The sequence below is a fragment of the Phaseolus vulgaris genome, chromosome 10 (genome assembly GCF_000499845.2).
Source record: "Phaseolus vulgaris cultivar G19833 chromosome 10, P. vulgaris v2.0, whole genome shotgun sequence".
Lineage (NCBI taxonomy): Eukaryota > Viridiplantae > Streptophyta > Magnoliopsida > Fabales > Fabaceae > Phaseolus > Phaseolus vulgaris.
In genome coordinates, this window is record NC_023750.2 from 39,511,963 (window position 1) to 39,584,051 (window position 72,089).

A 72,089-nucleotide genomic window follows, 5' to 3' on the forward strand; every position below is an offset into this window, starting at 1 on the left:
TTCCTCAAGATCTCAAGTTTTGACTTTTCAGTATACTCGAAAACATCTTTGTTCCAACCTTTTAGGTCACTCTTCAGCATTTTCAGTTTCTCTTTTAACACCAAAATTTTGTTACCTTGAACCAAGTAACTATCCCACTTGCTTTTAACAAAATTAACAAACTCTTTATCATCCTGCCAAATGTCAAGAAACCTAAAAGGTTTTGGACCCCAATCTGCCACATTTGATTTTAACACTATCTCACAGTGATCAGATATTTGTCTCTCTGTAACGTATTGCTTACTACCTGGCCAGAATTGTAACCATTCAAAGGACATCAAAAACCTATCAAGCCTACTCTTTTCTTTGCCATTAGGTTTATACCAAGTGTATTTTCTTCCAATACAAGGTATATCCACCAATTCCATATTGTCGATGAAGTTATTAAAACCTTGCATTTGTCTCTTATTACCGCTTACTTTATTAAACCCCCTTCGTTCCCTCTCATTTCTTATGGAGTTGAAGTCCCCCAATATGCACCAAGAACTGCAAGGTTCCATTTGCCTAATCTCCAATAATTCTGACCACATTTGTGTTTTCTCGTGAATTAAACAGGAAGAGTACACATTTACCACAACAACAGAGATATTTTTCTCCTTTGATAACCCAGAGAACACAATGAACCTTCTATTTATGATGTTGTTGGTGCACTGGAAGAAAACTTTATGCCAAATCATAAGAATACCCCCTGACCCGTTTGCTGGCTCACTATATAAAAAATCAATGTCATTATCGCCCCATAACTTACAGCATAAATCTAAGCTGAAATTATTCATTCTTACTTCTTGCAAACATAACATTTTAATCCCCTCCTTTCAAATAATTTCCTTAACATACCTCCACTTTACAGGACTCCCAAACCCTCTCACGTTTAAAGAGAGAATTCTCATTAACAACCTAAAACGTCCCCCGCTTCCCTTTTAAGTTTCATAAACCTATCCCTTTTTTCTAGTTCCTTTAAGCTTACCATAAATTTTCCTTCTTCCCCGCAAGAAGCCCCTAACTGTTTACCCAACTCCCACACTCTAATTGTTTCAAGGCTCCCATGTTTCAACCAAAATAAACGATTACAGTTATTAATGGCCGTATTAGAGACAAAATTACTAATTTGAGATAGGACTGACCTTATATTCTTGCGTTCATCCCGCTTGCTGCTCTTGCTTGATTCTCCCACCCAGAACACTCTCCTATCCATTGTTGTAGACGAATTCGAGGATATCGAATTATGGACTTGCTTTTTTTGGTAGTTCGCCTCATCCTCAATCAATTGGGTTCCCTTTTTCTTTTGCTTGTTGAGCGGAAGATAAGTATCTTTGATTCTGTTTGATTTCGAATCCGATTGAAATTGGCTTTGCTTATGTTTGTTCTTTGCGACAACAGAGAAGTGTTGCTTGGATGACTGATTTGCCTCTTGTGACTCTCCTAATGAATCCTCCACCCTCGATACAGACTTGGATGAATCGTTAACCCCCCCTTTGATCCCTTTCACTGACATCGAAATTTGAGACCATGAGTCTGTTGTTCCTGCCGCTACCAGTTTCGTCGTGCACGGAGGAATCCTCCTATTCTCCTTTGCAACCGCGGACGAGTTAGAGGGGGGCACGGTGGTTACTCTGTTTCGTGCTTTCACATGGTGTGAGGTGATCTTGACTTCCCCGCTAAGGCCTCCCTGTTCTGATTCATCAAGAGAAATGAAATTTTCGGGTATGGGCAGCCTCCCAAATGATCCGTTCCAAAGCTTCTCCTCTCCATAGATAATTGGGCCAAATTTCGACGGGTCTCCAATAGATTTTTGCTTCTGCACCTCCCTTCCATTTCCCCATGGGTTGCATAAACCAAACCATCTTGGGCCAATTCTGAAGGCCCAATCCTCTTGTCCACATCAGCCCTACTTAGAGCCGTTGGGGAAATAGCCCCTAGGTCATCCTTTCCTAAGATAATAGGTGCAGAGAGGGGGCCTAGAGGTCTAGCTGAAAGAGCCTCGCTACCACCCACCATACCGATAGGTTCCGATCTCTGGTGACCTTGCTCCGACGATGGCTGGGCATTTCACAATTCCACCATCAAATTCTCCTCCGCCACCTTTCTTCCAACCTCGAAATCCCTACTCCCCGAGCGCGCTAAACCGTTTGATGCAATTGAACCCACCTCTAAGTCCAAGCCTTCAAATTCTTCACTCCAATGGCATTGACACAGTTTATCCTCCACCGATACCTGATACAGAACCTCATTAATCTTCATATAACTAGTTATCTTCGCCTCACACCCCACTGAAACTCTGATTTTGAACCTTGCGTACTCGAGCTCTACCAGTGCCAAAGTTGCCTCATCAATCTCGACTAGGGTTCCCAGTAACGCTGCTATGTGCTTGAAACAGTCTGAATTCCATAGCTTCAGTGGTAAACCCCTGCATCTCACGTAAACCAATTTATCCACGGCTACAAATTGTTCTTCCCAAGGAATTATTGTATCAAACAGTTCTTCAAACCACTCTTTATTCTCCTTTATGGCATCGTTGATCTTCATCTCATTTTCCCTTTTCAACAGCACATGGAAACCCTCCAGAAATTTGACCTTTATATATCCAAGGCCACCCAAAATAAAACTTTCGTTTAGGCTAGATACCTTGTTAAGATCCGAGACTCTCCCAATATAACACTTACTTAGCCATTCTCTAAGAGTTTCCTCTGCTCTAAAGTGTATAGCATGCACATTTTCTTTGTTATGTGTTTGTGCTCTACCTCTGTAACCATACTTAACAGAGTTTGCGTACGTGCTTGATCCTTTAGCCCTCCATTCTTTTTTTTATTTCTTTTTCGGCCTCTGTTACCTTTTCCTTCAACTTAACGTTCCACTCTTTTCTTGTATTTGCTGCCCTGTTGTATTTTGGCTTATTAACGTTCATCTTCCAACTCCCAATCCAAATTGTGTTTAGATGATATTCTAACTCCTTGATGTTCTGGACTCCTTGAAATCTTACAAATCCAAATCGTTGCTTCTTAATATTTAATCTATTAGATATAAAGAGGTCGTTCACCCTTCTCCATCTTCTAAAGATTTTCCACAAGTCTGATTCTCTGAGATCGAAGGGGAAGTTAGAAAAGAAGAAGGATGTTCCTCCCTGATTCATATCACTTCTAGTTTGCAGGTGGTCTCTATGTGCAAATGTAATGAATGACTCTAAGAGATGTTGGGTTTCATATTTGTGATTCATAAGAAATAGCCAAGTACATCTAGTATAGTCATCGACTATAGTGAGGAAAAAACGTTTTCCAAAATGAGTTGGGGTTTTATGAGGACCCCAAATGTCACAATGCAATAGATTAAATGGAGAATGAGATTTTATTGTGCTTAAAGGAAAGGGTTGCCTTGTATGTTTAGCTTTGGGACAAATACTACAATTATTATGAATGGGAATGAGATTTTTACTGATAGGGATAGGTAGTAAGGAAGATACAAGTTGTAGACACGCCAGAGAAGGATGTTCGAGGTGCTTGTGCCATAAATCAGGGTCGGTCGATATTTGAGATGCGTGGGCTTGGTTTGGAAGAGGGGACATGTAGAATAAGCATGCGTGTTGTTTACCCGAGCCAATCATCCTCCCCGTAGCCAAGTCCTGCTAAACGCAACCATGTGGAGTAAAAACGACACAACAATTTAGTGAACTGGTTATCTTACTAATGGACATGAGATGGCAGTTGAGCCTGTGGGCAGATTAATATTTGAAATAAATGATGATGAAGTGTGTGTGAAAAATTGTGAATCAGATGCAATGTGATCGGTTGCTCCACTATCCAAAATCCATGGTTTCGTAAAAGCAGAATTAGAAGAGGAGTTATGGGCAAGCAGACCTGCAGAGCTAACAAACGTGTCACTTTGACTGTTATTGGTGAGCAAGTAAATAGCCTTTGCCAATTGCTGAATTTGCTCGGCACTGAAGCCTTGTACGAGGTTTCTATCGGACTCGTTACTGATGCCTTCTTTGCCAGACATGATTTTTTATTTAGGGGATAAAAATGGAGAGGCTATCAGGGCACCAAGATCGGTGCTCTTATATAAGAAAATGATAAAAAAATGGTAAGAAGAATAGATGTTTATTATTCTCTTAAGTGTATTTTACATCACTTCATGTAAAAGAAATATATAGAGAGTTTCTCTTCCCAAATTACAATCTGATTAGGTAGGATACTAATCATGAGATTCTATCATTATTAAATTAATTGCATATAATTGGGTACAATATCGTACAATATTGCATATAATTTGATAATTATTATTTCCTTAATAATAGTCTGAAAAATATGTCTCGTTTAAGATTTATATCTCTATTTTCTTTTATTAATAAGAAATAAATAAAATAGAATGAGATACTTATTTCAATCTTTATAAAAAAACATGTCTTGCTTAAGGTTTGTATATCTTTCGTTTTGATGTTTTGTGTTGATAACATATGTATCAATCTTTTTTTGATATGCTATTATTCTTCCAAAACCTGCAAAAACTCCACTTGACAGAGAACTGAAAACAACTTCTATTTTAGCTTTATTAAAATCTCTTGTCATATAATTTACAGGATTGTTGTATTTCTCTTTATCGTTCAATCCCAGAATCACCACCATTCCAATCAGGGTTCGACCAAGAAGAATATCGACCTGGAGCCTTTGTCCTTACTGTATAACCCTTGATGTTGTAAGTCCATGGCTCATTCAAAGTTATCCAGTTCTTCACTCTATCTCTAAGTTCCTTGCAGCAAAGTTTTGCATAGTCCTGAAAAACTTTCATAATGTGAGTACTTAAGAAGCCACCATATTCATCTTTTAAGTTTGAGGAAGACACCAAAGGAAAAGAGCCACAAATGGTTTTAAACCATTTGCCAATAGCTCATTGATAGTCAATTCCTTCTTGGTTTATTCCTCCATTTAGCTTTCCATTCGAAAGAATTCTTGACCGAGATATGAAAAATCTATAAGCATCCACATTCATATCCTCCATAATCTAAACATCTTCATTTTACTCCACGATCCCATCCTTCCTATCCTTCACAACCTACACATATTACACTGATTGTTACCTTAATCAATGTAATATGTAGCCTCATTCATAACTCAAAATTGACCCTATATCACACTGGTTACTCGAGTCAGACGGTGTAATATAGGGGCTTACCCCTGCACATTTTAAGCCCCTATATTACACTGGTTGGCTCGAGTAAACGGTGTAATATGGGGCTACATATAACACTAGTGGCTTAACCGGTGTTATATGTAATTCACATTTCACAACACCCACATCTACACCGGTGGCAGGAAATGCCTCTTAAAACCAGTGTAAAATGCAATTTTTGCACTAGTAAATCAATAAATAGTTGTAGTTGTTGAACAAGATGCTTTGATGTCTCCAAATCCAAGAGGAAAGCTTGAAGACCTTGCTTCTGGGTGTGTGTGTTGTCTAGTTGTTTGAAACTTGTTAATTCACTCCTTAAGATGATCCAAGTTCATTTGAATCTTTAACCTTTTGAAAAGATGAGTTTTCTAAAATGCTATTGAAATTTGAACAGGTTAAAATTTCGAAACAACAGGTTGTTTTACCTTAGTAGTTTTTGAAAAGGTTTTTGAAAAGTTTGACTTTGTTGTCAAGTCAATTCAACTGATTGTTTTGACAAAACAATTGATTGTTTTTTCTGAAAACCTTAACAAAATTATGTTAAGTGGTTTTAATATGTTTTAAATGATCCTAACTACCTTGGCTCCTTTATTAAATGTTTTTGACCACTTGGTTGGTCAATATAAAGGTGGTTTTACGCTCCTAATCTTGAAGTAAGAAAAGGAGTTTATCAAAACAGTTTTTCCAAGATTTGAAAGAGCTTTGGATCATTTTTAAGTGTGTGGAATACGATTGGGTTGTAATTCTGAACTTTAAGCTTTGTAATACCCAGGTGTATTCTATTCCCTTCTTCCTTAATTACTGTATTTCTGTATTTGTGTTGCCAAGGAGTGTTGTGTGTTCTTGAGGTGTTCAAGATCAACATTCTTGGTGTGGTTTGCCAAAGGTAGTGTGTTTCTTGAGAGGTTCAAGGTCACTTACTTTGGTGTGTGTACCTGTATGGATATTGGGGACTGAGTAATGTTGATCCACGTCGATACACGGTATTTACTTCACTCTTGGTTGTCCTATTCTTCAAGTCTCCTTTCCTCTTCGCGTGCCTCGGTCGGCTGGCGGGGGTACCTGCGATTGCACTCCGACGCTCAAGTCAACGATGGTGCTCAAGTGAGAATTCTCTGATATCTGAAAAACGTACCTTTTCCCCCTTTCAGAAGTCCCTTTAGTAGGTTGACTTGGGCCTTGGCCATATGGGCCAAGCAGCTGATGGTTAGAGACATGCTTAGTGGTCCCTGGGTCGTGCTTGGTGGTTTCCTGAAAACCAGGAGAGTGATCTAGAGAACGTGTTTTGACTTAGTCAACGATTGTTGTAACTGTTCCTTACTTCACGTGTAACCACGTTCTGTATTTAATTTAAGTTATTCAACGAGAACGTCTCGGTCGTGTGCCGACCGGTACAGTGTGTGGTGTTTGTAATCTGGTTTTGATTGCATAGTGGATTACCCAGTGGTTTCTGGGGACTGGATGTAGCTCTTGGTGTAAGAGTGAACCAATATAAATCTGTTTGTGTGATCCATATATTCTAACAGTAGTGTCTATCTTGAAAATTCCCTCGTACTGGAAATCAAAGCAGCAAGGAACATTATCAAAGAGTTCATGTGAAGCTTTTATATGTGAAATTCAGTGGCTAACTTATCTTCTTCAAGATTTCAAAGTTCCTTTTGAACAATCATCTTTTTTATACTGTGACAATGACTCAACAAGATACATTGCAGCAAATCCAGTGTTTTCACGAGCGTACAAAACACATAAGAATATATTGTCACATTATTAGGTAAAAATTGAAAAATGGTCTCATCATTTGCTTCTCATTTCCACCACAGAGCAATTAGTTGACATTTATACCAAAGTCTTAAGTCATCAATCTTTTAAAAGTATTTGTTCCAAGTTGGGTCTTATCAATATTTGTTCCTCTGCTTGCGGGAGATATCAAAGGATATGGATACAAAACTTTTATAAGGAAGCCAAAATCAATTTTATCTTTTATAATTCTTAAGATGTTTCTCTTTGTGCAAGTATCTAACATTTATTTTGTTTTATAATTGACTCTTTATTTTACATTTCATCTCTCTTTAGTTAAAGTGTCCTGCTTCTATATATGATGACCATTTACTTTGATTTAATATAAAAATAGAAAATACTCGTTCTCGTATAGTTTGTTTCCATTTTTCTCTTATGTTTCTCTATGTTTTATGTTTTATTTTATAATATAACTAATTTCAGTGTAAGAAAAAAAAAGTAAAATTTGTTTTTAGTGGTAATTTTCATATTAGAAACAGTATTTGTATTACTTTCTTTCCAAGAAGAACGGTTAGTTCAAAAAAAAAAAGTATATTTAAAGTTTAATGTAAAGAATATGTCTCTTTCGAAGTGATTTCATTGTAAAATATAAAGAATGGTGTTCGTTTTCATTTATTCAATTTAAAGCATATCTCAATTTTGATTGAATAAAAATTCAAAATATATTTATGTTCTATCTTGATCATTTTAAACATAATTTAACCACAGACGATTCTATCTCTCTCTCTTTTCAAGCACACTTCATTGTAATATAAATAAATAATATCAATTTTAACATAATGGACTTGTCCAAAGTTGAACTCAGCCACAGCCCAATACAAACATAATTCTGAAGGCAATCCAGACCTGTCCAAGGTACCAAAATTAATAATAATGTATGTACAAATTTATTATTATTATTATTATTTATTATTATTAACATAAACTTCAATAATCATGTATGTACATCTTTATTAAAAATAAAAAATTTAATTTTAGTTCCTTTTCATATATGATATGACATAAATGAAGACATATAACTCAATAATTATATATATATATATATATATATATATATATTATAAATACAAATATTAAATAATAATTAACTTTAAGATAAAAATTAATTAATTATTATATTAACTAAGTTATATATTATTTTATAAATTAAAAGAATATCAATATTAACATATTTTTGTTATTAATAAAAATATATAATCTTAAGGATATGATAAGACATGTATTTTATAATTTTCATTTACATTTCAATTTTATAATTTTAAAAAATATTTTAATTATTATATTTAAAAGAATATAGTTAAACTAATATTATAATGAAATAGAACAATCGAGTTTGAACTAAACAAAATTATATTAACATAAAAAGTTAATTTTTTTTTCTTCTTATTAGCATATTTTAAATCATCAATATGTTTGTAGTATATTTGTTTGATGTGGTAGAAAAAAAAATCAATTAAGTAATAATAAATTATAAAAATATTCTTAGTTTAATTTTAATAAAAATATCTATGAATTAAAATTTCAAGATGATTAATTATAAAATAATTAATTTATAAAAGTGAAATAATATGTAAACTCATTTTGTTATAATATTCCATAAAATATATGAAATTAAAGAATAATTAAATTGTAATATAATTTCATATTTCTATATAAATTTAATTTATTTTGTTAATATTTATTTTATAAGAAATAAAATAAAAATCACTAATATCAAATTAATATTCAATTGAAATTAACTTTGTTTCAAATTTTTTTATTTTATTTTAAGGAAAAAATTATATGGCAATACATTTGTATTATAGAATGCACAGTATGGTACAAAGTTTACTAGAACAATGAATAACTGACCATGCTGGAAATAGTCCTGTATTTTTCAGTAAGTGCCTAACTCAAGTCAACATGAGATCATTCCCCACATTCCGGCGAAGGCAAACTTGAACTTCATGCTCTTCTGATCCTGGAAGAAGCTTAGGCACCGTTATCTCAAACACAGATCCTGTTCCATCATAGTAAGCTTCTATGTTGACATCTTCAGAAAACCTTTATGATGCCATGAGTGACGGTATTCCTCCATGTAACTTTCACACTGGGAAGATCAACGAATGACAGACTGTTAATGATCAAGTAACCTTGTTCATCCTCATTCTTCATCATTCCCATAAAAGAAAAGGTCCTTTCTTTTTTGCCCGCTAACCCGCAAAAAAAAGTTTGCGGGTTGATTTTGGTTGGGCTTGGCAGTGATAACTTGAACTGAAAAAAAAATATTAATGTTTTTGAATTAACTATGTTAATTATAGTGGTATTTATGTTTAATGTTTTCGAATTGGCTATTTTTAATGTTTTTGAAATAGAAGAATATGGATATTTGATTTTTATCTTAATTGAATTATTGATGTTTGACTATGTTTGAAATGGAAGAAAAAAATATTAATGTTTGATAGTAGAAAATATATAGGATTCAATTTGATAATTTTTTAAGAGCAAAAAGTAAAAAGCATTTTCATTGGATTTCTAAAAAATAAACCCAAATGCAGGCTAGCCCGAGCTAACCCTTGTGCGGGGCGAGGCAGAGAATCTAGCCCGCATTCATTATGCAGGGCGGGCCAAGTGCGGAACGGGCCGAACAACTTTTTTATCCCTAATAAAAATACTATCACAAATCACAATCATACTATGATAACCATTCACAAGGTGAAATACTAATAATTATAATTATTTATTATCTATCAAAGGCACCAAAAAGTCCTAAACACTCCACAACTTTTAAAAAAAAACTTCTAATTTAACATTTGATACTAACATCTTACATAACTTATCTAGGTTGTACATTGTCCAACAACTTTGCTCTCGACTGATAACTAACACTTATTAGGCACTAAAAAAATCAGTTTTACACATAGAACTGTATCCGTATTTAAATTCAACATTACTTACGGATTTATATTCGTAGGTAAATTCCACATTACTCATAGATTATTTCCTCGAATCTCTATTAATATGTAAATTTATCATTATCCACAAATTTATATCCGAAGAAAAAATTAACATTACATACAGATTATTACTCACTTATTATCAATAATAATATTAAACATACTATCAATAATCAAAACAATAATAATATTAATACTATTATTAATATTAATAATATGATAAATGTCATTATTTGGTGAAATTTCATTCAAAAAGCTAGACACTTATGATTTTAATTGTTGATTAAGTTATCACCCAACTCTAATTTGTGAAGGATTGAATTTATCAATATATTTTTGAATCATAAGATTAATGAAATCATTTGATCCCAATTTTGTGTCATTTTCAGGAAATTAATGAAAGATGGAGCAAAGGGCTAGAGGATGAATATAAAAGCTTTAGAAGATAGAAAACAAGGCCTTGGACATTCAAGAAATCTCACTCAAGCAAGCCAGTCTCGCCTAGGCGAGAATTGTCTAGAGGCAACCCTTGTTTCAGTGTTAGACTCGCCCTCCTGATCTTTGCCCAAGACTCGCTCAAGCAAGAATGCTCTAAAGGCAACCCTTGTTCCACTGCATGCTCAACCAAGCTCGCCTGATCTTCTCCCAAGACTCCGTCCAGCGAGATTATTCTCGCCCAAGTGAGAATGCTCCAGAGACAACCCTTGTTCCAGTGCAGGCTCACCCAAGTGCTCAGGTTTCGCACATGTCTCGTTTAAGCGAGAATACTCCAGAGAAAGAAGTGTTTTGGTTCATGGATTTTGCTTAAGTGAGATTTCGCTCGATTGATCACTAATCCAAAGACAAAAAAATAGTTATATACGAAGAAAGAGAGAGAAAAGGGAGTATTGGAAAACCCTAGAAATCGTACATGAAGGAGAAATGCTCCCAACTCTCTTCTCTTTATTTCCATTATCTTTTGGTGCTTGTAATGACTACTATGAGTAGCTAGTTTCCTTTCTTTGAGATTGAATGTAATCTTTTTAAACTCTTATGTATTTTGGTGATATTTATATATACTTGATATGGTATTTTCATTTTATGTTTAAAGCTTGATTCTACTCTTGAATAAGATCCTTGGATTTGACTGAAATATTTATGAGAATCTGACCAAAATGCAAATACTTTATATATTTTGATACTAGGAATAGGTTTTGATATATCAAATGCTTCATAACATCTTTTCTTCATACTAAGAAGTGTTAAATAGTTGAGGAATCATTGCTTAGGAGATGCTCTTAAGAATTTCATATTTGAGGAATCAATGTGAATGACTCTTTTTATTGATTCAATATCAAGTAGTTCAAAGCATTGTATGATTTTATTTATCTAAAAGACAAACGAGTGAGACAGATTAACTTCAATCTCAATCTTATTAACTAAACTCTTATCATCATTTATTTTGTTTTTATTTAATTTTACAAGCTAAATTCACTCAAACAATAACAATATATAATGAATCAAATTAGTGTACATATTTCTATATTTAGTGTGTGTTATGAAGTAAATTTTAAGAGAAATTGTTCCACGGTTTGACATCTATCTCTTGAGACAAAATATTACATCTAACTCTGTAGAGTCAACATAATACTAAATATTATTAATTTATTTACTAATATTATTAATATTGTTATTAAAATTATTAATATTGTCATTACAATTATTAATATTATTAAATTATTATTATTATTATTATAAATAATAGTATACTAACGTTAATATTTTTATTAATATTATGATTAATAATATTAGTAATATTTATATTATTGTTATTTTTAATGTTATTAATAATATTATTAGTATTATTAATATTATTATTAGTATTATTAATATTATTATTAGTATTATTAATATTATTATTAGTATTATTAATATTATTAATATTAACATTATCATTAATATTATTATAATTAAAATTATTAATATTTTTAACATTACTTACTGAAAGTTGGATTCACATGGTATTATCCACGGATTCACATCATCTTATTCATGGATTCACATCTATTATATGGCATATGCAGGTAATATTAAAAATATTAAAAATCTTATTACTTTTATTAATAATATTTTTAATAATATTATTATTAATATTAGTATTTTTTTAACATTATTATTGTAATTAATATTAATAGTATTAAATTAATATTACGATCAATAATATAAGTATTATTTATATTATTATTAATATTATTTTTAATTTTATTAATTTTATTATTAATATTGTGATATTATTTTTAATATATTAATATTATTGATATTATTAATAATATTAATAACAATAATTATAATAATAAGGATAAATATCACAAAATATCAACATATATGAGATGTCAAGTTATATAGTGATACCTGAAAGTTTTTATTTAAATTATAATAATAATAACATGAGAATAAAATTTACATGTTCAGTTTGAACGGGAGTGGATGGGTAAATAACAATTTTATCATTCATTTTTTACCTTTTTTTTACATGATTTAGCTTATCATTAATTAAAGCCTAAATACCTATTTTTAGACATTTTATAATTTAATACTCAACTAAAATTTTGTTAATGTCAATAAAAGTCAGAATGGTTTCATAAGTAATTAAGTTAATTTGTAGACAATTATTTATTGCAATGTTTAAATTGGTGTAATGAACTTTAAACTTTAATGAATCTTTGAATTATTATGGTTCAAAATTAATTGTACTAAATATTAAAATTCACAATAATAATCTATTATGCCCGAATATATCCTAGTTGATCATGTACCTCCACACTTAATATAATTTGCTTTCAGGAAGAAAAAAAAATGTGAGTAATACTTAGACAAATTTTAAATAAATATACAAATTAATAGGATTTATTTTTAAATTGTATTAGTATTTTGAAGGACAAAATTATAATTCTGAAACTTTTATCTATTTTCAGTCAAATAACAACAAATTGGTAAATCGAAATTCCCATATTTCAAGATTCACCTTAAATCTGATTCTCTTTGGTATGAAAGATCTAGTCATACATTTTTTAATTGAATGTGAAAAGACTACATGTGTGAAAAGGAAGTAAACAAACCAAATTTCAACGTTTGAATATAATGATGCAAGCAAGCGTGAGAAACAATGCCACCAAAACCTTTTCCTATTGAATTGAAGAGAAGATTTGAGGGAGAAAATTTAGAATAATTTGAGAGGAAAGTGAGTTTGGATTGGATATATTAAAGTAGATTTGTGAGAAAAATTTATTGAAGTTTGTAATTGATGTGATATTGGAAAAGATTTTTTTAGTTTTTTAAAATGTATAAAATATAAGTTTACAAATTTCATAAATAATATTTTTTTTTTAAATTATTAAAGAATTTATTATAAAAAATTTAAAAATATATATTAGTTTTAAAATAAATAAAATATTAAATTAAATAAAATATGTATTGATAATTAAAATTAATACTAATAATTAATAAAGAAATTATAAGTGTTATATATATATTAAAATATAGTTTACATACATAATCATATATAATTTATTAATTTAAAAAAAAAATAGTGTCAAAGTCATTACAAATCTTTTCATAGAGAAAGAAAAAGTTTTAAAGCAAAAAGTTGCATAATGTATTTTCATTCTCTTTTCTTTTCGTTTTTCCAACTTTCTTCTATTCTTCCCTTTTCCACACGCCCTTAATATTTTGCTTATTTAAGAATTCAAACAAACTTTTAAGAAAGTCAAATAAGTTACCATTTAATTTATAAATATTTTATACAAACTTTTAAATTAGCCCAGTACATATTTAATGAATATAATTAATGTTTCTATAAGTTAATTTAAACTTTTTACTATCACTTTAATTACTATCTTTCATTAATTTATAATAAATTATTAAAAATACTTTACCTCTTATTTTTGTACGATTAAATATGTTTTTACCATATATTATAACACAGAATTTATGTAATATAAAATAATATTTTTTTTTCAAGAAAACTATCAAATAAATTTTTACTAATTTTTTTTATAATAACAAATAAATTTTTAACGTGGATTCTATTATATTATAATATTTATTTTAATTATGAGTTATTTTGAAATATTTTAATATTTTAATCTATACTAGAAATGTTCCGGTAAAAAGATTTATTACTTATTCTAATAGTTTTCTTAATACAATTACAGAAAAAGTTTAAAGTTAAAGGAAAGTCAATTTAACATAAAAGAAAAAAAATAAAATATATATATATATATTTAACTTTATTTATAAATCTAAAGTTTTAACTAGAACTAAAATTAATTTAACATAAAAATAAAGAGAGAAAAAATATATTTAACCTTACTCATAATTGATAATTTTTTACAATACATTACAGTTATTTTTTTTTTTAATAAAAGATCATTAAGAGTAACACTCAATATATCCTTTCTTTGTTAAGGTAGAAAACGGTTTTTATTATCAATCGAATAAGCGTTTTTTATCATTAAATAAAGAAATTAAAGGTTATAAATAGTAAGATAACTTTAGTAATTGGTAACATTATTTTATAGATTTAATAAAATCAAGTAAGTAATTGTTTCTATTATTGATATGCATAATTATATTAGAAGTGACTAGTTTTAATAATTGGGGAAGGAATAATAAACGAGGTTAATATTTGATTAAATAAACAAAACAAATTTCCTTTTAAAATTGTAGAAAAAAAAGCAGTGTAGTCTTGGGATTTTCAAACTACAAGTATAAGTAGTGTTGGTCTTAGGTTGTTGGAGAGAGAAACAGCATCAGTGTTAAAAAGTATACTGTTCGAGAGAAAGACCATCTTCTCCTTTCTATCTTCTGCAGCGTGTAAGAATTTTTCTTCTCTTTAACTTCTTTCCATCTATGCTTGTGCCTTTCTCCATTTCTCCATTTTAAGCCTTAGTTATCTGAATTTTTCTTGGGTTTTTAGTCTTGAACAAATCTTTTTCCCTTTTTGTGTGTTGTATTGTATGAATAATTTTATGGCAATGGGGTGTACTTGGTTTTTCTGTGGGCAGCGAAGAGGCAGTGATGAGTTCAAGTACCAAAACGTTTACCTTTGAGGAGGTGGCTAAGCACAATCACAGGAAGGATTGTTGGATTATAGTCAAAGGGAAGGTCAGTTTTTGTGATCTGGATTCTGTTTATTTTATCATTTGATTCTAGATCTGTTTTCATTAGTTCGATCTTTTATTTTTCCTTGGATGAATCTGATGTGTGAATAATCTATGGATGAATGTTTAGGACTTTATCTTACTTGATTTGACTGATCCTGGGGAGTTTCCTAATTTTCCTCATACAGAGGGTTCGGTTTATTGAAAAACAAAAACTGGCTATGGTTTTGAACAAAAACCGTTGATTCAATCCCTGTTGTGTTAACCATATTGCAGTTATAGCTCTTAAATATATATCCTTATATACCCTCTGTAACATACGTTTACGCAACAATATAGAATACTTTCTCTTTCTTTCTCTCTCTTACTTACGCTTCATGCATTGCACTTATACAAACATGGTATCATGAGCAAATCTTAAGTTTTTTTTTCCCGTCATGGCTACTTCACCGTCCACTCCTGAGTCATCTTCTACGTCTTCTCATCGCTCTCTTCCTCTGGCCATGACCTCCATTCATCAGTTTACAACACCGATCACGCTTAAACTAGATGAAGATAACTACCTTCTTTGGAAACACCAGGTTCTTGCTTCCATTCGAGGACTCAAACTGAGTCATTTTCTTGCCGGTACCAATGTCCTGTCCACAACTGCTTCTTCCGCTGCAGATAGTTCTTCCCCTTCTGATGACTCTTTACGCTATCAACAACAAGACCAGCTTATCATCGCTTGGCTTCTTGCATCAATGTCTACACCCATTCTTACCAACGTAGTGGGTCTTGATACAACTGCAGATATTTGGCGCTACCTTGAAACTCAATTTTCCTCTCATACTCGGGCCAAAGTTCAGAAACTCAAGCTTCAGTTAAAGACTCTCAAGAATGACAGATCTATTTCCTCATATCTTTATGATATCAAGAACGCTGTCAACATGCTTGCCGCGATTGGTGCCCCTGTTTCCATTGCAGATCACATCGACATCATTCTTGAAGGCTTGCCTGAAGAATACAATGCTTTTATCACTGCCGTCACCTCTCGCACTGACCCCTACACTATCACTGAGATTGAAGCCCTGTTGTTTGCTCAAGAAGATCGATTTACCCGGTATAAAACTTCTCACTCGTCTTTTCTTCAAGTTAACACTGCCTCTGTTGTTTCTCCAAATCATTCCAAGTTTCACCCACGTTTCCCAACTCTTTCGGTGGTGGTCGTGGCCCACCTTCTACATACAACTCCAATCGTTTTCATCGTGGAAAACCTCGGCCTTCACAATACACTTCTTGGAACTCCAATCCCTCGTCATGGAAACGCAACCCTGTGCGCTGTCAAATATGCTCCAAACTTGGTCATACTGCAATTAATTGTTGGCACTGGTCTGATCGTTCAACACCACCATCCTTCTCCGCAAACACCTCTTCTTTCTCTACACCTCAACATGATGAACCCTCTTCCTCTCTTCTTGGTTCACCATCCTCTTTGGATGATCCGTTATGGTATCCAGATAGCGGTGCTTCTCACCATATCACAAACGATCATACTCTGTTCACTAATCAACAACCCTATCAAGGCCATGCAAACGTCAAACTAGGTAATGGTGCAGGTATGAAAATTGCTCATATAGGTTCTGCTTCATGTATATCATCTACCTCATGTACTTCTTTCTCTTTACATGATCTCCTACATGTTCCTAACATTACTAAAAATTTGCTCAGTGTTTCCAAGTTTGCTCGGGATAACAATGTATTTTTTGAATTTCATCCTCATTCTTGCTATGTTAAACACCAGGTAACCAAACAGATTCTTCTACAAGGCACTCTTAAAGATGATCTCTATATCTTCCCTGACCTACGCTCCACTGTTTTTTCTGCTAACTACACTTCTTTCAAATCTGCAAAGCCTCCTCTTCATCTTTGGCATAATCGGCTTGGGCATTGTAGTTTTTCTGTGATCAAAACTATTCTCAAACATTGTGACATTTCGTGTAATGCAAAACCGATTTTCTGTGATGCTTGTGTTAAGGGCAAAGCCCATCAATTGCCTTTCTCTTTATCTACAACTGTGTATCATCATCCTTTAGAATTGATCTATATTGATATTTGGGGACCTTCTGCTGTTTGTGCTAACAATGGTGCCTCATACTACATTTCGTTTCTCGATGCATACTCAAAATACACATGGATTTATCTCTTGCATACTAAATCTCAAGCTCTTGCTGCTTTTGAACGCTTCAAACTCTTCTCTGAAAATCAAACTGGTTTTAAAATAAAAACCATCCAAACAGATAATGCAAAAGAATTTGTTGTTTTTAACACCTTTTTACTCAAACATGGTATACAACATCGTTTCATATGCCCTCACACTCATGAACAAAACGGTGCTATCGAAAGAAAACATAGGCATATTACTGACATGGGGTTATCTATGCTTGCTGCTGCTTCTCTCCCTGTGAAATTTTGGGTTGAAGCTTTTATTACTGCCACCCATATAATCAATGTTCTCCCTTCCATTGTTTTAAAGGGTCAAACTCCGTATGAACTTTTGCTTAAGACTAAACCTGACTATACCAAATTTAGATCTTTTGGATGTGCTTGCTACCCTCTTATGCGTCCCTACAACAAACATAAACTGGATTTTCGTTCTGCATGCTGTTTATTTCTTGGCTATAGCTTACACAACAAAGGTTACATCTGTCTGTCTTCCTCTGGCAAAACTTTTATTTCCAGGCATGTGGTTTTTAATGAAGATGTTTTTCCATATTCTAACCCTCAATATGGTTTTTTACCTGCTCTGTCAACTCCTTCTATTTCTCCTCCTATACATCCTACTCTAACAGTTTTATCTTCACCCACTCACTCCACCGTCGCTCCTTCTGCATCTCTGCCGACCTCCTCCCTGCATCTTCAACAATCTTCTTCTTGTTCCACTGCTCCCATCACACGTAATAGCTCACCCACTCACAATATTCACCCAATGAAAACCAGAGCAAAAGCAGGTATTGTTAAACCCAAAATTTTTTCTGCTCACATAGACTCTGGTTCTCCTGAACCTACTACTGTAGCTGCAGCCTTCGCATCCCCCCAGTGGACTCAGGCAATGAATGATGAATATCGTGCTCTTATCACAAATGGCACATGGACTCTGACTTCACTACCTCCGGGTGCAAACCTTGTTGGCTGCAAATGGATTTTTAAACACAAGTTCAATGCTGATGGTTCCTTTCAGAGACACAAAGCCCGGTTGGAGGCGAAGGGGTACAGCCAATCTGAGGGTCTAGATTACTCTGCAACCTTCAGCCCAGTAGTTAAACCTACTACCATACGGGTTGTGCTTGCTCATGCTGTTTCGTCTCACTGGCCCATTCATCAAATCGACATTAACAATGCTTTTCTCAATGGTGACCTACATGAACATGTGTACATGCAGCAACCTCCGGGTTTTCTCGCTACAAATCCAAAGCTTGTATGCAAGCTTCACAAGGCAATATATGGGCTAAAACAAGCACCTCGTGCTTGGTTTCAGAAGCTAAGTCACACTCTCAACAATATTGGTTTTCGTTCAACAATCAGTGACCCTTCCTTATTCGTTCGCTTCACTAACTCTTCTACATTGTTTGTTTTGATATATGTCGATGACATAATTATCACTGGATCCTCCTCAACTGCCATCACGTCCCTCATCACCACTCTCAGTTCTCACTTTGCTCTCAAAGACCTTGGTCCCCTCCATCATTTCCTGGGTATAGAAGTCTCTACTCTTCCCTCTGGTCACTTACATCTGTCTCAACGACGCTACATACAAAACTTACTCCACCGCACAAATATGTTGGACTCTAACCCCCAACCAACACCTATGATATCATCCTTAAAGCTTCCCAAGGACGCCACTGCCGCTGTTCCTGATCCCAGCATGTTCCGCTCTGTTGTTGGTGCGCTTCAATATGCTCTCTTCACTCGGCTGAACTCACTTATTCAATCAACAAAGTTTCGCAGTTCATGCATAGCCCTCAGGAACATCATTGGAAAGCTGTCAAACGGATTCTCCGATATCTCAAAGGCACGCTGCATCATGGTCTCCTCATCAAATGTAGCACCAACACCGATCTCATGGGGTTTTGTGATTCAGACTGGGGAAATGATATTGATGATCGAAAATCCACCACTGGTTACTGTGTCTATTTTGGTTCCAATATTGTCTCATGGTCATCTCACAAACAAAAGGTTGTTTCTCGAAGCAGTACAGAGGCTGAATATCGTGGGATAGCAGCGGTCCTTACTGATATCATTTGGCTTCAATCCCTACTCTTTGAGCTTCGCATCTTCACCTCTGTTCCCAACGTTTACTCTGATAATCTTGGAGCTGTCCTACTCTCAGCAAATCCCATTCTACACTCAAAAACGAAACATTTTGAGTTAGATCTCCATTTTGTTCGTGATCACATTCAACACCAACGTGCATGCCTCACCCATATTCCAGCTAGATTCCAAGTTGCTGATATTCTCACAAAACCCATTTCGGGTGCAAGTTTCACTACCTTTAGAGATAAACTTATGGTTTTGGATAATCCAACCCTAAGTTTACGGGGGGCTGTTAACCATATTGTAACTGTATAACTGTTGCAGTTATAGCTCTTAAATATATATCCTTATATACCCTCTGTAACATACGTTTACGCAACAATATAGAATACTTTCTCTTTCTTTCTCTCTCTTACTTACGCTTCATGCATTGCACTTATACAAACATGTTGTGCTTGGCATTTAGATTTTAGAATTTTGATATAAAAGTAATCAAAATTCTTTCATTTCATCAATTAAATCCCTAACCATGGTTTGTACAACAGTAATTTATGCTTCCTACAATAATAAACAGGGATTCTCATACAAGGATTCTGAACACCTTATGATAACTGATAATAGCTCTTACTGATTAACCAGATTAATTTAGCATACTCATCATGGGAAACCCAAAAGCCCAACACAATGCAAATGGGTTAAGTGTTTATACTAGCTCAATAATAAAACAAATCTCTTGTGGGAAAATGGCTAAAATGTTTGATTAATTGAAGAGTTGCATTGTGATTGCTGAAATCGTGTAAAATTGTGGGAAAATGCTTGACGTGGCTGCAACTGTGGTAGTGAAGAGTGCTTAGAGCATCTCTTACCCAGAACCAAAAATAGTTAAGCATAATTTTGTGAATCCTACATTGCCATCTAGGATACTAAGAACCTTTTTGTTTTGTCTTTTCTCTCCAGTGTTAAGAACTCATTTGAAGTTCTTCATCTACCTCATCTCCTTCCCTTTCTCTTTCTCAGCTCTCTCATCTCCTTCCCTTTCCCTGTTCTTCAGAGTTCTTGGGTCAAGAACAATTGTTCCAGCTTGGAGAACTTTCATCTAGTCCAACCATAGTTCTTCTAAGAACAATTCTTAGGTTGAAGAACCCAACAATAAAGATGGTCTTAGGGGGTGCACTTAAAACTACTCTTCTGGACTCAAACACTATAAGCATATATAACTAGACTAGATTCAATTTTATAAGATTTTTTTAATGATGCAAATTCTTTCCTTGTGAAATTCATTGAAAAACGGATAAATCAGAGGGCTCGCAGTGGTAATATGGTATTTAATGATTTAGAAAGTTGTTTGGGCATAATTAAAAGACATTTATACCATTTGTAAAATATGGATTGTCTTTTATTTATTTTCTCATTTTGGCTTTATAGCATCTGCAAAAACACAACTATGTACAATTATTATATTCTTAATTTTGTTGAGGGCGGCAACTGTTGGAATTTGAAGTTCAATTTTATCTCAAACTATTTCTGTGATAAAACTGTCACCGGATTAGTCATTGAACATGAATGAGATAGCATACTCCTGGTTGGTAAGAGGCTATATATCGATGCTTGTTTGTCTTGCTATGATCTGGTGAGTCTTTTCACAAAGTGACATTGATGTGAAGTTTATTTTTATTAAAGGATAGGATTCTCCTGTCTAAATATGTGGAAGTTAAATGAGTTATTTTTCAAGTGCTCATTACATATTATCATAAGACTACCTGAGTTAACAAGCTTCATAAACTAATATATTATCCCCTATCGAGAAGAAGATTTTGCTTTCTAAATTCTAGTTGCTAGAACAAGTTGCTTGTGTGAAATGTTCCATTGCATTTTAATTAGTCTCTACAACTTTTTGCTTTTTATCGAAAGAACAAATGTTATTAAAGAAAATACAAACTCTTTCAGAAAAGGGAAAACAATGAAAGAAGAAAGTCTTCAGACAACGTTTCCAGCAATGAATCTGAGCCAAAAGAATCCCTACCTCTCCAGGTCTCATAGACCTCTAATCTTCCAAAGCTTCATATAAACAGCTTATTCAAAGCTTGCAAAAGGGAACGATCACCTTCCTCTTTAAGAACTTTACATGGTATCATATATTAATGACTCCATCAACAAACACCTCTGCATCCATCACACCCTCTTCAAGCACTCAGAATCTCAATCCTTCAAAAGTACCTCCACTTCTTCTCATAACCATCTCTTGTGATTTCTGGTATTGAAAAAACTATGTTGCTAAAACTCTTGATTTCAATTTTCGAAGACTCTCTGGAAATCATTTCCTCTCTTTTCATAAAGCCTATAATGTTTTCAATCCTATTGAGGGATGCCACACCCCACCACCAGCTCTATCTAATCAGGATGACATCGATTCTTCCCTTCCTACGTATCAGTAAAAGAAAAGAATCCCTTATTTGTTGTATCATAAATTTAAATTATTTATATGAATGGCAACAGAGTCATTGTTTCAATGTTCTATTCAGACTGTCTTGAGTCTTAGCGAAAGATGAACACAGTCAATAATTAGTTAGTTCGGAAACTTTAGGTACTGGTAAGGCAAATGATCTTATAAAGTTATATATATAGATATTATTATAAACAACATTGAAGAAATATCCATCTGTAAATAGATTGACCAATCAAATAGTTAAATACATTTGCTTTTACACTCACTGTCTGAAAATTGAACTGATTAAATTACACTATGCACTGCAAAAAGAACCAGTAGCGGGGAGAAACCTTTCTATATAGAATAAGATCCCAGTTTTAACCTTTATTTCGAGATGTCAAATACGTACTCCAAGTTCCCGTGGCCTATGATTTCTTCACTTATCCTTCTTTTTCCTATTTATAATTGCTATAGAAGCTCAAGTAGATGTTCCTTGAGATTTGTTTTGTGAATAGTAGGACTGTATATAGATCAAAATAATTTACCTAACACGCATTTCATCGTGGCAGGTTTATGATGTGACCCCATTTTTGGATGATCATCCAGGAGGTGATGAAGTTTTAGTGACCTCGACAGGTAATTAGTTCATCTTGGTTAGTTAATGTCATTAATATGCGATCAGAATCTATTTCCTCTGGCCTAGTTTGCTACAATAAAGACAGTGAATCATTAAAAAACAGAAAAAATAATAGACATGGACTGAGAATGTTTTGGTCTTTACACAGAGAAGGATGCCACAACTGATTTTGAAGATATTGGCCACAGTGACTCAGCAGTTGAGATGATGGAAACATACTTTGTTGGGGAGGTTGAAACCACCTCTATTCCAGCAGTACATGTTCCCAAAAATACTCCACGCCCACCTACGCAAGCACCTGCCCATGATAATCAATCTTCTGGGTTTGTTAAGATCTTGCAGTACCTGGTTCCATTGCTGATACTGGGCGCTGCCTTTGCTCTGCAGTACTATGGCAAAAAAACCAAGTCCACTGAATCAGACAATTGATATGAGCTGTGGCCAGAGTTTTAGTGCATCCATCATTCAAAGTCTATATCAATAGTGTCCTAGTAGTAATAAAGTGGCGGCAGTGTTGTTTCTTTTTCTTTTTTTGGGTATCATTTATAAGTATTTTGCTCTCTCAAAAATATCATGCAGGGATTAATTTTGTTTCCTTGATTTGCTATGGCCTCTTTCTCAGTTATGCTAGTTGCTCATTTGGACTCAATCTAGTATCTCATGAATAATATTTTGAAATAGATTTGATTAAACCTAGTAATTGGAGTGACATTTATTGTATTATCTGTTGTGTTCCATGTTTGATTCTGTATCCCTGGCTGAATAGTTAGTTAAAAAAAAGACCGAATCATTTAATTGCAGTAAGCACTTAGTAGAAACAAGTATCTATTTTTGGGAATGGCCTTATGTTGACGATGTTATGTGAAAGGTTGTGTTTCTGTCTTTTTCCGTACATGAGATCGTATCAAAAAAAATTGTTAACATTTAAAAAGAGATTACCACAACATTCACATGAAAATTTAATCTGGGAAGAATTCATTCGGTTCCTTTTTGTTTGCTTCACAAGCCAAGTAACTTGATCTAACCCTGTGTTATAAAAGTTATTGTTCTTGAGCTAGGATTTCTGGTTAATTAACATATTGAGCTGTATTAGGGCATATATATATATAATCGTTAAAAGTTTCAGCATTAGACTGGTCTTAGTAGGTTTTAAAAACAGTCAATGTACCGTTCACAAATTTTTAGCACCCTTTTCCTAGGTATATATAGGTATGTTGCAAATTACTTATTTATTTGTACAAACTAATATGCTTCCTCTAACCCACCTCAATTCTATTAAGCACGTCATTTTGGCTGGAAAACTTGGTTGGATGAATAAATTTGTTTCATACACCACCTTTTTTTTTTAAGGAAGATGAAGAAGAAGAAGAAGAAGAAGAAGAAGAAAGGGATGAAATTTGATAAATGAAAATTAATTTTTTTGATAATCATGGTGAATCCGTTGTAGACCCGTTATAATTGTTTGAAAAGTGACAATAGAGGTATAGATAGATGAAAGAGTATAAAGTTTAAGATTCGGTCCCCCACTGAATGAATCCCAATGACAAAATGTGTCATTTAGGTGTAGACATCATTGGACCCATGTTCCTTTGTGAGCTAGAGGGCAATAACCAAACGCAAAATCTTGTTTGTCCCACTTAGTTTGGCCCAAATATGTGCCAAACGACCCACGAACCATTTTGTCCCGTTTGTTATGTTGTCATTTGCATATTTGAGCTCACCTTCTTATTTCAGCTTTCTTTTTCCAACAACGTAATCTACCTTCCTTTTTTTGTTTTTTTTATCAGTAATTTTTTTTACCTGCCTTCTTTTTTTCTATCATGCAAAAGGATAAACTATAAAGTATATGGATGAATATTCCACGATATTTTTTCGTTAATGAGACAGGAATAGGATAAAGACTCAAGCTTCAACTGGTGTCACTGTCATTCATGTTTCATAGGCTTTCGGTAGCATCAGATTTTTTTTTTCATGTCTTTTGACAAATCTTTACAAGGAAAAAAGCTAGGGTAAATTCTTTATATCTTTTTAGCTACCACTTTATATATAGGAAAAAATAGTGTTCGTTTTATCCTTACGTTGTTCTATAATTTTATTAATTTGATCCATATGCGCTGCCAGCTTTATTATTGAAAATGTAGAAAGTGACACATTTCAAACCTTTGAAAACCATTAAATATGTAACAAATGTATTTCATCCTAATGTTTGTTCACATACATTAATTGGTGTTCTTATTAATAATGCCAGTTTGCAAGAGACTGGTAATGGTGGTTTCTCTAAAATATAACTATTCTTGCTTTAGTAAAAGCAAATATTATATATATAACCACTAAAATTCATTTTCAATCATCTTTACATAAAAGATATCATCAACTAAAACTACATATTTATCTACTAGTACCTTTAAGCATTTGTCCTTTTATCTTTGAGCAACATAGATTTCTATAGAAGGAGAAGTCTAAGAAATCAAACTCTACTTGGGACTAAAATCCATATGACACTATATTCTCATCAAAATGCACTCATACAAATTAAAGGGTAAAGTTCTCACTCATAAAAAGAAAAAAACTAGAAATATTGATCCACTTCCAAGTTTTGAATTTTATGGAATCTAGAATTACTCACTTCTATGAAGTTCGATAGACCACAATGTTCTAACAAACCATCACTCATGTCTATCTCTTCTCATCACTTTTTTCTATATGAAAATGTTGCTAAAATTACACTAAATAATCCTTTTATAAAAGTTAGAGTATTCCTTAAATATTCCATTTTATTCTATTCAACTCACTATTTGTTTAATAAAAAAAATGTTAGTTAAAATTATTGTTACAAGTTTTCTAACATCACCCTTACAATTTATCCATCCATAGAATTCTTGCTACACCTTATATTAGAATTTACAGTTAAAGAACAGATGATGCAGTGAAGATTTCACTTGTTACTAGTAAACAGAACAAAGATTGTTTTCTCTTTTTTTATCATAAAGAAAGAATAAATAAATATAAACTACTTTAAGTGATCCAACCCTAATACAAATCTAATCGGAAACAACCAACAACTTCACCCAACCAAACTTAAGCTACTAAAAAGAGAAACATAAAAATATCACACAGGCGTCATACTCAAACTAAAAGTCTGTAAAGTCAGGATTTTTTAATCATAAACAAACATGTGAACGGATAGACACCAATCTGACCAGGAAAAACAAGTGTGCGCAACTTTAGATGTAATCTAAGACCAGACCTTTAGTTGGACCAAAGAAAAAATTTCAGAATGATATATCACTTCACCTTTAAAGATGCATTTATTCATATGCCTCCAAATCTCACCAATAACTACAATTCAGGCACTTCCCAAAAGACATTAATATAGGTTGGAACATTACACCGTTTAAAATACAAAAAATGTGAAACAGGATCAATATAATCTACCGATGTCACCCCAAGCCAAGCACTACACTAGTTTCAAACTAACCAAGTTCTACATTCGAAAAACAAATGTCTTGTGATATCCTTTGTCTCCCCACACAAACAACAAGACCGACAATCAACTACAACCCTTCTTCTTAACAAATTGGCTTTCGAAGTAATCGTGTTACCCAACACTCTCCAGACAGTAAAATGAGTTGAAGATATAGCTAAGATCTTCCAAAAAGATTTAAACACAAATTGTTTTCTCTTACATCTATGTTCCTTTTGGACAAGGCCTTTTTGCCTATGTATTGCCCATAATAGCTCTTCGTGTATATATTAACAATTTTGACTCCATGTTGCATTTCTAATAGCTTAAACATTGGTTGATTGTTTTCGCACCCATTCGTCATCAACACACAATGTTGGATGAAACTACTCGATAAATGTTGCCAACTCATCTAACATTCCAATTTCTCAACCCCTTAAGGTCTTTGTCCATAATTCTTTAAACTAATAATTTTTCATACTCAATTTTCGAATAAATGTTAGATTCAGATCAATTATTTCGTTTTTTTTCCCTTGAGTGATTTTCCAAATTTCTTTTACTAAAGGAACACTTTTTCAATAATTCTCCAACTTCAACTATCTATTAATCCCACCTTGTTTTGCATATAAAACTTCTACTTAAAGGGTCTTGTTTTCATGAAACATCTTTCAATGTCACTTTCTGAAGAGAGTCGTCTTAAAATTTTCAATGTTCTTGACCAAGTCCACCTTTTATCTTTGGAAAAAAAATTTGTCTCCCATTTAATAACAATTTATATAATGATTCACACATTTTTTTAGGTTACGTCAATTTTTTTCTTTAATTTTTTTTAAAGGTTTCACTATTCAAATTGATTACAAAATGAGTACACAAATAACTTATCTATTCATACTCAACCTTTCTCTGAAAATTCAACTCAAGTATTCTTAGTTGTTACTTCTCGCTACAAATATATAAGATAGAAGGTAGAAAATATTACTCTTAAAGAAAGGATGTGGCAAAATGACTTCACAAAATGAAGAGTACAAATAATTGGATTAAAAATATTACAAATAAGACATAAGTAGTGTCCTACTTAGTAATTAGTTTGATGTTGGTATTGCAAGAAAATAAAAAATAGAGTCTTTTTCACTTTACAAGCTACACTCTTAAACAAAAACAAACAAAGAACAATATCAAGTAATTGAAAAACTCTTTTATCCTTTTATTTTTTCAACAAGAAGATTATGTTAATATTTTCTAAGATTTTTCATCGTAGTATGAACTAATTATCCTATCACACAATATTGAAAAAGTACAAATTGACAAGAAGAATGACAACATGGTGAATAGAGTTACCACAATTTGGACTAGATTTAAAATTTTATGTCCTATGAAAGCTTATTTTCTTATCAATTTTCTCATTAAGTTACCTAAATTTGAAAACCAACATGAATGATGGTCTTTAAACGTGGACTGCGTCTTAAACAAGAAGGGAAGTGCAACTAGAGTAATCCTTGAAGGTCCTGATGATATTATCCTCGAACAAGCCTTTTGGTTTGAATTTCAAGCATTTAACAATCAAGCTTAATACAAAACATTGAAACCCTAATTGCTCATATGCAATTAGCAGGGTGTCACATTCATGGTAGTCAACATATGGCATTCAAAGGGAGTTAGAAAAAAAAATGTTGAATTCCTTGAAGAAAAACTTATACATAAAGGTAAAATCTTCCTTGTTGGTTAGGGTTTCATGTACACCATTTATTCGACAATGCAAACCTTAAAAATGATTTGTTCAACCATATCATTACTACATACATTGGAGGAAATATTTTTTCAAAAAAAATCTCACAATATATACTCAAAGGAATACGAATCAACTTTCCCGAGTATCTAATAGTATGGTAAACCTATGTTTTCATTTTCCCCTGGCTAAGCTCAACCCAATTGTCTCAGAAACTTCTTAGGTAGGGGCTTTTTAATTTATGACTATGAGAGGACCCTACGATGACCATGTGTATTAGGAAAATAAGGATTACTGCCACATTCATATTAGAGGAAGGGGAATGATGTATTTTGTCCATATAATTCCCCTCTAAATAAAAAAAAAGTCAATATGAATCTCTAAGAACGATCCATCATTGATGTCGATAACCTTCTTGCTTGCAAAGGACTACCTTTATCAGAGGAATTAGAAAACAAAGAGTACCTACCGCAAATGAACAAAAGCAAGATTGTGAAGGAGGGAAAAGTAATTTGACAAAATGCTCTTGAAACCTAGAAGGAGTTCAAACCTCAAAATGAGGCAAGTGAGTTTGAAAAAAAGGAAGCAAGGATTTTAATATGGGAAACGACTTGATATCTCAAAATTTCACCTCTTTAGAGGACAACATCACACGAAATAAGGTGATTTTTCTGCATATAATATAACATTTCAAAGATTTCAAAATATCTCGTTAATTAGCATTGAAAAACACTTCCTAAATTATTATTTATAAATATAAGCATTTAAAGATAGAATAATGATTGTTTGTTAAGATAAATAATTGTAAAAAAATCGTCTCATTAAAACACTCATAAAAGTTCAACCTATCATTAAAAAAATTGTAAAAATTCGACCTCTCTATAAATAGTCGTAACAAATCAATCTTTATTAAACGAGATCTAATAAGTAGACACACTAAGCTCTTTCCATCTTCCAAATGGAAAACTAATAGCCACTTGCTTGTTTTAATATTTTGTAGAGTTCGAATTAAAAGAAGTTATGTACCTATCTAATTCCTAGAAACTCGTATTAACATATGTGTCAACTATTATGGATATGTTAACTAAATATAGTCATTATCTATTAATTGGCTTAAATGGTAGAGTACTTGACTTAAATGGTTGAGTACTGAGCTCAGAACTAAAAAAAACAGTATTAAAGTATTTATTCATAATATCAAATATATTTTTGGTTACTTAACTTCATTATTAAAAATCCAAAAATTTATAAATACATATCAATATTAAAGGAAATACTCATTTAATACTTAATTATTTTTTATACTTTTTACTTTGAAGTTTTTACTTGTTTAAACATCATAGAGTATTTTGTAGGTAGATCTTTTCTTAGTTTTGAAAAAAAAAATCAAAATTCATTTATACCTAATACTAAAAAAAATATTTGACCCATTTACATCTAAACGAGAAATCTTCCTTCTTTCTTGTAAGATTATTTGTTTCCGTCTTCCATTAAGAATATTTGTTTTATGTAATGTTTGTTTGTTGGAATGTTACATTTACTGTGCTCAACCTGCAAATTAGTCTTGATGCAAGATTTTAAATGTTACGTTCAGAATATTTAATAAGTTAAAAACCACAGGAAAAACATAACTATGTGATCAGAAATTTGATTGTTTTGTTAATTATAAATTAGAAGTCATCGCATTTTACTCGAATTGAATATGTTAAAAGTATTGAATAGGGGATCTGAACTTTGATAAAAGTTTTGATGTACAAAATGCAGCAAACCCATTTTTAGTTTCTGACTTTGCAAAAAAAAACGTATTTTAATCCTTTTTACTTTATTTTTTCATTATTCTTTTATACTAAAAGGGAATTAAGTGAATCTCTTTTGTCAAGTCAAAGACAAATTGAGAAATTTTAAAACCCTAAGCACTCTCACTCCCAACATTGAATTTTGGGATTATAGCATTCACTTGAGGAAAAAAAAAAAAGGAGTCGTGAATAAAATGTTCAATCATTCATTCTTGGTAAATTAAGATAAACTCTTGTAAAAAAACACCTTTTACACGATTCATTCATGTCATTTATTTTATTCTTTTCATATTCTTTTTTGTTACTGTGTAGGATAAAAATGACACTTGGTAAAATTATAATAAATAAATAAGAAAAAGAGTTATTTTTCAAACCACTTTGGGTTTTCTATTGAGGGAATAGTGTGAAAGGGAAGATCAAGGAAGCATAGGTAATGTTCTATCCTTCAATAAGAACTAAGTGTGGATATTCAACCCAATTAGACTTACATTATTACATGATTGATGTCATGCTTTCCCATTTTGTCAACCTTCAAAAACAAAGCTGAATCTTGATACGTATGTGATGTTATTCAATTTCTAAACTTTATTTTAAAATAATACTCATATGGGAAATTCAAAAGGTACAAATTTTTTTCTATAACTAGTAAATACCAATCACTCTAATCATGTTATGTATAAGGAACACTTTTAGTAACTTCACTAGAAGTATTTTAAATCTTCAACAATGGTGATATGTGTTTTAACCCTCCACATTGCTTTAAGCTAATTCAACCGAGAGATCAACTTAACAAGAATTATTGCAGCCCAGATTCATGGTACTCAGGTGAGTAAATACGGCATATTCTTATAATTAAAAAAAGAAACAAAAAACGTGAGAGAAAACCTAAGTTAGACAAAATAAAAGCATGAGTATATTTTTCTATGTCCTTCATATAATTGGAATTGTCAATGCAGTATTCATTTGTTTCCTAAAAAGTTGGAACAAGATATTCAATGAATTTGGATTCTTATCCGAGACATGTCACTACACTTGGGCCCAATTAAGATGATAAACGTGTGAGTTTTGATGAACTAGCCATAGTTCTTATCCTTAGGGTGCACTAGTAGTAAACAAAAATGTTATCTGAAAAAGTTTCTCATTACATTGGAATGGTTTCTGAATCCAATTACACAACAACGAAGAAGCGACAATTCTATAGGTGTAAATATTTTGGTTACTATGAGTGCAAAACAGCAATGACTAAAAATCAAACGCCATGTTCTTGAAGAGGAATTGAGAGAAAAAAAAAACCACCTCTGCTTCATGAACATAGAATAGAAAGAAAAGAGGAGAATAAAGTTGAAGTTGACAAGAATAGGATAATTGAAGACCACGGTCAACTAAATTGGTTTGACTTAAATGGTTATAGCCAACTATGTGTACAGGAAATTGCCGAAAAATTTGTTAGTATTAATGATTTTGAGACCCTTTTACCTATCATACCATCATGATAGTAACAAATTTACTGAAATGAGGGCAAACCCACTTTACATAAAATGAAATTGAAACTGAGCAAAAGGGGAAAAAAGATTAATAAAAAGCATTGTAATAAATAAAACATTCCCTCTTGTGTATGTGCTAAATTTGAGTAAGATGTACCTCTCTGTGCTGTCAATTACATATATATAGTTGAAGTCTTACTTCTCCCAAGAAAATTGAACATATAGATCAATGTGGTCCAGTTTGTGATGACAAAGAAAGAGTTTGTGGTGTAAACCGTCATAGGTGGTAAGAGGTGAGGACAAGTTGAAAACCAGAGTAGCCCCCACCCATAGTAATCAACATGTCCTTGTGCATAAGAGTCACAATTGCCAAGGAACTACAAAGCTGAGGGAACCATGTACTTTGTGTAGTGGCAGATGAGTCCAAGCTTTTTGTCTATCACTGCATAGTGCCGATTTCTCAATATTCAAATCTAACTTTTATTCACAACTCCTACATCATACATAAAACACCTCCACAACTTGCAATTCCATTCTTCTATTTTTATATCTTTTTTCTGATAATAAAATAAAATAGACAGATGATGAAAACGAAGAAGAAGCAGAGGGTAAAACATGAACACAGGCCCCACCAGAATACTGCTTCTGTTCAACCATGAATGAAACTGATTAGACATAAGTAATTGAAGCTGAACCTCACCACCAATTAAGCTTCACTCGGTTACTCACAATTATCATGTAATCACGTGTGCTATCTTGTCTATAGCTAGCTACACTCCCACTGGCATTATGTACTGGTGTACTACCACTTCTAGTACTGTTATATATATATCACATTATTATTTAATTCATTCATCGCCTTCCATTTCAGTTTTTAACGACACATTGTTTAAATGGTAGAGCCAAACTTAAGAACTTGTATTAATTTTACCAATATTTACAATCAAAATAGATATTATCTAATTTTTTTATAACCGGACAACTTCAGACTTCACTGTCATCTTAAAAACCAAAAACCAGAAAAAGAAAAAAGAGAAAAACCTGATGACTCAAAGGGCCATGCACTTAACATTTTAGTGACTTCAAAGTGTCATGCACCTCCCTCCAACCCCTGCCACATGCAAAACCTTCCTCTCTTTTTTTTTTTTTTCTCTCTTTTTCTCTTCCCATTGAAACAGAGAGTTTCAAGTTAATAACTTAGATAGACTTAAACATGACTATTATTATTATTATTATTATTTTAAGGGCTTAGTCCACGCCTAGGACGGGCTTTAACACAGAGGGGGTTGGCCATTTCGCAAGAGAGCCTGAGCACCTCAGTTAGATCAACCCCACGGGCTTCATCAGATGGTAGCCATTGAAACTCGTGCAAGAGACTGGCCACCCAGAAGGTCACCGTGCTCAAACCCAGAGTCTTTCCGGGGCAAGTCCTCCTACCCGACCCGAATGGAGCAAGTCTCAGATCCGACCCGAAAACAGAAAACTCCGTCTCCAAGCCCAGGAACCTCTCCGGCTTAAATTCCAGTGGGTCCACCCACACATCTGGGTCCCTGGCTATGGCCCACATATTAACCATAGCCGTGGTCCCTGCGGGCACATGATGCCCATCAATGGTGGTATCAGTGATGGCCAAGCGGGCCCAGGAGAGAAGCGGGCCTGGAGGGTGCAGCCTCAGAACCTCCTTCACCACCGCTGGAAGATAGACCGTCACCGCCACATCATCTTCCGTCAAGGCACGTGACCCACCACCAACCACCTTGTCCAGCTCCTCTTGCACCCTCCTTTGCACCTCGGGATGAAGCACCATCCTCGCTAATATCCACTCAATCAAAACCGCCACCGTGTCGGTCCCTCTAAATATCATTTCCTGTCCAACAAATAAATTAAAAATTAGCAACATAAAATAAAATAACTTTTCTTAACCAATAAGACATTTATTTATTTATTTATTTATATCTTATTTAACATGTATGATGTGGTAGTAAGTAATTAAGTTCTTAGGTTAAATTTAGATTATTTATTTTGGTGGGGATTAAATTAGACTTACCCAGAGGACAGCAATCATGTCCGAGTGAGACAATTTATCTGGACCTTGGAGAGAGAGCAAAACATGAACGAAATCGCGGTTGGTTTGGGTTATGTCGGCTTGATGGTTGGCGATGATTGAACCAACGAACCGGTTCACTTTGGGGACGAGTTTTGAACAAGTGAACCGGATTTTCTGGAGGTCAAAGTCTTTGAGAAAAGGGATATGGTCACCCCAATTGAGGGTACCCAATAAATCGTACCCCTGTTCCACCAACTGGGAAAGCTCTTCCATTTCTGCGTTTGCCTCATCCAGCTTATATCGTTGTCCAAAGACAGACCACATCATGTTGTTAAGAGAAGCTTTTTTCAGAACATCGCGAAGCTGAAAGCCACCATGGCGGTTCCAGAAGGAACGGGTCATTTGGGCGGCGATTTCCGCCCGTTGGAACTCGGAGGCCTTGATTTGCTTGGGGCAGAAGAGGTGCGTGGCGGCGATGCGGCGGAGGGTGCGCCAGTAGACACCGTACGGGGCAAAACCGATGGCGCGGTTGAACATGAGGCTGTAAGCAGATTCCTTGATTGGACGATCAGCAAAGACAGAGCTGGTGAGAATCTCCTTGGCCACATCCGGATGGCACGTGACTATGGCGCGTGTGTCTCCGAGGCTGAACGCCATGAGTCTCATGGCGTTGCATGCTTTGGCCGCCGCAAAGATACGGTGGTGCGCGAGGGAGGCCATGAGTTTGAAGCTCCCGATCATAGGGTAGCCTCTGGGACCGAGAATGATTTTGTCAGTATCCGAGGAAAGGTTAAGGTTGTTGGTGGAGGTTGAAGTGGGCTTTTTCCAGGAATGGAAGGAGTAGTACTTGCCCCAAGCAGGACCACCAGGGTGAGACCAGTAGAAGAAAGTCATGGTTAGCCAGAGAGAGGCCATGATCAAGAGTGACCATGCAATGTTCTCTTGAGTACATTTGGAGGCCAAGGCCAACACCCACAGGTTATCAATGTGCTTTGTCATACTCTTCACTTGAGAGAGAAAGAGAGAGAGAGAGTGTTTGAAAGAGAAGATTGAGTTTGAAAAGTGAAGGAAGAGGTGAGTATGGGAGATGATGGTCCGTGTTATATATAGGGGCAGATAGCCAGAGGACTGATGTGGCTAAAATCATAACGGTTATAGTTAGACTTGTGTTTATGTTTATGTTATGTTACACATACTACAAGACACCACACACTAACCTCATGGATTGTATATCACTCAAAAATAATAATAATAATAAGGAATTGATTCATGGAATAATAATAATAATTAAAATTTAAGAAAATTAGGAGTGATTCTTATATGGGGGAAATAATGTTTGATATTGAGATGTTGGGAGGATGTATGATACGGTTGCTGGGATTATTAGTTATGAATGAAAGTAACAGGAGAGTATTTGTATTTTTATTTTTTTGTTGAGGAAATGTTTAGAACTGCGCCGCCAATCAAAAAAGTAATTTCCTAGATTAGAAGGGGGTGATTTAATGCACGCGCCATTGCCGCTTTGGTGTATAGGGTATATGTACCACCCATCCCCTCTTGCTTTTACCCACCTCTTTCTATTTCTCTTTCCCCTCAACACAACAATTTAGAATATATACTTCCAAAACTTTTACCTTACCTCCTTCTTGCTTCTTATTTCTATTTCTATTTCCATTCACTTCATCTCAACTATTCTTTTATTGTCAAAATTAACTAAAAAAATACTTTTTTATTTTTTTATATTATTGTACTTTCAATACATTCAACGTAGTTTTACATTGATTAAATCATAATTATTTTTTTAAGATGTTTTTTTTAATGATAATAATAAAAAATTGATTTTAAACTTAACACAATATTATACCATCAGTCTATAAGGTAAGATTTGTTCTTATTTTTAATCAATGTGTGATTTTTAACATATCTTTCACAATAAGATTGTCAAATTTGTGTGTGAAACTATATATTATAGATAATTAATAACAGTTTAATAATTAGGTAATCTGATAAACTCAACAAACTCTCGTTATGATAGATTCAAAATAATTATGATACTATATTGAAAAATTAACTTTGAGTCTACCTTAACTTATAAAACTGATTTATTAAGAGAGATATATACCTATTTATATATTTTGAAATGTGATTTATTTTATTTATATGGTATTCTAAATAATAACTGTTGAAACTCCTTGTTTGACAAAGTTCATTTTCTAAATATTAAACTTCTTTATTTATTCAACATCGGAACTCACGTCTTGTTTGTTTCAAAAAGTTAATCAAACTACATACTAAATGAAACGGAAATATAATAAAAATATGTGTTAAAATAAATAATTAATTAATATTTTATAAATAAAATTTTTATTAGACAACTTAACACCTTAGTTATACTCAAATCTCAAATAACAATCATTTATCATCGTATAATTTATCATCGCATGTATTATTAAAAAAAATACAAAAATATAAAAAATTAATTTAAATAATGATACATTAAAAAAAATTATTTTAATATGTTATCTTGACATTCTTTAAGAAAAAATTAAAATATTTTTATTTTAACTTAAAAAATGAGAGTTATTATTATTATTTGTTTAGAATTAAGAAATATGAGAGGAACTTATGCCACTTGAGACACAGAGCGTTGACAATTGAACTCAGGGTCCTTTTAGTCTTATGGTGTCCCAATTTAAAATTAAGTCTTGTAGGTTATAGGAACTAATTGCACTTAAGAGTAACCGCCATATTCTTTCCCAATATCCGTTGATCGTTTCACTTTATCTTTAATACTAATTATTCATTTAACGTCTTTTACTAACTTCTTAATAAGCAATGAATCTAGTCTCTATAATTTGACAACATTCCCACAATAATCTTTAAAGGGATAAAAATTAAAAGTTCAAACATAATTTCAGTCTTTCTATTTTTTTTATTTAAAATATAGATATTTAGTGTTTTATTTTTCAAAATTAAAATTTAATTTAATTGTCATAATTTATTTTTTTTAATGATAAGATTATGACTTAAATAACTTTGTCGATCCTTATAAATTTATGAATTTGGTACATGTTATTCAATAAAAAATTTCCTTTTCTTTCAATTTTTTATAAAGTTTTTATTTGATTTTACTTTTTTTAAAATTACTTTAAGAAAATACTTTGTGATTAAAAGACACTACTAGCAAATTATGAAATACAAACCAATTTTTAGATATCAAAATTAATTAGTTGTTATACTGACTAAATTAGATATCATTTGGAAGACTAAAAACACTTTTGGTTTATAAATTGATTTCTATTATTGTTAAATAGTTTCTAAATTAGTATCTAATTAGCAACCAAGTTCAACTACCAATTTAGTAGCAAAAACCTTGGTAGCTAATTAGATACCAATTTATAAATCATTTAACAATGATAAAAAATAAATCAAAAAATAATTTAATTTTTAAAATGATATCTAATTTAGTCATTATAGCAACTAATTAATTTTTATATTTAAAAATTGGTTTATATTTCATAATTTTCTCGTAGTGATATGACAAAGTCAAATGCAAAAAATTTATTGACATGTGTGTACATCAGTTTTATTTAGTGGAAGTAACGTATTAATATATAAATATGAAGTAAATTGTAGAAAGAAAAATATAATATATATATATATATATTCATATAAATTTTGTAGGAAAAATATGATCTAGAATTTATAAAAATAATGTTAAAAAATTAAAATTATTTGTTTTATTTTAAATTGATTATTTTGATGAGCTCTTTTATACTTAAATTTTGTTTTAACAACCAATTAAACAAAATATCTTAATTGGTACTAAAAAAAGTTAGAAACTAAAGTGAATCTATATTAAAATGTAAAATATTTAGCCAATTTTTTTTTATTAAAAACAAAAAATCATGAACAATAACTCATTGAATAAAAAACCAGATTTAAATATTTTTTAGTAAATTCAGAAGAATAAAATATGTGTTTGGAATAATGTATTCCAAATCATGTTCATTTGGAGAGTATAAAGATCGTAAATACGAGATATTTTTAATATGACAGAGAGAGTTGCACTGGATAATACTCTTGATACTGTTGAAGAAGAAACATTATATGTAAGTGAATTATTGTGAAATCAAGCCAAACATAAATTTATAAGATACATCTAAATTAAAATTATTTTAAATAACTCATGATTTTTACATTCAAAACCTAAAACATGAATATGAAACTCTCGTATGATTAAATTACATGTTAAAAAATACATCAACATAAATAAAGAAAGAGAGAAAAAAAGAATTGAAGTTGAACATGATCCTGTTTTAAAAATGGTAATAAAAAGAACATCCTTATTTTTCACTAAACATGAGACCCACCAAAATTTGCTTCAACTAAACTATCCATTTAACATCTCATTTCTAAATGGTTTTACATTAAAATAATATTATTGTGTTATATTTACACGTTTCTCTTATTTATCTAGGCATGACTTCATAAAATAATTTTTTTACACATTGTAATATCTTTAATTATATGACTTAGAAAACTATATCATACATGTTATTCACATTATTATAAAATATTATTAAAAAAATATAAATGTGGATAAAAAAGTATTTTAACATATATACATATATTAAAATAAAACATTATAAGAAAAAGATAAACTCCATTTGTTCACTGTTGAGTTCTTTCACCTGTAACATTTTTCACTCTTCCGTGTAACACAAGATCATCACATATTTTAAAACAAACACAAACCAAAAAGTAGAGTAAGTTAAAGGTTTTTAACACTTTTAATATAACTTTAGATTTCAAGAAATATAATTATAAACATATGAATCACCATACTTCATTCATTACACTATGCCAAACAATCAAGTGTCTACAATTAACTCGTATTCATATCACTCATGCTAGAAATCCACAAAAATACATACACAAATACTTATCTTTATTTTTTTAAAGACTTGTACATTGAATTTGACTCAGATATTTACACATGTCATATTATTCTTATTGTGATAACTCTCCACACAATGAATCAAGTATGCTCATAGGACAGGGTTAATCCATATGAACTTCCAAACCAATTATTTTTCAAATCCCAAACTCAGTCATATGAATCTCCTTTGACTTTCACTAACTGATAATCTTCATTTATACATGATTCCAATATAGTAGTAGAGTCAAGATATATTCTTCTAGACGAATCTCTAATTCAATGCACATCTTAAATAATCTCAACACAGTATTTTTTTTTCTTGAAAATATTATATTTGGATCACACTTTCACGTGATTCATAATTCATATCACCCATCAATATATCATTCAATCACAAAGAAATGTAAAATTTAAAAGATATCTAAAAAATATCACTCAAACGCATACAATTAACCTTTCAAATACATATATAATTAAAATTTATATAGAATTTAATTAAAGCAATAAAAAACCTTTTAAAAATATTTTTTATCTTGAGCGAAAAATGACTTGCACTTGAGAGAAAATAGGCAGGAGACCATGTTCAGTTGCAGTAAATTTTTGCTTGAGTGATAGTTCCTTCATTTGAGTGAAAATTCAAGCAAAATTAGGTTTAATTACAGTATTATTTTCACTTGAGCAAAATTTTCTCTGCTTCAACAAAAGAAAAAACAAATCTAACTGATTTCGCTTGAGTAAAAATATCAAAAATCTAAGTTTCATTCACCTAATCTAATTGAATTCTAAAATTATTTCAAAAATTTTACCCAACATCAATATAAAGTTTTGCAACATTTATATAATAAAAAAATATTGCTATGGTTTTATATTGCTCAGATATAATATGTATTTTCATTGAACTCACAATTTAAAAATAAAATCAAGATTTTCAAACTTCAAAATACATCTCACAAAACCACTTTTGAAAGTGTTTAAACTTCAAACCATTTTCATAAAATAACATATTTTTCATTTTACAAAACAATCATACAAGAGAAATTTGAAACTTGTGACCACCTCACCTTCATATTCATATTTTCTAACATAGAGTTTCATTAAAAGATAAAACTAACACATCTTACTTGTGGTATTCACAAATAGCTCAAACTCATAAAGAAAACATGAATAACCTAACATGCACCATAGAGTCCCGATCAATCATCTGAATACATAACTAGTACTCTAAACTAACAGAGACTAATCTTGGGATCACATACACCACATTCAAAGTATGTTTACTCGGGTAAATAGGAAAAATCAAAATTGATTAAAAAGAAAAAACAGTATAATTAAACTTAGAAAATGTGATGGTCAATTTTGCTTTATTTAAAACCATGAGTCTAAAGATAATGTCTAATTGTTAATCTCATGAAGGATAAGGTTAGAAATTATATAGAAAAGAAAGAAGAGAAGAAAAACTTTTTTTAGAAAATAATGATTATTTTAAAATAAAATATGCATAACTAAATTTTTTTTATTTACATAAATATTTTTACTTTAATAATAATATATTTAAGTGTTATTTTAATCATTCTAAAACATCTTTCTATGTCCAAACACAGTAAAATCTATAGAAGAATAAATACAGAAAATATCAAATAAATATATTTACTATCTTAGAAATATAAAATCCTTTAAAAAATATAGAAAGATTCATAATTATTGTATTTTGGATCTTACTAATTACATTCTTATTTAATAAATATAACTAGTAAATATCACATGAAAAATATATTGGAGATCTAAAAAATTCTCTTAATAAGTGTAAGACCATTTTTTTAAAAGAATCTTTCACTGTTGATTTTTACAACTTAAGTTAGTGAACAAGGTAATAAAAAATAAAAAAATATTAAAAATAAAAACTAAAATATTTTAAAAATAATTAAAATTTATTTTAATATACTAGGTTTAATGCTGTCTTTAAAAAATGATCCACATCATTGTTGATGGACAGAAGATCTTACACAGCATCTAAGCATGCCCCTTGTCTAAATCATGTTTCATCAGTCTCTTGTAATATATCCTTTTGATAGTGTCTGTGACTTGCTACTAGATTAGACACACCTATATTTTTTAAAAGTGACTCCAACCATGATTCACCCACCACTCAATACTTCTGCCTTCTCCAACTTGATAGCTAGCAAATCACTGCTTCCTATGTATTTATTTAATTTATGTTTTTCTAAATATATATAATTATGCTACATATTTCATATTATATTTTGAATTTATGTCAATTAACATTTATATGTATTCAACTTAACTTTTTTACACTTTAATTTTGTAATAAAATATGAATATCAATGTTTTCATTAATAAACACATTTCAGCAAACAATTTTAAATACTTAAAATCAACTTCAGAACTTGATATTAATATCTAGAATTTTCATCCATGTTTTATACTGTCTTTTTATTTCTTTGAACTTTAACATTCTTATTGTGTTGTTATTTACCTCAGTTGTTATTTCATTTTATTTTATTATCACGTCACTTTCTCTTTACCTTTTATGTCTTTCTCCAAATATTTTATAACTCACCTTTATCGAGAAATAAAATAAATATTTTATTTATTTATTTATTTTTATTTGAAGTCAAGTCAATATGTTATAAATATGAATTTATAGAAAAAAAATATTAGGATATTTAGGATGGATTATGAGGTTGGTTTGTTAAATATATAAAGAGAAAGAGAAATTGTGAACGAATTTACACTATAGTGAGAAGTAAATGTTAAGGACATTCTAATTGGAATTATAAACTTAATATATAATACATTTAACCAAAACTATAACTTAATCTTCAAATCTTGCATGACTTTATAAAAATAATATGAAATTTCAAATTATGAATTATAAAAATAAAAAAATATGTTATTATGATTGATAATTTAGATGAATTAATGAAATTGATTAGAAGTAATGATTATATTTGGCTATGAAAAAGAAAACACAATCCATCCTAGCTAGTCTCCTGGTGTGTGCTAGAGGTTTTGGTGATATGGGATTGAGGGAGATTGAGGATGTGTTGTATGTTGGTGTGTTGTGTTGTATGGTGTTGAGAGAGTGTCTGTGTCGTGTTGGGTTGGGTTGGACGGTGAGGGAGGGGAGTAGCGGTAAGCGCGTGAGGGAGAGACATCCTGGGACGACAAATTAACGTGGGAGCAGTAAAAAATCAGGTTAAGATGTCTGACACGTGGGGGTCGTATGGCGGATACTGTCTGGTGATGCGACTGAGAGAGTGAAAGGGCACATGAGGCCCATCCACTTATGGCTCTCATACATTGCTTTTAGGCACTCAGTACACAGTATCAGTATCAGTATCTCAGTATGGCCTCTTCCCCCTCCCATCCAACTCAACTCTCTCTTTCATTCTCTTTCTCATTTTTCCATTTCCCATTTTCCATTCCTCCTCATAAGATCTCTCTCAATCTTAACATTAATTACTTTTTTTGTCTTTTTATGCTGTTACTGTTAGTTAACCCTTCTTCACTTTACCTCTAAATCTTCTCCATCTCATTGCATTGTAATCATTCATGCAACACCTTCTCATTCATTCATGGTTTGAGAAATGGTGAAAAATAAGTAGGTATATGTGTATGATTAGTGGGTTTTGCACAGTGTGTGGCAAAAGAGTACATTAGTACAATGAGGGCAATGTTTAGATGTACGAGTCTGTCACGCTTTGCTCCCTCACTCATGCGTTCTCTCTGCACTGCACTAACTCCTTTTATGACTGCGACAACTCCTCTCTCCCTCCACGACACCCAAAGCTTCTCACTCTCTTTCTTCCCCGATTTGCCCTCCCAACCCATTCCCCCTCCGCCCCACTATCGTCTTTTCCCATACAGACCACCACACATGGAGCGAAGGATGCGCTGCAACCCTCGCAGGGAGGGTGGCGTGTAAAGTGAACTTTTAAGTAACTGGGACCCACTCTTTTTGTTTCCACCTCATCAACGCTCCTCCTTTCTCACCTCCTCCCTTCACCAATCCCTGTCCATCGATCCATCTCCCTTTCATCCCATACACTTCAATTTTTAATTATTTCACTTCCTTCTTCTAAAATTCATATAACTTTTTTTAATTTAATGAACCTAAATATATATTTACCATTTTTAATAATATGTCATCAATTTAACACAGGTTTAAAAAGTATATATTTATATCAACAATTAAATAAATCAGTAATTAGGATGTCAGTTTTAATTAAAGAACTATAAAAAAATAATAATAAATGAAACTCATAAAAAAAGGTTAATATTCATATATTTATTTGTTTATGTTGTAGTTGATATTTTTAAGTTTTTTTTTATAACTTAAAATCTTATTGAAATTTAAAATTTCAAACTTTATATCGCCAGTGAGCATATTTTAAGATTCAAATCTTAGACTTATAATTTTATAATTTTAGAGTAGAAATATCCAGAGAAAAAAACAATTTAGTTTAGCATTTACGGTATTTTTTCTAAAATTTAAAATTATTATTTTTAGTTCTTATAATATTATGAATTTTGGTACTTTTAGAAGAAAAATGAAAGCTTAAAATTACTAACTTGAATCTTTTAGGAGATAGGTGACATTTTATATCGTGATAAAAATTTATTTACAAATATAATACTTTACTGGTATATTATTATTTTTTATTTCACATGGTTCATTAGTAATTTAGTATCATGTTATACTAAAGATAAAAATAATAACATTCAAGTTTTAAAAAGCAAAAAGTTTATAGAATTAAAACTAAAAACACTTATTTCACAGAAATTAAAAAATATTTTAACTTATTTTTAATTAAAATTCACTTTAAATTATAAAATTAGGAAAAAATCTTAAATAAAAATAAATTTACTAAAATTGTAGTTTTAATAAATTTTAAAAGAGAATGCATTTGTAACAAGAGTCTATTGGTTACTTCTTCATTTGTCTTTTCTTCTTTTGTTCATTCATAAATTGAATGGCTCATGCTTTATTTAGAATGGAAGCGAATTTGAGTTAAAAATGTTAGGAATTTGTGAGAAAAGTGTAGTTATTTGAGTTGAGATAAATAGAATGAGAAATGAGAAAGAAAAAAATTATGAAAGTTTACTAGTAATAGTGTTATTGGATTTTTTTTTAATTGATAAAAAAATAAAATTATAGATTTCACCTTAAATTTACAAATAATTAAAAAAATATGATTTATTAATTTATATATTTTACTTTATTTATAATTAAAATATTATTTTTTCTAATGACTAATTTTAGACAAAATATAAAATATGTAAAATTGTTGGAACACAACAAATTACCATAATTTTTTTTATTTTAATTAAAAATAAAATTTTAATATTTGTAATATGAAATATGTGTGTGAAAATTTAGAAATACAATAAATCTCAAAAGGTTAAAGCAAAATATCCATAAAGTATGTGTAAGGAATATTAAAATGCAAAGAATAGAAAAAAAAATTCAAAATAATCTTTCAAAAAATAATAAAAATTATATAATCAAATATATCAGTTAACAGAAAATAGGAGTGATATGATATTTTCAATATATAATTTTTTAAATAAAAATAAATAATATTTAAAAATTTATAATTACAATAAAATTAATTAAATTTTTTTTATTCAATTTAAATAATAATATTTTTTATATTTATTTTCTTATAATTAATATTATTATTTTTTATTATTTATTTTTATTAATAATATTATTAAATATTTTATTATATATGTTTCAACTTTGAATATGGTTGTCTAACTTTGAATATGTTTCATATATGATTCATTTCATTTAAGTAGAAAGAATAAAACACCATGCTACTATGAATTTTTTATGTTTTTACTTAGATGGTGTGATAAAAAGGTAAAAAAAGAAGTGAAAAAAGGTAAAAATAAGCTGAAAGTAAAATTATTCAGATTAAATGAAAGAAAATAAATATAAAATAATTTAGTTTATTATTAATCATTTTATTTATTATTATTATTATAATAGAAAAATATTCATAATAGGATATAATAATATATAATTAATTATATATAAAAATAATACTTTAAAATAATTTTTAATAATATTAAATTAAAAAAATCGAAGAATCATATGCAAAGCCTCTCTATTCTCTAATATACATATTAGTAACAGTGAAATTGGAGATGCAAATAGAGAACACCTTAATTTACCAATTTTGTGGACTAAATTACCTTCAGTGTTAATTGTTATTCATGATACTATATATCAAATGTCTCTATAACTCTATCTTATGTTAGTAAATAAAAAGGATAAATATTCTTTTTAATAAGTTTATGTATGAATATAATACTACCTTGTGTTTAGATGAAAAAATTTAAATTCCAGAAAATTTAAATTTCCTATATTTTAAAAATGATTTGTTTAGATAAATTTATTTAAACTTCTTGAATTTTAAATTTTCAGGTTTAGTCTGTATATTATAATTTAATTTATTGTATATATATAATTATAATAATAAATTGTTACATAAAACTAAATTTAATAAAAAAATATTTTTCTATTAAATATTTGAATTATATATAATTAAAAATATTCATGTTAACATTTTTCAGATAATTAAATAATTTATTTTTAATATATTTTAAAAAAATATGTTTTATTGATTTTAACTTAAATAAAGTAAATATAAAATAATTAATTCCATATAAAATTTTGTATGTATAATTTATGTGAATATAGTTTTAAAAAGTATAAATTTTAGAAAAATTAAAGGATAAGCTCGTTTATGTTTTAATTACTGTTTCAATTTTAATTTTGGTATAAATAATAAAGTCAGTCAATGAAAAGGAAGACTTGATTAATTAATGAAATCATTTTTGACCATCCATGTTTAATTTCAAAAATTTACAGTGGCAATGGAAATTTCTGCACAATCTTACAAATATAATGATGTAATCAAGATCTTTAGGCCTAGCAAATACTATCACGTCTACATTTTTTTTTTAAATTATAAAAAACTTATTTTTTATCTTGTTGAATTTATTATAATTTTTTTATGTTTACAATATAATATATTTTAACATAATAGTTTATTAATTTTTAATAGTTATTTTAGTAAAATAGTACAAACTATTTCTCATTAGTCACACATAATGAAAAATATTATTACATATTGATAGTTCTTGAAATAGAAAACTATTTACAAAAAAGAAAATTAATTTTGGCAGCTGTCCAATCGAGTAAGTTGACGACCATCCTCTCTAATTCTTTCATTCATATAAAGTTGTACTTTGGGAAACACTGATATCTCCATTTTGATATTTTGGTATGTCGGCAATATTTTTCACTGTGTGCCTAACAACTAAAATTATAATTTAATTACGCATATCATACATTAAATAATTTATAAAATATGATTAAGAAAATATTAGGCTACTTAAATCTATTTTAGTCATTTGTAACGTAGGATTCCAATATAATTGATATAAATAAATAAATATATTAAGGTAAAAAGTAATGAATATTTTATTATTGTTATATTTTCTCTCCGTGTTATTAATACTTGACTTGAGCATAAGAGGAAGTATAATTGCAGGTATTCCTATTGAGATCGAAAATCAAAAACCAAAGACAAAGCACATTGAACATAGCGATTTATCCCGTTCTGCATGAATATTTTGACATCACTGTAGGATTGGAAAAGACCTTACGAAGAAGGCACATGGTTAATGCACAAAATATGATGAACAACGACAAACACATTCACGAGGGGGCCTTGAACAACCATGTTGACCAAATGAGCACTAATGATGGAACTGTAAAAGAAACTCGAGATGCTAAAAAGAAAGAACATTACGGAGATAAACACACTAAGGACTAAGAAGACCTAGATAAGGCATAATCTTGAGTGAAGTAGAATTGTGCACGTTCGCATGAAACAAAAGTATCAAGACTGAATGGGGGTTATAACTAGAATAATCCACCAAAGATGCAAGAGGTCGATAACTCTCAAATACGAGGACACCTCAAACCTTGACGAACACATTGATGCCTATGTCATACAAGTTATTTTATATACATCTGATGATGTGATTCTTTGTAGATTATTCTCAACCCCGTTGAAAGGGGGTCACCCTTAAGTGGTTTACACATCTTCCATCATATTTGATCGATTGCTTCAATATCCTAGTTATCAAGTTTGGGACGCGGTTCGTCACTAGCAAACCACACCATCTTATGTTGATCACGATAGTCAACATAAGGCAAGAGAATACGAAGTCATTACCTACATCATGGACCGATTTGGGCAAGTCACCCTCAATATTATCTATCTCAGTCCCGAGGGGGGCATGCACCACTTTGTCACTACACTGAAGTTATGGCCCTTTCCGGATAACTTATGTAAGAAACCAACAACAAACCTAGACGAGCTGCGATAACGAGCCACTAAGTTCATGCAGCTTGAAGAATTGAAAGAGTTTAATAGCAAGGTAAGGAGCTTGGATGACACTGTCAAATAGAGAGTGCACCGTAAAGAGCTGAATAAGCCATCTCCACCACCGAAAAGACTAAGGGGACCCCCCCAAGTACAACGCTTTGCAAAGTACACAACTTTAAATGTTGTTTGAGAAAAAAATCTTAGAGGTGGCCATGAGTGTTAACTTAATCTACACACTTCGAAAAACCCATAACCCTCCCAACACTGATCACACCAAAGCATTGTCGCTATCATCACAACTATAGACATATAACAAAAGAGTGTATTGCCCTTAAAGACAAGATAGAGAAACTAGTACAAGCATGACACCTATGTCATTTTGTTAAAGAGGAATAAGAAAGAAGAGAACCTACCATGGAATGAACTGAGAACAGGTAGGCTACGAGAGAATATTCAAACGACAGGATGGTGATCATGACCACTGTCGAGAAAGACCGCTAAGAGAGGTTATCAACACCCTTTCAAATGGGTTCACAAGGGGAGGTAGCACGAGCTCATCAAGAAAAGGGCATTTGTGAGCAATTCGATCAGTCAATGCCATTGCAAGGATAAAAAGGAACATGCCAACAATACAATTGAGCTAACTAATTTTTCCATCATGATTACCCAATGGTCATTACAATTGAGCTAGCTATTTTTTCCATCATGAAGACCTTAGTGGGCCAAGGTAGCTCAATCGATATTTTGTACTGGAAGAAGTTTAAAAGATTGGGATTGTTAGAGGATGCCATAAACTCGTACAACGAACAATAAGTCAACTTCTCGGGGGAGCATAACCTAGGATACATCGATCTGTGCATGAAATTTGACGAAGGGAGTAGACGAGTCAAGACTATTAAGGTTTGGTACATCATTGTTGACACTAATACTTCCTACAATGTTCTCCTAGACACCTATCACTCAATAAGTTGAGAGGGGGGGAGGGGGAATTGTATTCACTCCACATCTAGCCATGACGTTTCCTTTTGAGCACGAAGACATTGAGATGGTGCATACCAAAAAATTACAAAAGAATGTTACGAAGCCAGTTTAAGGGTGATCCCCAAAGCACCAAGTCAAGATCGAAAACCTCCTAGAACCAATAAGATGGTCCCCATGACTGACCTTGATCCCTAGTTTAGTAACAAAGCAAGAATGGAGTCGAGGGAGGAGAGCATCCTTTTGCAGATTGGGTCCAAGGACTAGAACAAAAGTCTCGAGAAAAACCTAACATGAGCACGTGAAAATTTTGGACAAATGTATTGACCCAAAATAAGGACTTTTTCATGTGGACGACTGCTGACATGTCAGGAACAAACCCCAAGTGATATCCCACAAGCTATCAGTTTACAGAGATACGAAACAAGTGGCACAAAATAAGACGAGGCTAGGGGAAGAAAGAAGAGTTGCGACCGAGCAAGAGTTCAAGAAGTTTCAAGAGGCCGACATTATCCAGAGGTCCAATATACCTAGCTAGCAAACATTGTTCTGGAAAAGAAAAAACACTGAGAAGTGGTGGATGTTCATTGACTATATTGACCTCAAGAAGGCATGTCTGAAGGATATTTACCCACTCCCTGGTATAGATAGACTCGCATAGGGGGCATCTGAGCACCAATTACTGAGTTTCATCGACACTTATTCATGTTACAACCAAATTCCAATGTACCTCGAAGATAGGGAGAATACATCTTTTTTAACTGAGACAACAAACTTCTCTAATGAAGTGATGCCCTTCAGCCTTAAAAGCATTGAAGTCATATAGTAGAGACTAATTGACCAAATATTATAAAACAAGAGTGGGAGAAATATGAAAGTATATGTTGATGAAGTAAAATTCGATATTGCGAAACGACACACAACTGACTTGACGAAGGTCTTTGATCAAGTTCGCAAGTATGACATGAGGTTGAATCCAGAAAAATGTATGTTTGTCATTGAAAGGAAGCAAGTCCATGGGGTTCATGCTTACACACCGAGGAATCGAGACAAACCTAGATAAATTGCACGCGTTGGTGACTATGTAGAGCCCCCAAAATCTTAAGAAAGTGTAGAGACTTGTCAATCGACTCACATTATTTTCTAGATTCCTACTGAGGTTGGTCAACAAGATAAACCAATTATTTATGAGGAAGATAAATTTTTTTTGCTTGGAGCGACGCATGCAGAGAGTCGGTCTTGGCCATTAAGGTCTCAATCTCATCACCACCAATTCTCAACAATCTAACACCAAGACACCGATTACTGGTATACCTATTGGTATCATAAAAAGCGATGAATGCAACCATTGTGTAGGGGATGACTGACTAGAAGTCGATATAAATAATTTTATGGCTAAACAAGAAGCAGGAACGTAAAGTCATGACATATTGACAACTAAGAAAGTGTCACGAATCTTAATGATCAACCAATATTTGTATAAAAGGGATACTCCACACCTTTGCTAAGGTGCGTAATAAAATACAAGGCTAAGTATATTATGAATGGGTTACATAACCGGATATGCGGCCTACACTCGGCACAAATGACCATGGCGGCAAGAGTATTAATGGTGAGGTACTACAGGTTGACCTTGCGAAATGACTATGATAAATTCGTTAAAAAATATAAAAATTGTCAAGAAAATAACTATACATGATGCATCCCTTCCAGACAATCACAAACATTGTCGAAGTCTTAATTTTTCAACGAGAACAATTTTCTAACCGTGACATTAAAATAACTGTAGTTAAAATAGTGTTTTAGAATAGTCACTCAATCAAAATTATTTATAAAATATAAATTACTATTGCATTAGTAAACAACACAACGAGTTGAAGTAGGAGGTTTGTGCACCTAGATCCAACTAATTAAACTTTGTGAACAAAGAAGCTTAAGCATTTTGTTGAACGTTTTTAATTACTTAAATCAAATCAACTTTAAGCATAGGGTTTTTTCTTAATCCAAAAAAGTAAGTGTGATGTCCCCTTCAGGAGCATATATTGAGCATTATGATTAATCAATTAAGTGACGTGAGACTACACAATTAGGCTAATCAAATTATGCCCTGCTATTGTCGTTACCGGCAACAAGACACCTAGCTTCTAGGAAACCTTCTTTATAGGATTATATCATTAGTGGAAAGTATAGTTCATTTTATTAGATCCAGTTAATTGAATATGATTTTCTCTGTATTGGAACCGTACTTGACAATGCCAAATCCCTAGTTTAAGGTATTTGTCCCGGATCTTTCTTCGATGCCGGTTGGTGGCTGATGAGAAACAGTTGTGCCTTTGAGAGGACAATAGTAAATTGTTTACAAACTTAAAGTCATTACTGTGAAACTAGCCCTTGCAAATGTTAAGTTTTGGAGTTAAATGTTTGTAACCTAGTGGAATTGAATCTTGTGCCAAACATAGAAATCTACTAAGAAGCTTCCTTTAGATTTTATGTGTATATTTTAGGGGACATGACATTAGGTTGTAAAAAATGCCATAGTTTCGATGATTTTCACTTAAGTTGCTTTAGAACTTGACGGAAACGCATGCTTATATGTTAAATCAATAAAAAATTGCTCAATAATATACAAATTAACGTAGAATGTCAAACTCTGTTCTTCTTGAAATTTAGCTGATCAAATGAACATATGAAGAAGACATAGCCAATGTTTTTTTGGTTTTGTAACTTAACGGCGCATACAATAAGTTAAGAATTAGAGAGAATGCAATAATAAAATTATTAAATAAAAATTAATTTTAAAAATAAAAAATATTTAGTTACTATATTAACTAAATTAAAAATTATTTTATATATTAAAAAAATTATTAATTTATAAATTAATTTCTATTATTGATAAATAGTTTCTAAATTAGTATTTAATTAACTACCAATATTTTATTCAGATTTTGAAAGAAAAATCTTTATAAGTAATTAAATATTAATTTAAAAATTATTTATTAATAATAGAAACTAATTTTTAAAATAAATTTTATTTTATTTTTAAAATAATTTATAATTTAATTATTATAGTAATTAATTATGTTTAGTTTTAAAATTATTTTTTATTTAATAACTTTTTTATAATGATAATTTTTTTTAATATATTTATTCCTTGTTCATTGTTATATTTTGATTATTTTATTTTGATTATTGATATGTTATCAATAGTAATAATAATAAAAGATTATTTCCATGCTGTACATATTTTATTTTTTAAAATATTTTGATATAATTATTAAATTCTTTTAAAATAAAAGTACTTATATAACTATCTGCAACTATGTAACTTCTTTTCTTGAAGTTTTATTTACATAAATTATTCTGTTTTATTATTTTATATTTTTAAGATTTCTTCTTAAAATAATACAATAATTATTTTATCATTTTATTTTAATGCAATAAAAGTATAACAATGCATTAAAAATGCAAGTAGCGCGCCGACATCTCTTTTTCCATTATAATTATAAGCTTATACTTTATCTGTCCAAGTTGTATTCTTAATATAAACATTATTACATATAATAGCAAATTTGTAATTACAGAGTAATAGAATTTTTTTTATACATTTGCGACCCACGTCTTTAATACCACGTTTTTTTTCCATTTAGTTTTATAATTCAAAACTATTTTTTTTATCTCTTTTCTTATGACAATAAATAAAAATTTATTACGGAGTATTTTAAATACAAATGTTTAAAATAAAAAATGCATAATCCTTAAAATATATATGAGACATTAATATACAGCAGTAATGTACAATGTGTTTGGATTAAACAAATGTATTATTCAGGCAAAATGTAAATTTGTATTGTTGTTGTTTGGATTTATGAATTTTTGCTGATTTGAGAGATGAAAACTAAGACGACAAGGGAATGTTGGTTACTACTATTGTGAAATTGAAATTTTATTTATTTCCTTTTTCGAAATTTCTTTGACGAAATAAATAATGATACTCCATGGATGGGCATTATATCTAAGTACTTGATTGATTACAACTACACTCCTCTAAACCATACAACTATTACTGATTTTGTTTATGATTAATTTTTAAAATTTTATCAACTATTTTTACATTTTTTCAATCACAATATTTAAATTTAAGCCCTTAGTTCAAGTCACTAAACTCAATTATTAATTTTAAAAGTATTTATATATATTTAATGTCGAAAAATAAATAAATTTTTAAAGATTATTTCCATTACATAAATTAAATACTTTCTATTTTATCATTTTTAAATTTAATTCATACTCATTCTTATTAAAATACAAGTCAGATATTTTTGTAATTTATTATATTATACAACTAATTTTAATTCTTTTACGTCATGTCATATCAATCATGTCTGCTATAAAAAAAGTTACTCACTTTTACCCATTTTTTTATTTTCTTTTAATTTAAGTAATCTCATTTTTCAACTTTTTCTTTTCTTTTCTATTTTCCTTTTCACTTTTAATTAATCATGCAAAGTAATAGAATCTCCGAAAATACCAAATTAATAAGAAAACGGACCAACATCTATTTTATATGCAAAATTGCTCATGCTCTTTGAATTTTTGTTGTACTTACGTGAGTATAAGCTTGATCAATACCATCAACCTAAGTTTTATTTTTAATAGTTTTACCTCCTCCTATTCAATTCAAAACAAAATATGGTATAAAAAATGTGTGGATTCCGTATTTATGGATTGCGCGAACTGGCCAGTGACCCACTAAAAAAAAGCAAGTTGTATTGTATCTTAATTGAATTATTGATATTTGATTATGTTTGAAATTGAAGAATATTGATGTTTGATGTTTTATATCAGTAGCAAACATAAGTTCAACTTTGTATTCAATTATAATCAATTTATATTCATTTTTTTTATAATTATTGAATTTTTATATTCATTTTGTTAGTAGCAATGTAAAAAGTAGCAAATATTTTGATCGAACTCCTTTTTATTCAATTTTTTTTATAATTATTGAATTTGTATATTCACTTTTTTAGTGGCATAAAGTAGCAAACATTTTTATTGAATTTCTAAAAAAAAGAACCTTACACGGGTTAACCCTTATGCGGGTGGGGCAGAGAATTCAACATGTGTTTATTACCCGGGGCGAGCCTATGTGGGGCGGGTTATTGCACATTGCCATCCCTAGCCTTGAGTTGTTTCACTTTTGCAACTATGTATTTATTGTGGTGTATTTGGAACACATAACAGATTGAAGCGTAGTGCTTCCTTGGTTTTGGTTGCCACAACTGCAAACTACTAGGGAAACTAAGTTCTCTAGACAACTTGTGGTTTTTGTCTTCTTTTCTTAGTTTTTGCATCATTTTGTGATGTTTTGGACTTCTAGTTAGATTTTTTTGTTTAAGTCATTTTATCACATGCTGCGTAACATGTATATAGGTTTTTGAGATGATATGTTGCTGAGTTGTAATGAGTTCTGATTTAGAGGCTTCTAGCTATTTTTGTGTATATGGATTTCCTTAATTATTCAATTTTATTTAATGTAATTAGTTCATTGCAGATAAAAAAATAATGCTTAAAAATCTTTGTATTGTAAATATTGATTTTTGAAGTTTTCAAGAGGTTAAATATATTTATTTTTTAATTCAATATTAAGTATTAAAAATATCTATAAGATAAAAGTTTAAAGCCTGAATAAAAAGTTGAAAACTGATCAAAAGGTGAAACTTCCTTCGTCACAAAATTTTTTCATATCGGTTCAATACACTAAGCAAAATTATTTTAATCCAGAACTCACTATCAAGTCTGACCAAAATCAACCGACAAAAAAAATCAATAAAAATAAATATTATTATCCAATTTTAAAAACTAGTCATATTCAAGAGTTGAATTTGTGTGTATTTATATATATTTATTTATTTATTGATGAGATTAACAGCTCACTCGCACTTAATCAATTACTTTGATATTCAACGTTATAAATTTAATAATTAGTTTGTCAGGAATTTTATTTTAAAAATTACATGATGTAATTTGTGTAGGATTACGTATTAGTTTTTGACCTGCTATAATTTTATTTATTTTGTATTAAATTAAAGTAGTTGCTGTCTCTCATTTATTTTCTTTTACAAAGTTTGTGATTTATGTATGAAAAGCAGTTTTGAATATAAAAAGGGTATAGAACGGATAATAAAGGAAGATACACGTACCATCTTTTAACTAAAATAAAATATCCAATCTAATCTAAAATCACTTTAATTGGATCATGTTAGACTGAATTTAATACTGTATCTAAACCTAACAAAGAGTACTCCTAAACTAAGCCCATTTAACAAGAAAAAGTACTTTTAGAGAATCTATTTTATCGTTTGGAAGATTAAAATCCAAGATTTTTATAAGGATAATTAAGTGTTGTCGCTTAAACTAAATAATACTATTAGGAATATTATAAATACTTTAAACTAAGTTATGCCCAGTCTAATCGGTAATTAGTTGAAGTGGTACATATTCAATTCATTTTAATTAAAGTTTAATTAAAGTTTGAGATATAAGCCTTTTTATTACTATAGTGAATGTTCCTAGATGATTAGAGTTTGGAATGATTAAAGAGATTTTATATGATAAACAAAAGGCATTATGTTATGATCTTTTTAGGAATAAGAACCCCGACCCATTAAGGGAATAAGATCTAGAGCTATCTTAGTGAGAAGGAAGGAATGCACTGTGCCTCATATTGTGGCAACAAAATTCCAAACTTTTTTTGCTCAATGATGTCATTGTCCAATAATAAAATATGCAACACAACCCTAAACCAATCAATAGTTACAAGGATACAATGGAATTAATTAGTGTAGAGAAAACTCAAATGGGTTACCTTAATCTTTGAAAATGAATGTTTAATTAATAAGTTGGTGGAATTGGCCTTGAAGAAGACCTAACCCCACTTGGATATAAACAACACATCTCATATATAATCTCATAATATTATTGGATTCGGGAAGCCATTTTCTGATCTCTGATGAATCGGCTTTTTAGGGTTGGGGAGGACGACAAACATAATTCATATCTATCCTTTTCTCCATATGCACAATTTTTTAATAAGAAAAAAATGGGTCTAAGAATGGAGAATATGTTCAACAATGGACATGCTGTGCTATGATAAACTTTGCTTTTTAAGGGTTTTGCACTAATGAGTTGATCATGGATCTCAGTTCCTATGCATGCCACTTTCTTTTTGACCTACATATTAAAAAAAACTTGTGATATGGAAAGCACAAATCACATGAGGCTATATTCTTTTCAAATATCATTATTTCTAAAAGATTTCAATCATTGTTTTTACTTTTGTAAAAGCTAGGAAGTGTTTCTGTCGGCTCTAGATATCACTCACAAGCTTTTCAAGTTTTTTGAGGGTAAAAACAACAATATTAACCTTTTCTAAGCTTTAACACATAACAAATATCGGTTTTCGTGTGTAAGAAATTAAGCATGGGTGTGTTGTGATGTTCAGCCGTTTCCCCCACTAAAACTGAAGAAAAAAATTAAAAAAAAAAAACTAGGGATCTTACTTTAGAAGAGAACCATGTTTGAATGAGAGTGCTTTAGGCATGGAGCATAACCAAAGTGCAACCAACACATAAAAAAAAATAGAAGCATTAACTATCGATCAGAGCTCGTAATATTCTTGTTTACTTTCCAAAGATTTGATTCGAGAAGCAAAATGAAGTATTTTAACCTTTAAATTACACCTTGCCTGCTTAATATTCACCACACCAGTCACACATGATATATCATATCACAACAAATATTGCTTTTTTTTAATGCTTATTCTTTCAGTTAAGTTAATGCCAAACAACTCAGTCCCAGTTATTATATCTTCCCAAACACGGCACACACAGCCTAGCAACTTGGTACTTTCTATCATCTAATTTAATCAATAAATTTCATATTTTATTTTAATACAAACATATGTTATATATATAGCCTTTTCAGATAATGCAATGTTAAATCATTTTATTGTGAAATAATTAACATATAAGCTAAGATATGAATGTCTCTCACAAGGGATAGAAGGAACAATTTAAGATAATTACGGAAGATATGATTGGTAAGACAAGAATCATATCCTCATAATGGAACACTTTAATATGACCTAAGGGATTTTCTTGTTAAGCTGTCCACTAATGTAATAATTAATATGGATTATTTACATTCACACACACAAACATATATTTATTTATTTTAAACATTCTATGTTATATGTATGTTGATAAGTTGATGTAATATAAAAGGTGACGATTTTAGTGTCATTTACAAAATAAAATCGAGATAAAATATGTTACTTTTAATTTGATAGTAACTTTAGCCGATATAAAATAGTTAGAGTTCAAATTAATATACATAATTTTTAGAATATGATGCTATTATGAAAAATTTCTTCATTTGAAATAAATTGTTTTTCGATAAAATTAATATGGTTGAATCCAAGCATCATATTAGTAATATTCATTAAACCCTTTATATCTCCAAAAGAAAACATGTTGCAATGATCCAAATCTAAAAACCTTATAAATCCTCAACAAACAATATTTCTAGATAAATGAATAAGAAATAAAATCTACAAATATATGGTTGATCATACATATATGTTGATGATACATAAGGGACTTAATTGAGTAGAAAACTTCAAATCAAAGTGTTAACAAAATTCAAATTATTAGCAATCAAAGTTTCTATTATTGTTAAATAGTTTCTAAATTGGTATCTAATTAGCAACCAAGGTTTTAACTACCAATTATTTAGTTTCTAAATTTGGTCTCTAAAACCTTGGTTGCTAATTAGATACCAATTTAGAAACTACTTAACAATAATAGAAACTAATTTAGAAACCAATTTTCTTTTTAGTTTATAAAATGGTTTCTAATTTAGTTACTATTGCAACTAATTATTGTGGTATCTAAAAATTGGTTTCTATTTCATGATTTTCTTGTAGTGATCATATTAGTAATATTCATTAAACCCTTTATATCTCCAAAAGAAAACATGTTGCAATGATCCAAATCTAAAAGCCTTATAAATCCTCAACAAACACTACAAGAAAATCATGAAATAGAAACCAATTTTTAGAGACCAAAATAATTAGTTGCAATAGTAACTAAATTAGAGACCATTTTATAAACTAAAAAAAGAATTGGTTTCTAAATTAGTTTCTATTATGATTAAATAGTTTCTAAATTAGTTTCTATTATGATTAAATAGTTTCTAAATTAGTATCTAATTAGCAACCAAGGTTTTAGAGACCAAATTTAGAAACTAAATAATTGGTAGTTAAAACCTTGGTTGCTAATTAAATACCAATTTAGAAACTATTTAACAATAATAGAAACTAAGTTAGAAACTAATTTTTTTTTTAGTTTATAAAATGGTCTCTAATTTAGTTACTATTGCAACTAAATATTTTGATCTCTAAAAATTGGTTTCTATTTCATGATTTTCTTGTAGTGAAACAATATTTCTAGATAAATGAATAAGAAATAAAATCTACAAATATATGATTGATGATACATAAGGGACTTAATTGACTAGAAAAAAATTCAAATCAAATAACGAAATTCAAATGAGTATAAAATATTAGAACTAAACTAAAGTTGAATAAGAGCCTTAAAAATGAAAATAGTTGAGGAGTATTCAGTAGTAATCTAAGAGAGACATGAAGGTCAATGCAGAGGAATTGCGAACAAAAAAGAAAAATAAACAAAAAGGCTTTTCATTAACACGCAAAGATAAAAATCTAACACAATACAAGTTTTTATGTTATATGTATATGTAACAAAGACTGCATACAAGTGATGTCATTATAGTATAAAATAAACTTTTTTTCACAGGTTTTTAGGTTCAAATTATGTTACATAAAATATCATTATCTTCAAATTATGTTACATTAAATTTTTGGGTTGAAAGTGGTATCTTGACTTTCTTATGTAACATAAAATATCATTATCTTCAAATTATGTTACATTAAATTTTTGGGTTGAAAGTGGTATCTTGACTTTCTTATATGAAATGTTCATGGCTCATTGGTGCAGAATCTCCTCGGTGTTGTCATAAAGACAAACTCTTAAGTGGATCCTTTGTCACTTGAAGGGTACTTGGAAGAGTCTTGGTTTATGGTGTAGCTAGACGATCTATCAAAGAAGTTTCGATAAAAAGGTTTGTTGACTCAAACTTTGTTAGGTGTCTGAACATAATAAAATCTCTCACTGGCCGTGTTTAATACTCATGGTACTGGCATCAGTTGGAAGACTAGTCTTCGAAAGGTAGTGACTCTGTTAACCACTGAGGCAGAGTATATTGCCATGATAGAAGTAGTGAAAGAAGCCTTGTGGCTTAAAGGTTTAGGTGAGGAGCTAAGAGTGGAGGACCAAGTTGTAATAGTTTACTGTGACAATATTAGTGTTATATAGCTTTTGAAGAACCAAGTCTATCGTGAGAGAACAAAGCACATTAATATGAATTTGAATTTTGTGAGACAATAGATTGCACGAGGATATATGAAGGTGGCGAAGGTCTCAATAGAACATAATCTTTTTTATAAGATCACGAAGGTTTTGCTTGATAACAATTTCTTTCATTGTTTGGATTTAATTCAATTGATAGGTGATTAAGATTGTAATGTGCTTAGAGAAAGAGAGTGTTGTATTGCTTAAAAAATTTCTACTGAACCAATGGAGATTTGTGAAGATTGGTTCAGAAAAAATCTATGTTCAAAAGTTCCTAAACTGTCTAAAAGGTAGTAGATTGTCTAACGACTTTAAACTGTTTAGTGGTGAAAGACTGTCTAGTGGATCAAAACCGTCAATCTGAACCAAAACTTTTGTTTAGACCATCTACCTCTACTGTATAACTTTCAAGCATCAGTTGACATTTTACGCTCCCAAACCGAATCACTATGCACATGACTCATATATGTTTTAACACATCTTCTGCTGGGAGTTAGTTAGACAATTTTGTTTGTTTATACAAGACCTTTACTGAACAATATTTTTTTCTAACTTTGAGTTTAAAGTTCACTTGTAAGACTTGAGAGAAACTTTGTGTTGTAATCATGGATTGTAGTCATAGTGAATTTCTAACCATGGACATAGACTGAGTTTCAGTCAAACCACTTTAAATTTTCTCTGTGTGATTTCGTTTACTCTGTTCTTGTTTACTTTCTAAGATTGTATTGTTTTCTCTATTATTTTATTGCACTTTTGTAGGGTAGATAGTTTAATAAATTGTGGGTTTTCATTACAAACTGATGCAATGAGCATGGATCGAAGAAAGTCTATCATCATTACTTTCGCAAAGTATAAGATTGAGAATTTCACTGGCTTAAATGATTTTGGGCTATGACTTTTGAGATGCATGCTCTTCTGTCCAGGGCCTCCTTGAAATTTTGGAAGGTTCTAAGCTTGACATAATCATGATTGAAAAAGACATGATTGCGGTGTAGGAGAAGAATCATAGTGCAATTGTTATGGGCCTTGGTCGTGCTAAGGCAAATGCGATGTTGATTTTCTTTTTTATATATTGCTCTTCAAGCTTTTTACTACTCAATATGGATCAAACTCACACTTGGAATCCTAACAATCACCTCCTTCAAGTGCAAGTTTCTTCCACATGGTACTTCAGCACAAGAAACAGTGGTTGCCCACTTGTACCGATGTTTTTATCACAATAGGACACACTTAACCGATATCCCTTGTTTAGTAGAGTTTCGATACAAATAAATCTAACATACATGATTCAACCACTCACATGTTCAATTCATGTTCACCACACCAGTTGATGGATTTTTCTATGGGGAAACGCTGGAGAGATTCGACACCAATGGGACATGAGCATTTCATATCAAGACACCACTTTCAATGCAAAACCTTAAGGCAAATGGTATGTGAGTCTTAATTATTATATATTTCTCTTTTAACTCATTACTACTCAATGTGGGAACAAACCCACACTTGGAATCCTAGTAGGATCTTATTTAGTTTTTCTTCAAATTTCATCTCAGTTTTCTACAAGACATCATGACTGTAAGACTATCAAATGCTCCTTCGTGATGGTGCAACAAAAGTAATCATAAAGCCCCAACCACTACCAACATCACCCACATATCTTGAGTGACTTGTCTTCCTATGGTCGTCACTTGTATATTATCACAACCATAGGAAATAAATGAGACAAAAATGACCTGCCCAACTAAAGAATCCTGCAATATAATTAAGTATGTCTCTAACTACTTGACATACGAATGATGTGGAACTGAGAGTGTTATTATGTATATTTATATCTATGATTTTAAGAGTACCGATCATTTCAAAATTGTACTCTTTTATCCTACAATAAATATAAGAAAATGGTATTAAAAAAACTATATATATATATATATATATATATATATAAAACGTTAACAAATTTATTAAACAAGTTAATACAAATATAATGTTGAAAGAATGTTCAACTACTCAAATATCTAGTATGAAATTCATCTTTATTTCTTCAACTTCAACAAAAGATGAATGATAATAAAAATATGACATTGAAGTGTAAGTTTCAAATAATTCATAAACTAAATAATATTTAAATTCATGTCTTGTGAAAACAAGAATCAATATAAATTATGATTATAATTTTATTACAGTCTTGATGAAGTCTTTCATAAAGAATATGTTACACTTTCTTAGTCATTATAAAATTATATGAGAAAGATATCTACATGTTATGCCTGAATAGAAAGAAATTAAAAATTACAAAACAGTTAAATGTAAAGAACAAACATCAGTTTAAAAAAAAAAGTGTGAAATATGTAACTAGAAAAGCAGTATACAAAAAGAAAAAGCTCTTCATGTATTTATTCTCTCACAGTCCCTAGTTTTGGTTTTTTATATCTGTAGTTTGTGTTTGAAACTTTATGTGGAAATAAAATCACTATCATATTAACAAGGACGAGGTTTCCTGCGAATTTCCTGCACAATTATAAAGCTTTTTTAATATAACTACACAACATGGAGCACTTGTCATTATTTGATGATTAATTATAATTAGAGGATTTGGTCAAGATGGGATCTTTGTTAAACTTTAATAAAATAAAAAAATTCAAAAGGAAAGAGTCAATGAATGGTAAATTAAGATTATCTAGGGTTTATTCTTCCATAAGACTAACTACTTGGACTGAAATTCCAAACCAAAATTAAAAAATATTTGGGAAAAATTATAGCTAGTGTGGGAGACATGTGTGAACGACCCTTCAGTGAAGTTGAAATGAACAGAAAGAAGCCAAGTTGCTCCAAGAATCTTGAATCTTATTTAATGTTTCAAGATAGACTTTAATCAGCAGAATTTTCCAGTGAAGAAAAATAAAGGTTCCAAATAAATTTATTGATATATTCTCTCTGTTTTTTTTTTAAATGCACATGTTGGTAAAATATAATTTTGATTTTCTTAAAAGTACTTTTAAAATTGTGATCTATGAACATAGTAGCATCTTTATTTTTTAAAAATACGAATATGCCGGTCAACATAGTAGTTGATATGTCGTTAATTTTTTTTAAAGTATATATTAATAATTAAATCGTACTTTAGTTTATTAAAATATTTTAAAGGTGTAACTTGTTAAAACCTTCACCTTTAATAACAAGTTATCAGTTTATTTATTAGCTTGAAACTGTTTCTCAAATAGACCACCGTTTAATTCAAACACTAAATGACATGGTATCAAATTTTATTTTACATGCATATAATATGTTATTGAAAACATAACTAATATTTATTAGTAAACTAATTATATACACGAGTATCAAAATTCTATGTCAAGTATTCAATTGTTAAAAGGTATCATTTCTACGATTTTATTGAAGGTATAAATTTATTTAAGGAAAATGTATCTTGAGTTCCTATATTTTTACAAACTTGTTTTTATAGCCTCTATTCTTCAAATCAATGAATTAGTTCCCAAAACATCTGAAAAGAAGTTTATTATTGTTAAATATTAAATTCAAATCATAAAAATATAATTTTCATATTTGTTCAAATGTTTAAGGACTAATTTATTTATTTAAAAGAATATAAACTAAAATTAAGTTTGATGAAAAATATATGAATTATAAAAATATTTTTGCATTTATTTATCAAAATACTTACACTAACTTGAACAATATTTTGTTTTAAAAAAAATCCAATATTTGAATGGTAACGCCAATAATTAATTGGTTAGTAAGTTATTTGATTAACATATAAACTAGTTTGACTAATATAAAAGAGTTTGGTAATTATGTAAAGGAGTTTATTTTAGTAACTTCTAACTTATAAGTTATAAGGAGTTTTTTTTTTATAAAAGCTTTTAGGTTAGACAACACTATACAACTTGACATCTCAAACAACAACAATCATCTGCCATCACATGAAAAAAATATTATTAAAAAAATGAAAAAGAAAGAAAATATAAAAATATGGGAGGAATAAACCAAAACCTATATGTTAACAAATTCTAAGAACAAACTAGATGAAAGTCTATTATACCAATGAAATGATTCTCTATGAATAAATCCTAAATTAGTCAACTTATCAGCACATGCATCTCCTTCACGAAAAATATGAGTAATCATAAACCTCATTTTCCCATAGTAATTAAGACAAGTATTTCATCAATTACGAAGCATCCACGAAACATTAGTCCTAGCAGCAGCACAAACCAAGGCAGGATCACATTCAAGCCAGACATTAGTAAGCCCCATCTTTTGAGTTTCCTCCATAACATGTATAACTCCATAAAACCCAGCAACCACAGTAGTCTGAACTTCAAGAAACGCAGAGAAAACACCAATAAACTCCCTCATACTCCCATGGAAAATACCTGCACAAGTAGCAAGATCATGATACCCACTAGTAGTCCCATAATGTTAATTTTAATCCAGCCTGGTGAAAGAAACTCTCATCTAATAGGAAGAGGACGAAGAACTTTACTACTACGAGTGTTAATACCAACAAATTTAATCACATTGAAATCCAACATATCATTCTTCATTGAAGCTTTAGACAAATTTCCCACTAGACAAGTTAAGTCTTTAATTACCAAAATAGCCATAACAACTTCAATCTTATCCTAAAATCTAACAGAATTCATCATACGCCATATCATCCAAATAGAAAAATTTATCACAACAAGCTTAATCAATTTAACCAAAAGACTACTATCACTCTTAATAAAAGAAAAAAGATCATGCAATAAGTTATAAGGTATTTCATCTAGCTTATAGCTTATTTAATTTTTTCTAGTAATATCTCTTATGTTTTAATTTATTATGTTATTATCTTTAATTTAATTTTACTTATTAGTATTTATTTCAATCTTATAGACACAATTAGTTATTGTAATGTTTTTAGTATTTGTTAAGTTAATTTTATTTTTTCCATGCAATTTAAAATAAAAAAGATTTAAAGAATTGACAAATATTTTATTATATGATGCTATGTAAAATTACACACAATAAAAATAAAGATTGCAAAAGAGAAATTTAATTTAACACTATTTTAAATTAAAAAATAAAAAATTAATTTATGAAAAATAAATAAAACTAAATTTGATTAATACCCATTAGATCGAATCATTAAAATAGAATAACTCATTCAAATAGAAAATATAGAACTTTTAAAAAATAAATAGAAGCAAAAGGTTTAATAACAATTTAATTATTTAAAAATTAAAATTAAAATTATATGATAATATATTTTTAGAAATATAAATTTATTTATATAATAAAATTTATTAAATTATATTTTTTTTATAGAATTTTATATTTATCAATAATTTATCAACTAGCTTGTTAAACATTTATAATCTAATAAATTAACTTTTTAACTAGCTAGTATCTTATCTGCTACTTAGTTATTGTCAAACTTATTAATACACTCCAAATTTGGATTGAATGGAGATTTAGACATATGTAGATAAATTTTTCTAGACGTCAAAAGAGTAAAAAAAATAACAATAAATAATAAAAAGGTTTATAGTATAAGTTGATAAAAAAAAGGTAATTAATTTAGTTGATATTAATAAAATTAATCTATTTACAAAATAGTTCCTATTAATATCACATCATTGGATGAATTCATCTTCACTTAATTGATTTAAAAAAAAATTATTAGCAAAGAATAAATAAAATAAAATAAAATAAAATGTAATACTTCGGAGTGTTCCAACCTTTATACACATAATTCAGGAGTGTCCCAACTCCTATACAATAATTAGCCAAAGTCAACCAGTTCAACACCTGACGAATATACAATTTACAAACTCTACATATATCCAAACCAAATATCAATCGTAAGGAAAGAAAACCAAACTAAAAAGAAAAACCTTAAGTAAACATCCTATTTTGCCTTTTACTATATATAATGTTTAAATTTCTTTAATCTACTTGAAGAGTAAAATCTCTCTCTTCACACTCACTTCAAAAAAAAATTAAATCATATATACACCTGAGGAGTCAGTCATGCAAAACCAAAAATTAAAATTAAAAAACTATTTCATTCACACATACATCATATATATATATATATATATATATATATATATATATTAAAGACAAGTGGATTTGGTGGTTCTGAAATTTTGATTATAATTTCTTTCAATTATTTATTAATCCACAAGGACTAACAATTTTTGTGACCTACTTCCAAATCGAGAAACAAACTTCAACTTCCTTTTCCAGCAACCAATGAATACTAAAATGCAATAATTCATGTTCTAAATGGCCTCATGCATGCCATTATTCGTATTCTTTCTACTAATTTCTCTTAAACTTCTTTGTGGCTGCAATATTGGCAGCAACTACATATATAATATAATGATTCATTACTAAAGCTGACATAAGATTTGATGAATAAACATAAACTATTTTGCAAGACAAAGGAATATACTTGAAGACATGAAACCCTTTGGTCTTGAGGTTGACTGATTTGGTTACATTGAAATTCAAGTTGGAATTGTTCAAAACAAGGAACCAACTGAAAACATAATTAATTTAATTAAATTAAGTTGTAAATTGTTTTGTGACATGGGTTTTGACCAAATGAAGTGACATGGATGTTAACATATGATCTCACATGTTGTTTGTGTCTCATGGTATGCACTGGTTTCGTTCTGGGCAGACAACTTTTCTGGATGGTCAACATTTGATTGGCAATATGTGTTTAGTCAACTATGAATTATGGAGATGCAATCAATAAAACAATAAAAAAAACATATACTTAATTTGGTTCCACTAGAGGGTTGCTTGTGATATACTTAGTTTGGCATTTTTTTAACCTAAACAGAAACCATTTTAGTTTTAAAGGATTTGTTTCATACATACATACATACATATTAATAATTATTCAACAAGTGTGTTTCATCATTTCAACTTTTTTGTATGATTAATTTTCCTTTTAAAAATTTTGTGTTCTTTTCATCATCCTTTTGTACTTTTCATGAAAACTGCATTTTAATAAAATAATAGTACTAAAATATGGTACATTCCCTTTGGATTAGATAGATTCTAATAATTTTTGCACAATGTTTCTTTTAAAAACAAACTTGTCTTCCATGTGAGTAAAAAAAAATTCTTTATGGAAATTATTTTGTAGAGCATGGGATTGACCAAAATTTGATGTTAATTAATAACCTGTTCATTGTAATAAGATTAAAATATTCCTAAAATGTTTTAAATTTATTTATTTTTTCTTTATTGGTAAAAAAACATTTTTTTTATTATCTTCCATTTACTTAGACAATGAATAGAACCTTATTTTATTTTTGGAACCTTATTTTATTTTAAAAATATTTGAGTTATTAGGGCATGCTTTGATAATTGGATGTTAAAACATGCAATTAGATGTAAATCATACACTACAAGAAAATCATGAAATAAAAACCAATTTTAGAGACAAGAAATAATTAGTTGTTATAGTAATTAAATTAGAAACCCTTTTAGAAACTAATTTTTTTATTTATTTCTAAATTAATTTCTATTATTATTAAATAGTTTCTAAATTGGTATCTACTTAGCTACAAAGGTTTTAACTACCAATTATTTAGATTCTAAATTTGGTAGTAAAAATCTTGGTGGCTAATTAGATATTAATTTAGAAACCATTTAACAATGATACAAACTAATTTAGAAACCAAAGTTTTTTTAGTCTCTAAAATGATATCTAATTTAATCACTATAACAACTAATTATTTTTTATTTCTGAAAATTAGTTTTTATTTCATTATTTTATTTTAGTTATAGCTTTCAAGAAAAAGAGAGTCACATAATGAGAAGGAGCAATGTTGATAAGTTGATTATGTTTGAGTGCAGAATGAATGGTAGCTAAGTTTTCAGTTATAATCATCCTTTATTTGGAATAGCATGGTAGGCCTAATCACAGGCCCATACTCTACCATTTTAGTTGGGAGAACAAAAGTCAAAATCTTAACCCAATCCCATTAAATGCCAAGTGGGCTATTACAAAGTACAATCATTCTATCACTAAAAATCTAATTATTTAACTTCTTTTATTTGGACAAACTAAAACTTATTCTACAAGGGAATGTATTAAATTTTTAATTACTTGATCAATTAGAGATAGTTTTTTTTACTGGAAAGTAATTACCTACTTTTTCTAATAAATCATCTATGTTGAAGTGTATGTTAGTGAAATTTCTTTTATCAACAATATTTTAATATACAAAACTCAACCAAATATTTGTTTAACATAATGTTTGGTTTTGAAAAAATAATTTTAAAAATAATTCCTGTCATATTTAATTTTTAAGAGAGAAGAGGAAGCAAATGATTTCTCTTCACCTAATACTTTTATATTCTTCAAAGAAGAAAAAGAAAATTTTGAATAATTTTTTAATCAATCTGTAAGAAAGCATAGAAATGAAAACACAAGAATGCTTCATCTCATCTTAAATTTAATAGGTGTAAATAGATCTCAAATTTAGTAGAGGTAAATAGGAATGACAATGCGGGTAGTTTCGTCTTGCATTTGGTTTGTACAAGGAATGTGAATTTATTTCACTGACTCACTCCTTATGTAGCTCATGGGCCTACGGTTCAATCCACATAAGGAAAATAATTTTTTTTAAAATAAATTTTTATTAATTATATAAAAAAACTATTTCTCCTGAAGAAAAATTAAAATTTTATTTATGTTTCAATTCATTTAATTAAGATAAAAATATGAATTCAAGTATGAGGGTTGTTAGAAGGCTTGATTAAAAATAATTAAAATTTTATTTTGCATATATTTTCCTATATAAATATATCAGAGTATCTTATCAAATGTTTGCTACAAAATATTTTAATGAAGATGACTAACTTTTTTTAAAGAGTATCTTATTGAAATTTCTTATTTATATTATTTTTTATTAAAAAAATTTAAATAGAATATTTTACTTAAAATTAAATCTATTGTCACTCTTAATATTAAGTTCTTTAGATGATTAAAATAAAATATTTAAGTTTTAATACATTAAATTCAATTATCTTAAAATAAAATAAAATAAATGCCACAATATAATAATGAGGAAGTGAGATATATTTTTTTTTTCAAAAAAAAAATAATTATTTTATTTATTTATTCGAATCAGCGAGTCAACTTGTTCCGCCTTGTTGTTGACCGGTACGAATTGCATGTTATGCAAAACGGGCCTAAACGAGTCAACATACTAAATTAATAAGTTCGTCCAACACTTTTTAGTAGCGGACTACGAGCTGGTACACATGGCTTACCCTGCATTGTCATTCATAATTGTAAAAGATCTTGGACTAATTCTCCCTGCAATAGACCAATTATGACCTACACCCGACACTGCAAAGAAAATGTCTATTTTACTCTTATTTTTCGAGATATTTATATCCACAACACAAGTAAGACAGTTTCGCATATACAAATCCGCAATTAAGATGTGCCTTCTCGATATGACAATTCGTAACACAATAATGTCTTTCAAATACTAAAATTCCAAAGCTTTATTTTCATTCTGGATGCGAAAATCTGGAAAAATGACAAGGGCAATTTGAGATTTAAAAATAAATGATGGGTGTACATCAAAATTGATATGGTGTAGGGAGAATTAGCAGGGAGAATTAACCAAGATCTTGAAGAGACAAAGAAGTCTCCTATAGCCCAAGCCAAGCCCAATATTCTCGCTATTAAAAAAAAAAATCATTATCGTATTAACAAATTGTTTTCGAAATAATTGCGTTTATTCATTTACTTTATTTTTGTTTTGGTCCAAAACCGATAAATAGATCCAAAATTGTTTTCGGTCAAAATTTTCAAAACTACTCTATATCCTGGATTTGAAATTCCGTAATTAAAATAAATTGTAATTCAGAAGTCAAATTTTTGTTTTCTGGAAAAAGAAATTTAAAATGTAGTTCTGAAAAAAAAAAATCAGAACACAAAATTTGAAAATACATTTTAGAAAAACTTTCCAGAATTCAAAAATATGTTTTGAAAATTTAAATTTGGAAACATATTATGGAAAAAGTGCAGAACACAAAATTTAAAAATAAATTTCAGAAAAGAATTTTCAGAATTCAAAAATCTAAATCAAAAATATTTTTAGAAGTATTATTTTATTCAATCACTCCTTTTATTTATAGTTATTTTCGTTATTTTGTAGAGATAATTTTGTCATTTTCAATGGAAGATTGGGTCCAGTTGGAATTTATATGGTGCAGGAAGAATTTGCTCTCCTTACAATAAGCCCTTCGGCCCATTGAAGCTACACTCTTAAGTTTTCTGGGTCAGAGTGTGGGCTTTCCATGGATGAGATTTATTTTATCCTGTAATTAATGATATATAATTAATTTTTAAACAATAAAGCGGATTTTTAGCTGGGTACCTGGGCCACCCATCCCTCATGGGCTTCTTTGAAACTAGAAATAATATTAAAATCATTAAATGAGATATTTTTTGGAAAAAAGTTTCAGTAAACATTAAAATGAAATAACGAAAAATGTAAGTAATTTTGGTGTAAATTTTTGTATGCATATATATATATATACACACGAAAGCGTAGACAATAAATGACAGATAAAGACACTTTCAAAACTAATTTTGAATTTTCTATAATCATAATTACAATCATATTAATAATATTTTACATACATTTTAAAGATATAATTTTAGTATAATCTAATATTTCTAGTTGGAAATTAGTTTCTTTTGTTTTGAAATAACTGAAAACTCAATGTATTGGATTTGGATTATCTCTTAGTAATATCAAATATTAACTGAGAAGTAGTTAGATCTCAGTCAGTAACTATGAGTTCAGAATTTTTAAGTGGTTAGTGATTTAGTTCTTATTACATTTAAAAAAAAAAAACTGAGTAGGAAGAAGCAAAAGAGATTAGTCTCCATGAACAGCATCGGCTTGTGTATACAAGAAAATAATGACAACATTGAAAGGTCATATGTTATGAAAGAGAGACCCAAAACATAATTATTGTGAAACATATTATTGCAACAAAATTAAAAATGATACGTATTATTTAATGTTGTTTTCCATGACTTTTTTTTACCAACACTGTTACCAGCTTACTTCACCTCAATGGCCAATTTTTCAGACAGTAGTTGCAGTGTAAGTCAATAAAACATCAATTTTTTGGTAACCACAATTTGCAAACCTTTAGTTACAACTATTCAATAGTAGAAATAAAGAAAGCAAAGCATTATTTCTTGATGTGCATTTGTGGACCTGCAAATGCTAGGATAGAAAAATGCTATTCTGGTATTTGAATATCAAAATTACCAATATATGTAACCTTAAGGATTTCTGTCTTAGCTAAAAATGTTGAGACATATTGTAGATAACAATTTGTCATGGAATATCAACATTCTCTGCAATACAAGTGCTGCATAAGAAGAGGACAGAATAACTTTCCACCAGTTATCAGCATTTTCTATCTCAAATCAGAGTCAATTATAAATAATCTTAACAAGTGAATTCATCTTAACTCAATATTACAAAACTCATTCAATTATAAATAATCTTAACAAGTGAATTCATCTTAAATCAATATTACAAAACTGATTTATAGAGTGATAGGATAAATTTAACAAATTTCGATAAGATAAACTCTCAATAACTTTGATATCCTTTTGGTATGTGGATTTGTATTTATCTTAACCTCATCAAACTGATTTATAAAATAAGAATGGTGTAGTTATATATTATAAATTGACTTTATTTTTAATAGATACCTTCACCACATAATTAGAAAAAAATGTCATCTACATAATGTGATTATTTATCCTTAATGACTAAAATCTTAAGAATCTTTAAGGATCCATAAACTATATCAGGAATTGAAATATCTTTGAAGTAGTACATTGGCTCAATATACCAGTTGTTTTATGTAAAAAACAAGAGGCATCAAACTATAACTTCATGTCAACATTTATATATTATTCTCTCTACTTTGTAGGGAGCTAATAGAGCGTAGCTTATCCATGTGTTGTGGAACATTATTTAAAACCATCAAACACAGTCAACCATGTGACAGAGAGAGAAGGATTATTCTCTTTGATGTTGAAATTATCAAAAGAAGTGCAAGATTTTTCTCATTAACTTTTGATGGTAGCATATCATTCTATTCTGCTTTTCATAGTAAAGAGAACAAATAAAAACTTCATTTTCTCATGTCCATAACATCTAAAAGTAAAGAATATTAAAGTGAACAAAAATAGCATCTGCAAACACAGGTTCTTTTACTCTTACTGCATGCAAATTGCAGATGCAAAGGTTTTTAAAGTGTTCCTGTTTTCTTAAGAGAAAATGTTGATGACTACTGAACTGTTATCGTAAAATCCTGCACAAAGGGTATTTTTCATCAAACCTTGTTCTATATTTAAAAATATCATTAACCTTTATTTTTTAAAGGTTTTGCTGTTATTGAAGTGATTATTCATGCATTTTGTGTTGCTGATATTCCTACTAAATAGCAGTGATATTTTTATTGTTATGTTGCTTCACATGATGTCTTTTTTTGTTTATTATATCAGACCCTATCAATTTTATTTATTTATGCATATCACAGGTATACTTCTCTCACAAATTGTAGGAGACTTGCAATGAAAAAAATAATCAATCTTCATCACCAAGTTCATTTTCAATAAAAATGTTACCTACTATCCACTTCATAGTTTTCAAACAAAACGTGTTTCATTCAGTTTTATTTTAGAAAATGTTTCTTTGATCATTCTGATTGTCTATGTTTACAACTATTTAATTTCCCAGTTATGTGAGTGTACTATCTGAATGTCCGCATAATCGATATTACTTTCGGCAGCTTGACATCTCGACAATCTTCATAGGAAACGGTAGAGAAGCTTAATTACAATTATTAGTCAAAAATGTTTTAAATAAATTGCAAAACGCGATTAAGATACAATTGAGTCTTCTTTTAAGTTCAGTTCAGTCTCTTCGTCCATATCATTAAAAATTCATAACAAACTCTATAAATAAGAAGTTCCTCCCAATATTAAGGTATTTAAAAAATTTAACATTATACTTATAATGAAATTTGGACTAACTTGAATGTCGGAGCACATGATTCTCAGTAATTCGGTCATGTACAAATATTGTGTCATTTTCACACTTCATTTAGTTTAATATTTGTAATGCACATGAATCTATCAACTTAGTTTTGGAGAGTGTGGATCTCAGTGGTAAGGAAGATTTGAAGTCATAGAAATAAAGTTATCTTCAATGACAAAGTGGTGGATCATTCAAACAATTTCTCTTTAGCCAAATTGAAGATTTGGTCTTGGGTTACATCTAAAGTACCATATGCTTGGTGTATTGTTCTCTTGGTTTGTCTGAATTCAATTTAAGTTGTATGGTTTTGTTTTAGGTTGGTGGGTTGTTATCTCTTTGTTGGATGTTTTGTTTGGGTTGAGTGTTGGTTTTCTGTGAGTTTGTGTAGAGTTTTATGTATTAGTTTTAAGGTTTGTTGGTGTTCTTTGTTTTGTTTGTTTGAATTGTTAGTTTAGTTTGTTTAAATTAAGACAACTTTTATTAATACTTTGGTTTCTTTTGTTACTCTCTCCCCTCTTTAGGGTGTGGGTTTGTTATATGATCTTGTGTTTTATTTTCATGATTTATATAAGGATTAAACTATCCCTAAAATAATTATATTTATTCATTCTTTCCTGTTGATAAAAAAATATATATAGACAATAGAGAATCCACACTTAAACGTCCTAATGTGCTTAATTACAAAACTTGTAGGTATTAATGGTGGAAAAAATATTTTTAATGAAGAGTGTTAAAAACATATTCTCTAATACACCCTTTTATTAATTCAAATAATTTACTGAAAGCTACAAAATGAGTAGAACTAACTAAATAAGTTGTGAGAACTACCAAATTTTGTGATTTTTAATTAATGTCAACCAATAAAAAATAATTTATCTTCCTGTCATTTTTCTTATATAAGAATTGAAATGTAAGAAAATAGGTTGTAGTAAACTCAGGTTTTTGTTTATCTTTAAAAATATTTAAATATTTCGAAACTCATTAAATAAATAATGTATATATTGGTACTTGAAAAATGAATGTGTTTATGGCCTTTAATGTTGAAATGGATTGGACAGAACTGACTTAACTGGAAACGGCACTGAAAGATACAGTACAATACTTACTTGGCCATGATCAAAACGACACCACTCAGACGGGCAAAGTTCACCGTTTTTACCTTTTTTTCCACGACTATTC

General features: G+C 30.1%; 2 protein-coding genes across 2 annotated transcripts; one reads left to right on the top strand and one right to left on the bottom strand.

The window, feature by feature from the left end:
• The first annotated feature begins 14,632 nt into the window (after positions 1-14,632).
• Positions 14,633-23,157, top strand: LOC137812518 (cytochrome b5-like). The gene is made up of 4 exons (XM_068614538.1): positions 14,633-14,789; positions 14,981-15,080; positions 22,367-22,433; positions 22,583-23,157. Exons 2-4 carry the CDS (start codon positions 14,994-14,996, stop codon positions 22,861-22,863), a joined length of 435 nt encoding a protein of 144 aa, XP_068470639.1. The 5' UTR covers positions 14,633-14,789; positions 14,981-14,993; the 3' UTR covers positions 22,864-23,157.
• An 8,643-nt stretch (positions 23,158-31,800) lies between these two features.
• LOC137818241 (cytochrome P450 78A3-like) lies at positions 31,801-34,154 on the bottom strand. Its single transcript, XM_068621534.1, has 2 exons — positions 32,951-34,154; positions 31,801-32,770 (listed from the first exon to the last, which is right to left on the bottom strand). The coding sequence occupies exons 1-2, from the start codon at positions 33,947-33,949 to the stop codon at positions 32,144-32,146; spliced, it is 1,626 nt and encodes a 541-aa protein (XP_068477635.1). The 5' UTR covers positions 33,950-34,154; the 3' UTR covers positions 31,801-32,143.
• Positions 34,155-72,089: the final 37,935 nt, after the last annotated feature.

What these genes read in the sequence shown, in the direction of transcription:
- LOC137812518 (XM_068614538.1), top strand. Translation starts at nt 14,994, where the DNA reads ATGAGTTCAAGTACCAAAACGTTTACCTTTGAGGAGGTGGCTAAGCAC. An exon ending in GGATTATAGTCAAAGGGAAG is followed by an intron (nt 15,081 to 22,366) that starts GTCAGTTTTTGT and finishes TCATCGTGGCAG; the next exon opens with GTTTATGATGTGACCCCATT. An exon ending in AGTTTTAGTGACCTCGACAG is followed by an intron (nt 22,434 to 22,582) that starts GTAATTAGTTCA and finishes GTCTTTACACAG; the next exon opens with AGAAGGATGCCACAACTGAT.
- LOC137818241 (XM_068621534.1), bottom strand. Translation starts at nt 33,949, where the DNA reads ATGACAAAGCACATTGATAACCTGTGGGTGTTGGCCTTGGCCTCCAAA. An exon ending in ACATGATTGCTGTCCTCTGG is followed by an intron (nt 32,771 to 32,950) that starts GTAAGTCTAATT and finishes TTTGTTGGACAG; the next exon opens with GAAATGATATTTAGAGGGAC.